Source organism: Pholis gunnellus (assembly GCF_910591455.1).
Source record: "Pholis gunnellus genome assembly, chromosome: 17".
Taxonomy (NCBI): Eukaryota; Metazoa; Chordata; class Actinopteri; order Perciformes; family Pholidae; genus Pholis; species Pholis gunnellus.
Genome location: NC_136544.1, coordinates 6808146 through 6879449, shown reverse-complemented (window position 1 = coordinate 6879449; position 71304 = coordinate 6808146). Strand labels below are relative to the sequence as shown.

At 48.1% G+C, this 71304-nt stretch overlaps 2 protein-coding genes across 3 annotated transcripts; both read left to right on the top strand.

Moving 5' to 3' along the window:
* Nucleotides 1–16533: 16533 nt before the first annotated feature.
* Nucleotides 16534–20920, top strand: actb2 (actin, beta 2). The gene is made up of 6 exons (XM_079177446.1): nt 16534–16673; nt 18143–18272; nt 18600–18839; nt 19269–19707; nt 19815–19996; nt 20112–20920. Exons 2-6 carry the CDS (start codon nt 18150–18152, stop codon nt 20253–20255), a joined length of 1128 nt encoding a protein of 375 aa, XP_079033572.1. The 5' UTR covers nt 16534–16673; nt 18143–18149; the 3' UTR covers nt 20256–20920.
* Nucleotides 20921–28051: 7131 nt separating this feature from the next.
* tnrc18 (trinucleotide repeat containing 18) lies at nt 28052–69326 on the top strand. 2 transcript variants are annotated; one of them, XM_079177714.1, is made up of 30 exons: nt 28052–28164; nt 29837–30181; nt 41905–42045; nt 44134–44238; nt 44473–46368; nt 48636–48723; nt 48812–49041; nt 50097–50243; nt 50871–51055; nt 51789–52185; nt 52432–53424; nt 53533–53678; nt 53770–53903; nt 54120–54233; nt 54361–54535; nt 54625–54940; nt 55221–55436; nt 58043–58207; nt 58698–59176; nt 59609–59743; nt 60294–60435; nt 60519–60636; nt 61474–61549; nt 61678–61786; nt 62155–62271; nt 63038–63190; nt 64233–66097; nt 66217–66453; nt 67220–67294; nt 67484–69326. In XM_079177714.1, exons 2-30 carry the CDS (start codon nt 29974–29976, stop codon nt 67688–67690), a joined length of 9369 nt encoding a protein of 3122 aa, XP_079033840.1. In that variant the 5' UTR covers nt 28052–28164; nt 29837–29973; the 3' UTR covers nt 67691–69326. The 2 variants fall into 2 exon arrangements, with proteins under 2 accessions (XP_079033840.1, XP_079033839.1); XM_079177713.1 differs by having other exon boundaries at nt 54352–54535.
* The last annotated feature ends 1978 nt before the right edge of the window (nt 69327–71304 follow it).

Genomic DNA, 71304 nt, shown 5'->3' with positions numbered 1-71304 from the left:
GAAGGGCAGGCAGGCTGCTGCAGCGAGCGCACACACACACACACACACACACTGACACGCTGACACACTCACAACACCTGCAGACGGCGCAGCACTGCAGCACTGCGTCAGACGACACAAAGCTGACCAATCGGCAGCCTCGTCTCACACACACCTCTGAGCCGGAGCCAATCAGAGCGTCCTTTCCACCGCTGCATTACGGCGTCCACCAATCAGGACACATCAGTCCGGATGTGTCTGGAAAATATGGGCCAACCAACAACCAGATTGTGTTTTTTTCTTTGGGATGTAAAGTCCATGTCTGAGTGTGATTAATTTAATAGCCTTAATTTCCTCATTCTCGCTGCGGGGACATTGTGACAGCCTTTAGTCATCACTCTCAAACTGGAGAGCTGTACCACAAAGGATGCATCTGACCCATATTCCATTTGGCAGTCATAGAAAGTGTTGTATGACGATGGTGTGTGTGTGCATGCAAATGTGTCCGCAGTGGCCTTGGTCAATGTTGTCTCATGTTGGGTCATCTTCGATCAGATTCACAGTGACGTGTCAGCAGCTTTGGCTGGTTCAGGGTGGAGACACGCAGCACGACGACTATGAAAAACACGCGTCACGTCTCCTGCATTAACCTACATTCTACAGCACCAGTGACAGACTAAATGTCTGCCATCCTCCGGCTGACAAAGTCTGCGTCCGTGTGTGTGTGTGTGTGTGTGTTTCAGTTGAGACGGGGCTGAATGTGAGTCATGATGTCACAAATCATGTGACGTTGTTTCAGGCAGATGACACAAAAAAAGCATGAAATTCAGGTGATTTTTGAAGTGTACTCCCATGATGTGATGTATTCTGGTGAGGGGAGCAGATGACCCAACACTTTCTGTACTTCCCTGTACTAATCCCTGATTAGAGCCGGTCGTATTGATCGTATTGATCGTTTTCATGATGGCACTCGTCCTGAGACTCACAACTGTCTCCCTCTCCCTCTCCTCTTTGTCTGGTTGTGAGGATCATGTTTCCTCAGAAACAGAACAGAGTTTTGGCAGCGAACCTGAAGGGTTCTTTGAAGCTGACCACTGACGGAAAGATGATCTATTCTTCATCTGGTTTAAGTTCTTGACACCACCGATCTGTCAATCAGGATGAAACATGTGTGTCAAAATCAGCTGTAGCAGGATAGAGTCACCTGTTAAATCTCAAAAATCTCCGTGAGAGTTGAGCCCAGCCAGCTGTCAATAGATTAATGCGCCTCTAAAGCTTAAAGAAGACAATGCAGAATTACTTTTGGCACAAAGGCCAGAGGATATGGCTGAAGAAGAACAAATCAGATCAGAGTTGCTTTGATTTCACACAGTGAAACAGCGTTCTTTCATCAAGCTACAGCCTGATCAAATCAGCAAATGTTAGCGTGCTAACACTCTAAACCAAGATGGTGAACATACCGGATAAACATCTGGATGCTAACATTCTCATTGTGAGCATTTTAGCATGTTGGTGTTAGCTTAAGTGCAGCCTCTCGTCTCTGCATTGCTGTTTTCTCCTCATTGTGAAGCAGTGTGAGCTACATTCATCATCCCATTTGTATGAACATTGCTATTTTTAATTCCAACATTATTATTTTATTTACACTTGAGCCATTTATAAATGTGTTAAACGTGTGAAATGGTTGTGTGAGGGAGGGAGCTGGGTGTGCTGGGGTTTCTTGCAATCACTGAGGAATGTGTGTGTTTGCTCCTGTGTGTGTGTGTGTGTGTGTGTGTGTGTGTGTGTGTGTGTGTGTGTGTGTGTGTGTGTGTGTGTGGGCACAGCTGCAGCCCTACCGAGGGCCTCCTCTCCACCAACAAAGAGCTGGAAGCTGGAGCCACTGGGGAACACCACACACTCCCCTCCTCTCCTTCGCCTCTGTTCTCCACACAGCGGTCGGGTCGTAGGTCAGCATGTGTGTGTGTGTGCGTGTGCGTGTGTGTGTGTGTGTGTGCTTTGGGGGTTCCTCCAGCTCCTCCACCCCCTCATTGTCATGGTGACAGCAGAGCATTTGAGCCAAGATCAGCAGAGCAACTTCATAGCTTCTCCCTCTGTTTAACACATTACGAAGTGTGTGTGATTCTGTGTGTGTAACTCTGTGTGTGTGTGTGTGTGTGGATGTGTGTGTGTGGATGTGTGTGTGTGGGTGTGTGTGTGTGTGTGTGTGTGTCTATGTGGCCATGATGCCAGCAGCCGACAGAAAGATATAGGTCAGTCAAGAGAAACAGGGCAGTGAGGCATGGGCGGAAAACTGCATGGTGTGTGTTTGTGTGTCTAGGCGTGTGTGTGTGTGTGTGTGGTAGTATGACGGTCAGCTATGTATGAAACTGTCTCATCGTCTTATTTTCCGCTCCCCATCCCCCCACAGCAGACACACTGATTTCTGTAGGAGAAGAAATGAGACGCTGATTTTCTTTTTCAAGGTCATGCGAATGCATCCCTGCTTTGTGTGTGTGTGTGTGTGTGTGTGTGTGTGTGTGTGTGTGTGTGTGTGTGTGTGTGTGTGTGTGTGTGAGAGAGTGTGTGTGTGCGTGCTTGAATTGATTGCGGGGGCTGATTGCCGCCTCCAGCACTGACTGCAGGGAAACTTGATCAGGATGCCACTAAAAATACCTCTTCCTGCCTCTCAGCGAGGGCCTGTGACATCACTTCCTGTCCTCATGAATCAACACTGTTACTGTGGTCAGTCGCCTGAATATCACTTAGTGATGATTCTTTGATCTCTGAGGCAGTAAACAGCTGCAGAGTATTATTTTTAAACTTCTCTCCATCTTCAAAAAGAAATGGACTCGTGTGACGAGCCTGAGGAAAGGGGCTCACTTTAGATTTGGGAAACTTATTTTGCAGATTAAATATCTTAAAGCTGCATTTGCTGATGTTTTGGCTACTTGGTGGAAGCAGAGCAAGCTTCATTTCCAATGTTTGAGCGTTTGCTCTCAGAGCAGCACATTCTGGCCATTAGATCCCTTGAGTTGATATAGTTCACTCACTTTGCATTAAAACATGTTTGCATGTTGTGAACACGGCGGCTTGGCTTTTCACTCGCATGGCCGTGATCGTTTGATCCGTTGTTCATAAAAAACATTGATGAGAGAAATTTAAAAGCACACAGTGACACATGTAAGTGATCCTTTTCTATCATAATGTGAACATTTTGATATTTGTGTTCCTTCTAAGTGTCTGAAACCTGTTCAGTGTCATGCAGTTATAATCTAGTACTATGTAATGCACATGTAATAACAGTACCTGTAAACAACCCGGTATTTGGCTTTAATGTAACACATTGTAATAAGTACCTGCACCGTGTCTTCCATATACTATTATATAATGATTGCTATGGGACCATAAGTACTAGTAACATATCTAAAACTAGTATATTTCACATTGAAGTATAATACTATTCTTATACCATCTTGTCATCATCATATTTCTTAAATCATGGTATTCTCTTTCATATCTATAGTAAATATATATTCCATAGTATTTTACTGTTTCTGTATAGTGTATTATATCACATAGTTCATATAATTTCACACAAATATCAGCACAGTTCACTTATACGTTTTATTATTTGTCTGTTTTCCTCCCCTCCCTCTGTGTCTGTCCCCCCCAGAGATGAAGTCTTATCTAACTCAGCATGCTGAATTACTTACCGGTCTCTAAAGGAGTCTAAAGGAGCTCTGTAGCTCCACCCACTGGTGACAGCAGCAAACTACACCAGTCACACCATCCACCCACTTATGAAGCATTTTCATTGTCACACATCTACACTGAGAGCAACACGCATGTCCATGCATGATGGACACACACACACACACACACACACACACACATAGAGGGTACATATATTTGAGCTGGCAGGTGCTGCTGGTCATTGCAACCACTTTCCTGTTGTTTCCCCTGGGTCCCCTCCTTCCTCGCCCCCACTCTACCTCTCCCAATTTCTCTCTCTCTTTCTCTCCCCCGTTTTCTCTTCCCTGTGTGTCGCTCACTCCCTTCCTCTCTCCTCAGCTTTTCATCTCTCTTTATCTCTCTTCATGGGCAGTCGGGAGGTTTAGATGCTAATGATATGCCCTCTCGCAACAAAGGGTTGGAGGCCCCCTAACAGAGCCTCTTTGGACACACACACACACACACACACACACGACGTCAAGCACTAACACCAGCTGTTCTCTGTTGGCCTCTTATTACACAGACCCCCTGAAAGATTTAGCTGCTCTGCTCTTTTTTATTTCACACACATGCATATACAGTACACACACACACACACACACACCTACACACACACAAACATAAAACACACACGTTTTGTTCAACAAGAATCAACAGACACATCTTTGTGATTTTGAAGATTTTAGGGTGAGATGTCGTCGATTTGACTGATTTTACAGCAGATCTGTCAAGTCATTTTCTTCATTGGTTTCAATCTCCTGGTGTGAATAATTGATGGTGGAGAATTGATAATGGGAGACAGCATGTGTGTGACAGGCACACACCATCTGCTGACACACACACACACACAGGCACACCCCATGATATTACCCAGTCAACACACACACACACACACACAGTGGGATCATTAACATCTGGTGCAGATGGCCATCTTAAACACACTGACCAGTCGCCCTTGTTGGCCAAACCAGGGGTTACACTGGTTTGATCCCATGTACACAGACAGATACAGTAGATCTACCTCACGTTAGAGAGAATGCATTTGTTTTTCAGGTTTTCCACCAGGTCACCAAAGACAGAAACTTTCCTCTGTTGGACAAGTCCTCAGACTGAGTGCAGTGCAGCCTAACACATGTTAATGTTTAATATATTGTGTGTTTATTGAGCTCAACAGAACACCTCAAAGTGTATTGTGATGCCTCACTGCACTCGTCCCTATAAATACCCGCCACAGTAAAAGTTGAGGTCCTTAATTGTTAACAATAGCTGCTCAAGTAGCAGATACAAGTGAAACTCGAGGGGATTTCTCCCTGTAAAGCATTTAATAATTAATGCAAACAACATCATTCCCCATTGAGCTGCTTCCTGTTTTACAGGGGTTTTTTAACGACGTGACTGAGCTCTATAATGCATATCAGCTCGAATGTGATGTATTGTAAAATCAGGTCAGGGTAAGAAAGAAGAGTGAGAGCTCAACATGTTCCACTTCCTCTGAAAAACAGCGTGCCCTCTTCTCCAGCGAACCACAGACACGAGCAAATAGCTTTTACATTAAAACATGGCAGCGTGACTAACCGAGTTATCTGTGCATTACCAAGGAAACGGGTAATACTGTGTCACACACACACACACACACACACACACACACACACACACACACACACACACACACACAGTGTCTCTCAGCTTGTCTCCTGTCCTTTATGTAACAGCCTGCTAGTATCTTCCAGGTTATCAGCTTACAATCAGATGAGCCAAGAAAGGTGTAGCTCCCCCCGCGCTCTCCCTTCTCCTTCTTCTTCTACTGTCCTGTGAGCTTTTCACAAACAAAGAGGAGTGTGTAAAACAGCAGGAACGGAAAGAGAGGGTGGGTCAGCCTGGCTGTGCAGAGGTAGAGAGAGAGAAAAAACAAGACGGGGGGGGGGGGGGGGTAGAATGAAAAGAAAGGGAGGGGGAGACTTTAAAGGAATGGTGATTTGAGACGGAGGGATTTACAGCCGCTCTGTGACCACGAGTCTCCTTAAAAGGCAATCCAGTCCAGCTGATTACCTGCAGCCCTCAGCCAATGACTGCGCAGCGAGTTATCTACCTGCAAACACCTAATCTCTCCCTCTTCTACTCTCCAGTCAGGCTATATGTGGACGACTAACACACACACACACACACACACACACACACCTGATCATTTTCATATATATATGTGTAGAGCTGTGGCACTAGAGGGAATGGCTGCAACTGAAGGTTTCATAAAGAGCTTTCACAGTTACTTACACTGGATGTCTTCCCAGCACATCAGCACACACACACACACTGCAAATTGTGTGTCGTGATTCTACACATTTGTGCGTGTGTGTGTGTGTGCGTAGTTATGTAACAGCGCAAGGAAAACGCAGTGCCTCTTGACCTACATTTTTGGGGTTTGACTCTATCCCACTGCTTAGGGAATCCCACATCATTAGCTGTAACACACACACACACACACACACACACACACAAACATCGTGTCCTCGCGCTTATGGCTCCATCCTTATTTATTTTCCTCTTATCCTCTTCTCGTGAAACCTACCGTGAGTCCTTTAATGCAAGCGGTTCCACTTTAACCCCTGGACAGAGAGGCTGTGTGCACACGGGGAACAGCGGGGAGACTGCAGGCCTCAAGCTTTGTGCAAATCTAGTGGTCAACGCTACAACACAGAGGGAGAGGAGACGGTCTGGAGACAGGGAGGGACGCACTGCTGCCAAAACAAGCTTGTTAACCTTCATTCACACACACACACACACAGATGGTGGAGTTAATTGCCATGCCAGAGAATCGTACGTCTAGGAGATGACAGGGAAAGAGTAAGAGGCTAAATGAGTAAAGAGACACAAAAGAAGGGACTCTAGTCGAGTCTGTTATCTGGAGGAAGACCGTCGGCCATTACATCACCTCCTCCGGTTTCCTCTGGTGATGTGTGTGTGTGTGTGTGTGTGTGTGTTCCCGGCTGGTGGGGGAGGGAAGGAGGCCGGGGAGAGATGGCTCTGGGTGTTTGGTGGGAGGAGGAGTGGTGGTGGTGTTGCCTGAGTCACAGGAGGATCATGACTGAATCCACCTGATATCCCTCTCCGTCCTCTTCTAACTCGGCTCTTCCTCCTTCTCAGCTCCACCTCATTTATTCTCCCACATTCTGCTCCCTTCTTTCTCTTTTGTTTTTAATCTTCGCTGTGGGGGTGGAGGTGAGGTGGTGGGAATGGAGTCAGCGGAGGTTACGCACAGATAAACAAACTGCCAGGAATGACAGATGCCTGAACTAGGATCTGTTCAGTCATTTCCTGTGTTGTTGGGGCAGCACATTCCTCAGAGGATCAGCAGAAGAACAATTATAGTTTTATTCACACTCTCATATCTCATGTCGCTGCCTTTGTTTTGGATCCAACTCTTCATTCCGATATTTATTTTCTAGTGGGGCGAACCTACTGATGGCAATGGTTCGATTGCCATTAAATGTATTTGTACGTTTTTCTGAGGGTTAATGTTGTGGCAGAAGCAGGTAAATGACATGAATGCAGCACTGAAACAGGAACTTGCTCACGCTGTTGGTCCATTTTGGAAAAGAAACTAAAATGGTGTGCTGATGGCAGCGAAAACAGCCTCTGTTGCCCAAAACGTCCCGTCCTCTTGACCAACGTGCACAAACAACATGAGCAGCAGATAGAAGGGAACGTGGTGCAAGAAGCTTAGGTCTTTTCCTGTATCAATGCCCCCGTCTGAGCCTGTAGAGCGGTGTACCTGCCAACTGTTCACCTTATATGGTGCGCGCCCCACGCTGACTTTAGAGGAAGTCGCTCTCTCTGTGACAGAAAGTGACAACGTTAGTGGTTTTCAGCAGACGGGCGGCGGCCGTAGGAGGCAGCACAGAGCAGCATCAGCTACAGCCCACACAGCAGCCTCAGCTTTAGGAAGTGGTGTGAGTGCTGATTTTCATTTCCCCCCCCTCTTTCATTATGCATACACACACACACACACACAACAAGGTATTATTCCATAGCCTCATCTCACGCAGGGCTGTGAGACAGGAAGTGGGGGCTTTTATTTTGTCGTTTCTAATCATTCAGAGACACATCTCTGATCCCGATGTAAAAATGACAGATTCAAGCTCACCCACCTTTGTACACGTTTGACTAACACTTCACACATGAAGTACACACACACACACACACACACACACACACACACACACACACACACACACACACACACACACACACACACACACACACACACACATACACACTTCTTCTCCTTATTTCTAAGAAGGAAATTAGAACGTCCTCCTCTGCAGTTTCCAGTTACTGAAACATAACTGAAAGAGAAGTGAAATCTCTCGAGTTGTGAATTCCCCTGTAATCACACACACACACACACAGTCATAGGGAGGCACATGCTCAGAAGAAAAAGACACAGAGATACACTGTTCATCGCTGACTCATTGATATACACGTGGAGTTACTGTGAGTGGATCTAACGGGACAAACACACATATCTGCACAAACAGACACACACACACATCATTTCACAGTCCTTAGGGGGACGAAGCTGCTTTCCTTGAGACACCATCCCATGTGACCGGTCTTACATTCCTCAGATTGTTGTCATGTGACAAACTTAAAGATTTCCTTTTATGGACGTCAATGTTAACAGGGGGGGGCAGGGGGGCGTGGCCTCACTAATACACACCCAAGTCAACAAACACACACACACACACACACACACACACACTCCTGCCAGCTCAAACACAAAAGAAACCCACAGAGAGAGAGAGAGACAAGAGGTGAAGCCGTTGTGAAATGATGGCAGCACCGTCCTCCTCTAAGTCACCGCCGCTTCACTGAAGGTATTCAGACCAACCGCTTCATCACATGTCGACTTGATACCAACACATATAAAATAGAACTATTACAGTGTTAGGGTCACTAACAAGAGCCCCTGGACTTCTGTCACTCACAATCTTATTTGGACTAAGCGAGGTGAAGCTCACCCTTCTCCCTAAACCCCCGTCCTTCAGCTTCTCCCGAAGGTTCCCGAGGTGTTTCCAGGCCAGATGTGATGTGTGGCCTCTCCAGTGTGCTGGTGCACCCCCTGGTCTCCTCACAGCTGGATGTGCATTGAACACCTCCACAGGGAGGCGTCCAGCACCGGCCTCAGGCATAACATTTCAGGGAGATATTTATTTGCCTACAAGTTGTTAAATTTGCATTTATTGAGTCGGAAAATAATGGAATTAACTCACAAAGTACCCAGCACGTGTACACTTGTGATCATAAACTCCCAGCTAAAGCCCAGCTCCGTGTCTCAAAGTGACACATTACATCATACCCCAACAACCGGCCGCACAACACCGTGTGCTGCTGCAGAGCTCCGACTGGACTTTGTCCGACCCTGGGCTGTAAAGCAAAGCCAGTGTGCTGCACTAAGCTGAAAGATCGCTGCCATGAGTGATTAAGAGGCTTCCAGTCACACACTCATAAGCACAGCAGGTAATACAAATGAGAGACTGGCTCGACGCATGCTGTTTTCTATTTTCGATGCTAAATCAGGAGGGAGAGGAGTGGAGGAGAGCAGAAGAAAAGAGAGGATGATGAATGAGAATTGTGCAGAGAGGAAGGAGAAGAAAGGGGGAGAAAATGAAGAGATGACATGTTGTGAACTGAAAAAAAAAAGAAGCGATGGAGAAGGATCAGAGGGTTAGGTGTGGCAGTTTCTTCTGAATTCGCTATAGGCTGCACATTCTGCCTGCCGGTCTCCGAGAGCCGGCTCTCTCCACTTCCTCTTTACCCCACTTCCTGTCTCTGCTGCTGGCCTATGCCCTTATATGGCAGCCACCGGCAGCCAATCAGCGCGGGGCAGGCAGCCCATTCAAACAGCGAGTGTGTGAGAGAGGAGCAGGGTGGGAACTGCAAACAGAAATGAACACCAGTGAAAAACAACATAGCCCACACACACACACACACACATACAAACCTGCCACCGGCTTAAAACAAACAAAAATACAATACAACAAAGCAACGCATGCAGACTATACGCAGTGATTCAGGGGCACTGGGTGCACACTGCAGCGCCGCATTGAAGTTGTTTTTTGGTGGCAAACGGCGAGGGTGGGCTCCGGGTTTCCATGCAGAGGAGAGTAAAGGGGATGGAGCACTAGAGCAGAGAGGAGGGATGTGGCGCACTGCTAGAAACATTCCTCTGTACACTTTAATCAGTGGCTGACACCGTGATTGATGCTTATCAAGCCAGGGACAGGAAGACAATGATACAGCGATATGAAATGAGAGAGAAAGAAGGGAGGCGCGTTATGTAAGGGCTGAAGCACTACGGTCTAAAGTGCATGGGCGTGTGGAGGTGGCTGACCTCTCTCACTGCGTTGGAGCCGCAGCTGAGGGGGCAGCGGCGGGGATAAGGAAGACCAGGAAGTAGAAGCAGGGCCAGTCAGGAGGCTAAAGAAATTCCCGATACGAGCCAACCAGAGGGCTGTCGGCTCGCGACATGAGCCAATCCGAGAGGAGGAGCCCTCCCACCAGACAGAGACAGATGGTAGAGGGTAGATAAGCCTCCCTGGTTCACCACCATGCAAGGGGTGAATAAAGAGTGTGTACGTGTGTGTGTGTGTGTGTGTGTGTGTGTGTGTGTGTGTGTGTGTGTGTGTGTGTGTGTGTGTGTGTGTGTGTGTGTGTGTGTGTGTGTGTGTGTGTGTGTGTGCGTGCGTCAGTGGGAGATAGAATTAGATACAGAGATAGATAAGTCTGTCGCTCTTCTTACCTTGAGCTGTATAGATGAATATTCTTTTTATATTGTGTGCAAACTTCATACAAAGCATGTGTTTTGCTTCCTTCCTTTTTCCTTGTGTGGACCTTGTTTTGTATGTGAGACTGTGTGATCGTGTCTACATTCGGCATGCAGTAAACACAGCAGCATATCTCTACATGCTGCTGTGTGACAGTTCTCCATTAATGGTGAAGGCGATGTTAAAGCCGTCATCGGTCCCTGGTTTTTGCGCGACACCTGAGTGAAACCTCACAACCTTAAAAGGCACCTCAGCCACTGCTATGGGCCAATAGGAGCACAGAAGAGCAGGAGGAAGTGAGGCGGGTGCACAGGAAGGGGAAGAGGAGAAGAAGAAGAAGAGAGGGCAGAGGGCCTGGTGTGTGGAAGAGCAATTTAAAAAAATAACAACATTTCAGAGAAGCTGCACAGTATCACATTAGGCCATGACAGAGAAGCTCCTCTGACAAGAAGTAGTGTGAAAACACACAAAATACACTTCAAGCTCTTGATCACATTTATCTGTAATCACACAAGTTGTCATTGATCGAGTATTAGTGAGGTGTGAGTGTTTTTGTCAAGTCAAGAGTTTCATGTTGTGTACATTTTGATGAATGACTGAAGATACTGGTCAGGAAGCCATGATGGGGCGTGCCCAATACAATGTGTGTGTGTGTGTGTGTGAGAAGTGGGGGTTGGAGCTAAGGATCCATTCGGGCCCTAAATGGGAGGCTAATCCAATCGGAGCACGAACAGGCCAGCTGGCAGGCACAACACACACACACACACACACAGCTGGTAACTGGCCTGCGCCTTGGAGTCAGACCGTCACCACGGTGACCCCCGGATCAATGACGCTGCAGACGACCAACCTATCGGCTGTATCACGGTAGAGGGGTAGGGGGTGGGGTGCAGAGAGGAAGGAGGGAGTGAGGCAGGAAGGGGGTGAGGGAATAGAGTGGTGAATAGGGCTTCCCTCTCCGAAAAAACTCTGACCAGTCCCAGATGGCAAACAATTGGTCACTTTTCAACAGGCTGCAAAGACCAGAGAGAGAAAGAGAGGGTGTGAGGAAAGAGGATGGGGGGATGAATGAAGAAAGAAAGAAGGAAGGAAGGAGAGGAAAACTGTGCTGCAAAACTTTGAGTCACTGCGTCCAAAGCTAAATCAAAGTTTCACCATTTTGGGAAGTGTGCTTATTTGCTCTCATGCCAAAAGTTAGATCGATACCAATGTCATAACTGTCTGCTAAATATGAAGCTACAGCCAGGAGCTGGTTAGCTTAGCTTAGCACAAAGACTGGAAACAGCTAGCGTGGCTCTGAACAAAGGTAACAAAATGCACCAACCAGCACCAATTAACACGTTCTATCTTGTTTGTTTAATATGACAAAAGAAAACTGCGTAGAAACAAAGACTTGCCATTTTACTCTGCACATAACCCCCGGCCAATTGATGTTTTTACACTTAACGACATATAACATGTTCGTTGGTTTGCTTTAGAAGTGCTGGAAGGCAGATTTTGTGACCTTTGTAGGCTACCGAGCCCAGCTAGCTGCTTCCTTTGTGCTGATAGGCGCCAAGCTAAACTGCAGTCTTTAATCTAATGGACGGATGTAACACGGATACCAGAGTGGTATCAATATCGCCGTCTGCATCTCCTCGAGACAGTGAATCAATGTCCAACTGTTGCTTTTAACATATAGCTCTTGTCTAAAGGAGAAAACCCCTGCATTGCTACATTTAGCTTGACCTCACCTGACTCAGATTTGACTATTGCACTCACACACACACACACACACACACACACACACACACACACACACACACACACACACACACACAAACACACACACACACGTCCAAAGATGCAGTGAAGCAAGAGCGAAGCTCCTGTAGGTGACACACAATGTGCATTTCCAACATGACATATATTTCCCCGTCATCTTCCTCTCTTCTCTCTCTCTGTCTACGTCTTCCTCTTCACTCGGATCCCATTCGATGGTTTTATCTCCCGCATCTCGACGTCCACATTTCCAGCTTTAGCTCTCAACCTCACTCAAGGCTAATTGCAACTAATGTTTTTTGTATTGAGCTGCAGCCTTGCAGTCTAGTAGCAGTAAGACTCAGGGCGGCAGATGTTTGACTCTGTGTGTGTGTGTGTGTGTGTGTGTGTGAGTGGATAATAGATATAGTATTCATGTCCACCCCCTATGGCCGGCTTTACCCATTAGCAACAGGCCTTTCATGGTTCCTCTCCCCTCCCCCGCAGACATACACACAGCCACATACACACCAAAAATGCCCTTGTTTTTTAGCCTGGGCTGCCCAGTGCCATGAGCAGATCACGTTCTTCTTATGATAGGAGCGACAGAACGAGGTAGGAGAGGAGACGCCCTAAATGTAGATTTAGAGGAGACACGAGGAGGCGATGGTGGGGAATTAGTCAGCGATGGCCTTCTCGGGTCGAGAGCAAAGAGAAAACTTGCGGCCTCTTTACTCACTAGAGGAACAGGAAGCCGTGGTGGGAGGGCTTTAGTGAAGGCAGGGAGTGGCAGCACTGCACAACAGACTGTGTTTCTTCTGTGGTGCTGCCGGCCAGCCGGTTACCATATTTGAAGAGAAAAACACCCGAGCTTAATGACGTCACACGCGGGTGTCACAAACGGCTCCAATTCACTGGTAAACATCGAGACTACACAGGAACACAAGCGTGCTAAAATGAGAGTACTTAATAAGGCCTGTGTGAGGTCGAGGTGGTCAGAAGTCAGCTGAGACCGTGGTGTGACTCACCATCAGATCAGAAATCCATATAAAGCGTACACCTGAGCTCGCGCTGTCATCAAAGATAGCATTTGTTTATGATTCGCTGTTGTCATTTTAGGTTCTTTGACCGTTGAACCACACACACACATATATAAACACACGCGCTGCAGTAAGTCAGTGGGTTAATTATTGACTTATCACATGGCAAAGGCGATGCCTGACTTCAGCTGGTATCTAAATCAAGGCCGCTGCAGGTGCTAAACCCTTAATAACTTAATAATACTTTATGTTTACAACTGGGCAGCTGACATTCCAGGTTTGAGGCCTCGGCCTCTTGCGTGACGTACAGAAAGCAGACGAGAGGGCGACAACAAGCATTGAAAAGGCACATCGGCGAAACAATGCACCTGGCTGGAGAAAAAAAACCTTTGCACCCCGCTGACACTGGCCCCGCGTCAGCTTCCGCTAGTGGCCGCTCGGTCCGACATGATTTTCTGCAGGAACATACAGGCGAGAGGTGTTTCGTGCCAAAGGGCAACAGGACTTTTCCGGTTAAATTACAGTCATTTTCAGGAGCTCCCTGACTCTCAATGACAGGTTTTAAGTACAGGGCTTGCACTTGTTGCTCTCGTTAAAGTGTCACTTAGTCTGATGAGTGGTCTATTTAGACAACCGGCACTCGGAGTAATAGTTATTATACACAACACCTAGAGTGCCTGTGCATAAACTTCTGTCTGGATGAATGAGCCTCAGAAACATTCATGATGGCCTAGATTGCATTCAGGACCTTGGCTGCGAGGTATCCAGGTTCAGAGAGCCTGTATTTCACCGGGTGTAAACACACACACACACACACACTCACACACACACACACACACACAGGCTGTTATGACACATGAGAGGAGTCTTCACGGGACGGTATTCCAAGCGCTTGGATAGTAAAATTCCCGCTGAAGAGTGTTGACAAGACACCACTTAACCAGAGCCCTCTCCTTTATTACCAGTAAGCTGCACACACACACACACACACAAGTTAACACATATCCAGAGTCCTGTTTACCTCAGATGACTGACAGCTGATTTAACAGGATCTTTAATTACATTTTTTTTTATTGTGTGTAACTAAAGAAGAATGCGTCATGGCATTAAGTGTTTTTTACCTGAATCAACGTAGGCTGGGTCAGAACTGACTCATTCATGCATGTGCCAACATATAGACGCACGTACACACACGCGCGCGCGCTGTCACCTTGAAAAAACCCAGAGGCACTCCCTTTAGGCCAGATTAAATATTAAGTCAATCCCTGTTTATGGTCACAGCGTCAACACGGAGAACCCTCCCTGAGCACAGAAATGCATCTTTATCACTCGTAAAACACACTTGAATGAACGGACAAGTTTCAGGCTCACATGGGTCAGACCGGGATAAACTAGAACTGACTCTCAAGGCCTGTAAATCAATAAGCGGGCCCAGCAGACCTTTGACCACCTTAAAGGGGCTTTCTTTCAATCTGGAAACCCTCAAACAGACTCACCAGAGAGTCAAAACTCTGACTCAACGTGGATGAATAGACAGGTCTATCTCTGATTGTTCCTTTTTTATTCAATGTTTATCTCCACCGAATGAGTATTGAATGATTTGAGCCGGTCCCTCCCACCCTGTACATTGTAACCCTGAGTTTAGTTAGAAGGGAAGTTGCACAAGCCGTCTTCATCTTTCCGCATATTGGAAGTGTTGCTTCACACCGCACCGAGCTGTGGCTGATTTAAAGGGCTCGACAATAATGTCCATTTAAAGCCAAGTTAACAGCATGAATGAGGACAAGGGAGAGGAGACGAGAACAACAGACAGCACGGGAGTCGATGCAACTGAGAGGAGGGGAAGGGAAGTGGTGAAGGGGGAAGAGAAGAAGTTGCTGCATGTCTCGGTGGCCACAGTCACAGCTTTGAATGGCCAACCGTCTAATGTGTTACACTCGCGGTTTAGGAGGACAAAATGAGTAAAAGTGTGTGCCAGATGTTTTATATTAAGGAGAAGATAGTTGGAGAGAGAGTGTGTGTGTGTGTGGGGGGGGGGGATATGGGGGGAGCGGGGGAAGTGTAAAAAGAAAATCACAGATGTAAAAAAAAGGAAGAGGAAAGTGCTTAAAAGTGGTGTGTCAAAAGGTATGATAAGAATAACGGTCTGATGGTGCGGGGAGACTGGCAGTGAATCAGGAATGGAAATTGTACTAGCCTGCAGGCCCACGACCAGCCTTAAATAAAAAAAGTCTGAGATTGTGTCACATGGGCCTCATTAGTCACGATGTGAACGAGGCAGAGGGTGAAAGGCCCCAATATCTTAACAGTCCACCCGTGCAGCAATGCAGAGGAGCAGGAAGTGGACATAGGACCGGAGTGTGTGTGTGTTTTATTTGATAGAAGGGAATAGGGGAAAAAAAGGGTACTATACTGTATACTACATTAAAACTATATTTGTAATACCTGCATCTAGTTCACTACAAGCAGCGTTGAAATAATGAGAATGCTAACGGATGCCATCCTCTCCTGAAACGACTCACCTTTGTCAAACTACTGAATCTCAGAGCTAGCATGCAGCCACTGACAGACTACATAGGAAGAGCCCAAGACCATGTAGCCACAGAGCACAAATACTTGATCAATAAATGAACCTTGGCCTGCATATGTGATCATTCCCCAGCTTGGGACAGATCAGCTCCAGCACCTTGTTATGTGTGTGACCTGGTGCTGAAGTGACTCCCACTGAGCTCACAGCTGTTTTTTTAAAGTGGACAGTAACATCAGCACAACACACTATATTGTCTCCGATCATCAAATGTTGTCATGTTAATCTAAAGACAATAAGTAAGAACGAGGGCAGCCTTTGGGTAGAAGGTCTCGGGCCTTTGCAGCCTTCACAGGGAGGAGTCACTAGTGCTGAGCTTTTCCAGTTATCATATAACTGGTCTATGAGTATGCATATAACGGATCAGAGCAGGTGCGGGGAAGACATTGTCCCGCTGATAAAAGTCCATATATGTAATTTAACGTGTACATAAAACAGTTTTATCAAGAGATTAGGTTTACTAGGCCCCACAGCTTCAATCCCTTCCCTTTTATTTTTCTCCAATCCTTCGCTATTATCGCCTCCCCTCTCTCTCTCTCCCTCAAATCGCAAGCGCCCAGTGCACCACAGTGTGCACGCGACGTGCCCCAGTGCATGACGCTGGACCAATCAGAAGGCGCCTTTCCGCAAGTTTACCTTTTATGGAGAGAGCCGGGCAACTGACGCAGTATAAAGCACACGCGCCCACAGCTAGCGGATTCACTCTGAGCGCCGTCACACGCAGCTTGTGCGGGATATCATTTGCCTGAAACCGGTTCCCTTAAAGCGAAAAGCCCCCCCACCCAAAAGGTAAGGAGACAAACTATTGTGATCTGATTTCTAATTTTAGCATCATATTTCGAGTAAACAGTGAGTTTAATTGCCTTTTCTTAAAAGCAACTGTGACATTTGTCTTTTTTAAATGCAAAAGATGACGAGGACCACGAGGTTCTTTGTCCCGTCATGCATCAACGTACTGCTAATTTACCCTCATGATTTTAGAAAGTATTCACAAAAGACCGCAGTTTCTGCATTTTGGTTGTGTTAAAGTACGCATTGGTATTTGCTAGAGACCGTTAACTAATGCGACTCACAGGTGCCTTTTGGATGTAGCCGGTTAATGAAGACCGTTACTTTTAAGATGATGGTCTTACTACTACTACTGCGTTTTTTCCGTCGTGTAGTGTCACAACATTTGCAGTATTCCTGTGCTGGCTTGTGTCTTTCTTCATCAGGGTACTCTGAAAGAGGCTTGTGAGTTAAGGTCGTCTGGACTCCGGCTGCTCCCTTTGTGCGCCCGATGCGGCGGGGTGTGACCTACTTTAGCATATTAGCTTAGCCACATCATGCTAACACCGCCCTTCAGACTTGTGGCATTTTACATCAAGAATTCTTTTTTTTTTTTTTTCGTTGTCACTTGCGTCTACTTCCTGGGCGTGTTAGATTCACTTTAACATGGTCCTTTACATTTCCCAGGTTACCTTTAAATAGGAAAGGAAAAAAATGAGGCCTGCAAAAAACGTAAATGAATTGCTTAATTGATAAACCGTTAGATTTGTCTCAATGGTTTCGGGTCTTACCAACTTGCACATGAAAAAAGGGGAAATTGCGAGTGACTAATCGTCCACCCGTAGAAAAGGCGTGGCTTTCTGGAAATGGAGCGTCAGTCAAGGACTTGTGACCCATTAATGAGTCAACGTTTGAGTTAATTATGCAACTAATTAATTTTATTGTTTTTACTGTCGGTGTTTCAAGGTTGATATCAGACATTTGGAAACAATGTTGAATTCATGGTAATGCATCCAGTCGTGTTGGTCAGTTTCAAATGACTGAAGCAGTCTGAGTATGACGCAGTGATATTGAAGCGAGCATTTTTTTTGTGGAGATTAGAACCGTTATAGCTGAGCAACAACGGAAACGAGAAGCGGAGGAAGTTAACAGAGTTGAACGAGAGGGAGTGGTCGCGCGGCCCCGTTGTCCGTTATTGTCGAATGTTCCTTTTTCTTCTGTGCTGTCGCTCTGGCCGCGCGCCATGGCGCCGGTAGCTGCAAAGCTGCTCAAAACCGAACCATGTCCTTATATGGTAACAGAATGCAGCGCCACTTCCTTTTGTCTGGCTCGGTCGGAATGTGGGGCACGAGCTCCACCCAGCGGCTAGTCTCGTGAACTGCCGTTAGTTTTGAACAGGAAGTTGGGAGTTAAGAGTGTTACACGGGCGCTGTTGTAGTGAGGCGGGTGTGAGACATGTCTTTTTAACGGCATTTTTTTTCGTTTAACAGTTCAGCCATGGAAGATGAAATCGCCGCACTGGTTGTTGACAACGGATCCGGTATGTGCAAAGCCGGATTCGCCGGAGATGACGCCCCTCGTGCTGTCTTTCCCTCCATCGTCGGTCGCCCCAGGCATCAGGTGAGTGATTGATGTCCAACAGGAAAAAACAAGAATTTGCTGTTACAAGATTAATTATGAATTTTAATGCACACCTAAGTGGCACGTTTGAATTAATAAAAATAAGCAATAAAAAAAAATTATTTTATGCAAGCTGAAAATGGCTTCAGTTGTTCTTCAATGATATCCAGCTAGACAATCTTATCAGTCATAATGAATATAGTAGAAGTTCTTATGCCATAAGTACACCATACTTCTTGGATCAGAGTACATGTATTAAAGATGTTTGCCTGTAACTATACTTACACATATCTCCATGTTTAACCATCTGTCTGATCTCTTGTCCAGGGAGTGATGGTGGGTATGGGCCAGAAGGACAGCTACGTTGGTGATGAAGCCCAGAGCAAGAGGGGTATCCTGACTCTGAAGTACCCCATTGAGCACGGTATTGTGACCAACTGGGATGACATGGAGAAGATCTGGCATCACACCTTCTACAACGAGCTGAGAGTTGCCCCTGAGGAGCACCCTGTCCTGCTCACAGAGGCCCCCCTGAACCCCAAAGCCAACAGGGAGAAGATGACCCAGGTACACACCCTTATTTGTGCACATGTAGAATTTAGCATATCTGGTTTAGCAAAGACTGTATATTAATGTATTCACTGTTGAAGACTAGTAGCCTCATTTCCTCCTTGGTTTCCTTTTCCATTCCATTCTCACTTGCTCCTTCCTCCCCCTCTCCTCCAGGACCTCTCTCCTATACGATGATCTATCATCAACAGGTCTCTCTTGACTGTGTGCCTTTTCTGCACTTGTGTTATGTTTAGCCGAGTCAGTAGCTCAGCACCAATAGACTCTGACATGCACAAGTGTGAAGGAATGTTTACTTTCTGCACTGGTTTTCTCTACTAACTTCAATCTTAGCCCCACACTAATGCATGTAGTGAGTGCAGTGGCCACAGAAGAAGACTTTTGCTGAGATTTTTAAATGCTAAAATATTCTCTTCTCTTTTACAGATCATGTTCGAGACCTTCAACACCCCCGCCATGTACGTTGCCATCCAGGCTGTGCTGTCCCTGTATGCCTCTGGTCGTACCACTGGTATCGTCATGGACTCCGGTGATGGTGTGACCCACACAGTGCCCATCTATGAGGGCTATGCTCTGCCCCACGCCATCCTGCGTCTGGATTTGGCTGGCCGCGACCTCACAGACTACCTCATGAAGATCCTGACAGAGCGTGGCTACTCCTTCACCACCACTGCTGAGAGGGAAATCGTGCGTGACATCAAGGAGAAGCTGTGCTACGTCGCCCTGGACTTCGAGCAGGAGATGGGCACCGCTGCCTCCTCCTCCTCCCTGGAGAAGAGCTATGAGCTGCCCGACGGACAGGTCATCACCATCGGCAATGAGAGGTTCCGTTGCCCAGAGGCCCTCTTCCAGCCTTCCTTCCTCGGTATGTTTCCCAACTTGAGCCTAACCTGCACTTAATGCCAAAAACATGTCCAACCCTTATGGTTGCCCTGCACTTCAACTTGCTTACAAGTGTGTATCTGCCCTCAGGTATGGAGTCCTGCGGAATCCACGAGACCACCTACAACAGCATCATGAAGTGTGATGTCGACATCCGTAAGGACCTGTACGCCAACACCGTGCTGTCTGGAGGTACCACCATGTACCCCGGCATCGCTGACAGGATGCAGAAGGAGATCACAGCCCTGGCCCCATCCACCATGAAGATCAAGGTGAGCTGACTAGCTATGGAGCCAGCAGACTGACATTTTGTTGCTGCTCATGGTGTCTGGTGATGCAGACTAATGCTTTGGTATCCTCACGTTTGTTTCTTCCATCTTCCTGCAGATCATTGCCCCACCAGAGCGTAAATACTCTGTCTGGATCGGAGGCTCCATCCTGGCCTCTCTGTCCACCTTCCAGCAGATGTGGATCAGCAAGCAGGAGTACGATGAGTCCGGCCCCTCCATCGTCCACCGCAAATGCTTCTAAACAGACTGTTCCTCCTCCCCCTCCCCAACCAAACGCCCAACAACTTCAGCTCTGTGCAAAACAACCACACACCACACATTTCACATACACACTCAGGCGCAGAGCCTAGATGACCAACTCATTGGCATGGCTTCAGTTATTTTTGGCGCTTGACTCAGGATTTTAAACTGGAACGATGAAGGAGACCGTAATGTTTTTGGCTAGGTTTAAAAAAAGCACCCCAGGGTTCTGCAGTTGCATCTGGGGACTTAAAAAAATGTACATTTTGTTTTCTTTTGAGTCATTCCAAATGTTTGTTAACTGCATTGTTCAGACACATGATTCCAAATGTTAACTGCATTGTTCAGACACGTATTCGCCTCTGTGAAGGCTGCCCAGTGGTTGGCGCATACTTAAACATGGTTGTAGTATCGCTTGTATGTAAATTATGTCTGGGTTTTTTGTACTTTCAGCCTTAAAAATATCTTGGTCCTGTTAATTTTTTTTTGTTTTTGTTATGCAAAACCCAATCGTGACCTCTACTTCCCCCTGATGGAGGTTTCATCCCCGGGGTGGTGGGGCAAGGGGTCTCGAAGTGATGGGGTAACATGGGGTGCCAGACCGGTGGGGCCAACCTGTACACTGACTAAACGATCCCAATAAAGTGCACATGTGTTCCGACATGACGTCTGACTCTTGTCTTCCATAAAAGCTTTCTTTCTATTTGAGTGTGAAAAGCTGTTAAAGCTGAAAGGGAACCTTTAAACAAACAAAACATTATGTAGGAACATGAGTTTTCTTCAGATAGCCTGACTACTTGCAGTGTGTGTATACTCACGTCAGATTGCAGCAATAAAGAGCTAACTTTAAATTGAAGTGAAATATTTGCACTAGTATTTAATCCAGGTCTCATTCACACACCAGAACTTCTGTTGTCTTGTTCAATGTAGGCCTCTAACACTAGAATAAGTATGAATCTCAATACTGAGTTTTAGGTTAGTGAATGCTGAACTTACCAAGAGACTTTGTAAATTACTTAAAACATGAGTGAACCACAGTGAGACATTTGTTGCAATAGGAATTAAATATGTAGACTGGCAGTAATTTGGGTTGAAGCACAGGACAGCTGACTGCTGCACCACTTAATGTCTCACCTGAGCAGGGCTTAAGTGCTGTCTTGGCAGTGGAGGGATTTTGGATATTTACTAGAAACAGTTGAGTTCAGTTAACGGGCCATGTGACTAGTCCTTTCTGGAGGGTGTGCTTGCTAAACGTGGGGACAACCCCGAACATCCTGATTCATTGTTCACAAGTCTAACTGCTTGTGTCACACTGATCTCTGATTTAGACAACTCTTTTCAAATAGTAATATAATTCCTGGATGATGAAATGTGGCGAGAAGCCATACATTTACTGATGAACAAATTACTTCATACAAGCTGACCAGGTGATTTTGTTTTGGTTTGACGATGGCTCATTCAGGACTGTTCCAACACCAGGTTAGTGTCTGACTAATACCTCAGACTGCACAGGGTGTGTGGATCAAATGAATTATAACAGGTGACATAAGGTGAATGAGTGAAATACAGACAGAGATAAACACTTCAAAATGACGTGGCTGCTGCATTTGTTCTGCCACCATCACTAGCTCATATCTTTACATTCATCAGTATCTGCTGCACCCTCCTAGGTTCATGCTGACCGATTTGCTACAGCGTTCAGCTGACGTGAGATGATGAATTAAAAGGGGCGGGTTCTAAGGACACACCCAGCTGTGTCAGTCAGTCTCACACACACGTTAGAAAAAGGAAAGAGTCACTTATTGACACAAGTCTTTTTTTCCTCTATCCTCAGGCATCTTATTACATCATCGGCGACCATGCTCTCCTCGTGGGATCATGAGATTGTTTGTTAGTCAGAAATGCTTTGAGGAGGATCAGTGACCTGCGGATGTTTGTAAAGTAGAACAAAAATGCTCCCTGAGGACACATCTAACTGCAGTGATCACAGAGACTTGTTTCATTTGCCTTCAGGCTCTCCAAACCCACATCAGAGAGAGAATCACCGAATGACATCCTTGAACTCCTCTGTATTCATAAACAGATTGTGGATTTACAGCAGTTGCACAGTTTAGACAGCAGGTGGCAGTGAAGCTCCATTCTTTTCTTTTCTTTTTACTTGAATCCAAAAGTGAGGCGTGACTGTGCTGCTGCATCCCAACCACAGACTGTATATGATCCAAACACCTCAGCTCATATCGGAGCGTATGCATAGAGCTAGATCTGAGATCATGCTTGTTCTGTTTTGAGTATTTCCTTCTTTGGAAATAAAGTTACACTCTATTTGAATAAATGGTGTTATGGGTGGTGTGGGAGTGTGCGTGTCCAGTACAGCACTAAAGACTAGATTAAAAAGATGGAGTGTGTCAATAAAACAACTGAGCGTGTACATGTTTTAAACCAGCTTTTCCTGGAATGGTGGGAAAAGATCAACTGCTGACAGGGGGCCCGTTTCCTGTCCACATCTAACAAACGGATGGCAACATTTGCACCTTTACAGTGAGAGAGGGAAGAAGGGGATAAGAGGGATGGCGGTCGGCGCGGCCCCACCCTCGTGTTCTATGCATCATATATCCTGTTTCTGTGTGTGTGTGTGTGTGTGTGTGTGTGTGTGTGTGTGTGTGTGACACTGCACATCCAGCACGGGCCCCAAAGTCACGCTGCACCCATTAGTCAGGCTGTCCCAGTTTCGCACAGTATTCTGGGCCGCACGGTGGCACCCGGTGATATACGATGAGCTTGCAGGGCCTGTGCGCGTGCACGCGGAGGGCGTTTGCTATCGATGTGAATTCATATAAGCGTGCATTAAGTCAGGGTGCTCACACACATTGAAGATCAAGCGTGTTTGGTGTCGGAGATGTATTCCATCTCTCCGCAGCCCCCCTGCCTGTGATTCTGCTGAGGCTGCTTCCCTTGTATTGCCGCGCCAGCAAAAACACTCACTGGCAGGGAAGCAGAACTTGGCATGTTCGCGCGCGCGTGTGCGTGTATGTGTGTAATGTACCATTCGTGTGTGCGAGCGAGTGCAACCATACTTCATTTTGCTGTGCTTGTCGCGCACGCGCGCTGGTGTGTTGCCCGCGCAGGTGTTTAGCGCTGCAGGTGTTCGCGAGCGAGGCGACACAGAACAGAGGGGGACCAATTTGTCAGGCTCGCTGTGTTCCTCCCGTTTTTACTACAGCTGCGCTGCTTTACGGCAGATCCATCGGTCGGGTCGGTGATGCGCACGCAGTTCCCTTCTTCCTCCAGCAGGTGGAGCCGCTGCGCCGCTTCGGCCTGTTTGGCAGAGAGAGTGGGTGAAGAGCGAAAAGAAGGCTACTACTGCTGACAGAAGCAGGCCAGCAGGGAATAATTGATCATATTGAAATACAGTAGCTGCTGTTTCGTTTTTCTTTTTTTGTATGCCTCAGAGTGATGCGCATTCTAGCGAAGGCGACATGTTCACTGAAGGCAATGACCCCCTCCCCCCACACACACACCATTATTCTGAATAGGAATAAAGGATTTGTAGTAACAGCAGACTTGTTAGCAGGTATTAAAAGAGCTAAAAGAGAGAGAACGGGTTTAAAAGAGGAGTGGAGGCCCCTGCAGGCATTTTTTTAATTTTTGTCTTTCTTCTTCTCATGAGGCATCAGCGGCCCTGACGCATCACTGCCACATCTTTACTCAGCAGGAGACGTGTCTCGTTGCATCAACGTTTCCTTACGGTTGTGGTTTTCTTTTCTCGAGAAAAACCCCACGACTTCTCAGAGCTGTAACCGCACGACCCAGGCGCCAAAAATACACACCCAGTGCAGCGCAGGCCTGCTCCAGCACCCTGCATGCACAGTTGACCCCCCCTCCCTCCATCCTCCCCCAGCTTGGTTTGAAGCAGCAGTGGCAGATGGGAATCACTTTGCTTTGACTCCCATGCGTGTCCTCGCCTTGGTATCGTTTTCCAGACATAAGAGTGTTTATTTTGATTTGATTTAAATAGACTGCAGGCTTTTGGCTGCGTCTTCACGGTTTGTTTGACGGGGAACAGCGTGCAGCATTCAAATACAGTAGATGTTGTGATTTCTAACTGCGGGTCTTGGATGTGGTAGAAATTTAGGGCCAACTCATCTATTTTGTGTGTTCTAACATGAGCGTGTACGTGTGGTGGCTCAGTCCATGCTGAATTAATAAACTGCCATACATATGATGTCTGGGAAGTACACACATATATATATATATATATATATATATATATATATATATATATATATATATATGACCATTTACATGCAGGCATCTCACTATTTTCACACACGGCAACATCCAGTCGCATGAAATCAGGCTCATTAGAAACTCACCATCATCACATGAATCACATTTGCGGTGACAAATGTGTGAACCATCAGACAGCGTGCAGATTCTCTTTGTGCCCCCCCCCCCCCCCTATGTCATCCTCTACACATTCAGATGTGTGACTGCCCCCCCCCCCCTCCTGTAGTCCACCATCAAACCCTGCAAGGCCCGCTGTCTGATGATTGGCAGGTACCCCTTGGGAGATGCATGAGTGTGTGTGTTCTTCAAGTGGGGGTTGGTATGTGTGTGTGTGTGTGTGTGTGGTGATGTCAAGCAATATTGTATGAAATATGTTTAGCTTGGATATGACCCCCCCCCCCCCCCACACACACACACACACACACACACACACGTCAGATGTGCAGACTGAATTGCTGTTGTTGAAGGCTGGATGCTTATGCAGGGGGACATCTCCCTGTGTTTATTTATGGATGTGATGCGGTCCCAGAGAGGACTGAACCCCCCCAGCTGAATTAATCAATGCTGTCTGTGTGCTCTGTTCCCCTGTGGGTTAATGCAGCCACACGCCTGGAGACAATCAGATGGTCTGCCCCCCCCCCCCCCCCCCCCCCCAAATAAAATAAAATCAGTTACCTGATCCTTCAACTGATGGGACAGAATTAACCCAACAATGATATTTGGACAGCCACACGGCTGGATGTTGACGTTGGTGGTCAAGACAAACACATGAGCCTAAACCTAACATGAGTCTGGGATAACAAGTGTTCTCATTCTGGAAAAAACACAAATGTTAGTGGCATGAAATATTGTCTGCGGTATTGTGTTGACTCAGCAGCGTTTCGGGCTATAAATCATGGTTTTTCTGTACTTTTCCATTGCAGCCTCACATGGAGGACGAGCTTTAAATTGGACCATCCTCAAAGAGCCCATGTTGGTGTATACAGGCTATAAAAAGACGTAATCTACCAAATGGTCCCATCTGCTCGCGCAGAATAACGCATCAGAGAGAGGAGCCTAACCTAGAAATACACAGATCTGTGTTATTACCATCAGAGGAGTTTAGAAGCTGCACTTAAACCACACGTTGTCCTACTTGTTAGCATGCTGGAGAGTGCAATAAAGAATTGTCTTTATTGGATTATTTTTGGTTGAACAATGGATGGATGGATGGATGTAATAATTTCAGTACCATGTCGAGCTATAATAATTAAGGATGGTCACATCGCCGTAAAATAAAAGAATTAATTAAATTTAGATGGAATCTTTAAATTGGAGTCTTAAAACATGATTCATTTATACGGCTGTATAAATGAATCATGACTAAGCTGGTAATTTAAATTGTATGAATACCACCAGCAGCCGAACCCACCTCGGAGTGGAGATAACCCCCCACGGACAACGAAAACAACCACGAGAAGACGAGGCCCGCCTCCCGCTCGCGGGGTTTAAAAGACAGCAACAATAGGGCCCTAATCTAGAGGCATTGTCTGAATTCCCAGTCAGAGCGATTTCGGAGAACAAAGGTCTGGCTTGGTCCCCTTTGGACGGCTCGGGACGGGACGTCGCTCTGATCTCCGCCCGGTGACTCCCGTCAGAGCGGACGGGTCGGGGCCGACGCTGAGCGGCCCCTTGTCTGTGTGCAGCTCGGTGGTTTAGGCTGGAAAAAAATCCACCGAGGTGTGGACCACTTTACCGGACAACCGCACGGCGGAGCCTCCAATGGCTGCTACCGTTTAGCACGCGTCCGTCCGCGGCTGCTGCTGCTCGAGGCCTCGCGCCTCCGCCGCGCTCTCTCCTCTCCTCTCCTTCGTCTGCTGAAGCGCTTCCTTTACCCCCCTACAAGGAGGGCCGCCTTGAAACCGACCCATTGTAAAAGGAGGAGGGGCTGGACGAGTGTAAAGGGAGGGGGCGGCGAGGGCGGCTTGAAACCGTCCTCAGATGTGTTTTTTTTAATCAACATTTCTGCAACTATGTAACGCGGAGTGGTTTACCTCAGAGGGAATTATTCACGATAACATCCCGCGACAGTAGCGTGCACGAGGAGGGGTGGAGAGGTCAGGTTTTCAGTCTTTAGTTCACACCAAAGATCAACACACCCTGAATTTTAACATAGCAGTAAATGAGTGCGCACCACTTCTAATGCAAATGTGTGTGTGTGTGTGTGTGTGTGTGTGTGTGTGTGTGTGTGTGTGTGTGTGTGTGTGTGTGTGTATGTGTGTGTGTGTCCGCTAAGACTCGACTATTAACACACAGGGACTCGTCCAGCGGTGCTTCATAGCCCGCTATGCGCATTTGCATATAGGCCTGAAGAGAGCCCGGCATTACTCCTGGTGTGGAGAATCACAAATACAGCGGCCATGGAGGCGAAAACAATGATTAAGTTTTAGTGCGTTCCCGGGCGGACATGATAGAGATCCAGGGTGCTTTCGACCTGTCAGATCCGCCTGCAGACCCGCCATAGTGCTGAGTGATGGCTCCCAGTCGGTGAGCCCGTTTAACACTAATTAATAGCGTTTGATGGAATAAAGACGAGGCGTTAAGCGCCCCAAACTGCAGGTCACGTTATTCATGTGTAGGCTACACCACGTCCATGAAGTGCTAATAACGTGCAAAAACAAATGTTACTGTACGGGTATCTGATCCCTCGTGGCTGTGTTTTGGGCGTGCAACAACAGGCCTAATTGCTGCGCTATTCTGTGTTATTGGCTTGTAACACGTTCACTTTTCTTTTCTTTTCCCCCCCGTAACTATATATCTATAATTACTGGCATGTTACCGGTTGTCTTTGGGAAAACAACGCCCAAAATTGTGGTCACCCCGAATGAAATTGAATAGTTCAATTTGAGGGCTCGTAAGGAATTGTGAGATTGTTATCTCAAGTGTTTGATGTTTGAGTTTCTTTTCCTTTTAGAGCAGAGGTGTAAATGGAAAAGTAATGAACTGACGCGGGTAATTATCAGTTGCCAAGTGAGTTGAAATAATCTGGGTCTCACACCACATTAAAAACCATTACAGTATGTTTTAGGATAACAATGCGGCCATACTTTCAGTTTCCCAATCTTCTGAGCGTCTATTATAATTAGCGTGAAAATGGGTGAGGATGAGAAGGGGAGGGGGGGTGGGGGGGGGTTGCCTTGAAACTGGCCCCCCACCTCTTAAAAAGAGAAAGAAACTCACTGCTTGTTTTGATCACTCAGTCTTGAAGAGAGAGGGGACCTTGAAACGGCTCAACCTCCTTGCTCCATAATTGGTTTTATACTGCTGGCGAGCGGCCAGGGTGTTTTTTTTACACTGGGGATTTGATTGACACTTCGCGCAGCCAATCAGACAGCAGCTTTGCAAAACGCACTGGGCTGGTCAGGGGTTGGGTGGTAGCGAGGGAGATGGGCGGGGCTTGTAAAAACAATGCTGCGCTTCATTGCTGAGGAGTTTATGGACGCGTCAGGGCGCCCCCCCCCCTCCAGTTATCCCCCAGTTTACCTTCGGACGAGCCTGTAATGGACTACTCCACTTCTCCCAGCAACCTGGACGCATTTTGAGAAACGGTTTTAGCTCCTTTTCCCCGGATTTTACACATTCAAGTAAGCGTTCGGCATGTTTTTTTTTTTTTTTCCTCGTTTGGTTTTTCTACCTCGCGCTGAAGTGTCCCGAGTTCTCGGTGTTTTAAAACATAATGTTGGGCTGTAAATGTGAGTGAAAAGGGCGCGGAGGTTGTTTTTTTCCCTTGCATACGACATTTGGGGTTTTTTAAGCCACTGTTGTCTGTGCGAAAATCCCACTTTCGAGACGTTTCCGCAGAGAAAGTTTAGCGTGTCGTTAAAGGAACCATGAAAAGTTTGAAACGTGGCTGAAGAGCCGTGCTGCTCCGCTGCCGTGTGCCGCATGGATGACACCGGCGGAGGAACGGACCGTGTGCCGTCTTGTGTGTGCACTTCGGAGGGTTTAGAGGCAACACTGGTGTCGGTCTGCTGTATTTCTCCCACGATAACAAAATAAAGGTTTATTGTGATCCACGAGCCGTTCTTCAGACCCGCCTGGATATCACGAGTCGCTGCTGTGATGTGTTTGCTTGCAGCCTTTGAAGGTTAACTCGACTTTCGCCTTGTTTTTTTTGTTTTTTTTAAACTTAAGTTCACATAAGTAGATAGTAGTAGTATAGTTTGACTTGTGTTTATTATCGAGCAAAATGTATAAAAAGGTTCCACGAGACCCCTAATGTTGCTCCCCTCGCTGCCTTCGGATAAAGTCTCAAATGCTTGTTGTTGTTGTTGTTCTCCTTAAAGTAACTTTTATTATATTTCAGTGTTTTTTAATATCACACATATAGCTTTCTGTGGAGGTTGTGCTCCATCATCTGTTTTGCGAAAATTATTTTAAAAATCGACCTTTTTAAAAAAGATTAGAGACGCATCGCTCGAGTCGGTGCAGATTAAACTGAATATCCGTGGATTTATCATGTGGATCGCGTTATTCTCTCTTAATACCAGCTCGGGCTCAGGTGCACGAGGTAGACCGTGGATGTGAAATGAGGAATTAGTTTTTAAAAGTGTTTCTACGGGTTGGGTTGGAGATTTCTTCTCGCTTTGGGCAGCACCCAAACGCGAAGCAGCCCGGACTCAGTATCGCATATGCGGGCAACAAAACCCCCCCTAACCCCGCTGATTAATGATGCAGTCGTTTTGCGACCCTTATTTATTTTTAACCCGTTTGAAATTTATATTTGATGCGCCTCCAGTATTTATGGTGTATTGGTTTACAGGGCGGCTCGGCCCCGCAGCTATTGCTGGTTTTACGGGTTAGGAAACAGCTGGGTAATCGGAAAAAAAGGCTTTAGAATAGGTTGTTAAAATGTGTCCGTGTGCGTGTTGCATCGCGTGGTCGCTGCGTGTTTTCACTGGCCGCCTCTCTCCTGGTTGCGTTTGCCCGAGGAAGAGGAGCCCCGGAGCGGCTGCTTGGCTCGGTGTGCAGTGCGGTGCGGGCGGAGCGCTGCTGGGTCCTGTTTACATCACGTTAGATCATAATATCGTAGATAGAAGTTAAAGCCGAGACCTTCAGCTGAAGACGGGTCCGTGTTTACGGTCGATCCGCGGGCTCAACGCTTAGTTTCTGAAGTGGTTTTCCAAACTGCGTCATTGCTCGTATTGACCGCCTGTTCGCTGGAAACGGGAGAAATCCTCAAACTAACAGCTCCCAACAGTCCAGTGTGCCTTCAGATCGAGTATCAAGCGAGTGTGTTCTTGTTGTGTTTTCTAGGGCAGCAGGATGGCTGAGAAGGAGCCCGAATCGCCTGGAAAACTAAAGACACTATTATAGCCTAAAACTGGCTTATTCAGAATAGGGGGCCTCTCCGAACGGACTATTTCTTTTCACAACTTTCCCCACTGTGGATAATGGATGGCAGAGATTTTGGACCTCCCCGATCCGTCCACGTACCACCCCCGTTGTTGGCGGGGCTCGCAATGGAGTCTCACCGACTCGGAGCCGCGGCAGCAGCCGGGAGGATCGCTCCCTCGCCCGGTCACTTGGGCGCGAGTCATCCGCCGCCTCTCCACTCCGGAAAATTCCTGCCATCGGCCATTAACCTACATCCACACCACGGTGAGTACTCGATGTTAGACTGCAATGTGACCGCCCCCAAAATCACAACCCTCAAATAATCAAATATTAACTTGAAATAACGCTGCGCAAAAAAAAAAAAAAAGAAAGCGCACGGTTTGTGTCATCATGTGCGGTCATCTCTTGGATGCCGCTACGGTGTTCTGTGGGGAAATGTAGCCCCGGCGTATGTTTCATAAGGAGGTGTGGCTGTTATAAAGCTGTGATAAGTTTCACATGTGAAAGTGTTGGATCGCGTTGACTATCCTCAGCCTTCGCGATCAACGCATCAGCGGGAAATGTGTGCGCAACACACGGCGGTGGGTTTAAGGCACGAACAGGGGCCGACTGTTGAGGGGTGGTGGTGTGGGTGTTGCTGCAGCACTATGCGGGTCAGGGTGCAATGGTCTTGGATTGCATGTGGACCGTTACACCGTCACCGCTGTGAGAGCAGATGCAGTTTATATATATGTGGGTGTGTTTGGGAGAGTGGGGGGTGGCAAAGTTGCGACCTCAGAGCGAAGACAGACCACCTCTACCCCCGCTGGAGGGACATTTCTGGAGTGTTTGTGAGAGGTAAAAATGGCTGTGGTTCAGTCTCAGGTATTTGGAGTAAAAGCCACTCTGCTGGAACATTTGGCAAATGGCTGATGCTGCTTTTACCTGCGTGTGCTGCTGCTTTAAGTACACTGGGGGAATCTGTGTGAGTGGAAAGAGATCAAGTGTGTGTGTGTGTGCGTGTGTGTGTGTGTGCACCTAAATGAGCACACGTTGGGTTCAAACTGGATGGTTTTGATGTGTTTGGCCAGCAAACCTGCATGTGTTTGTTTACATTACGTAGATGTGTGTGTGTGTGTGTGTGTGTGTGTGTGTCTTTGGTCAGTAGATCATGTTCTGTATGTTATTCCCTGCTGAGCTGGTGATTTCCTTTTTACTTTCAATGCCTGCCCAGTGACGTCTGTGCTCCTGCTAATGGAAGCCTTGAAATAACATGGTGCAAAGAAAAAGATAACGCTGCAGGTTTGCATACGTTTCTGTGGTCAAGTCAAATGGGAAAGTTGGAGTGCTGTCATCTTCAAACCACATGCTGTGTGTGTGTGTGGGAAAGATGGGTCTGCTGTGTCTTTTTGGAAAATGGAAAGTCTGACAAACGCTTCCATCGAGTTACTTCCATCCCCCTGAAGTCATGAAGCTGCAGACGGATACAATTACAGTTCCTCTGGTTTCTCTTCAGAGGTAAACCCCGGAGATAATAACATTCCGGTTTAGCCGTGTTTCCCCGGCCCTGCCGTCTGAGCGTGGGTTCAATGAATGCAGCTCTTGTCACTTGGAGTGTGAGCTACTAGAGGTCTGGTAAAGGGAGGCAGGCCTCTGATGAAACGCTAATTTGACACACCGACGGAGCTCCCCCCCCTCCTCCCACACACACACACACGCACACGCACACACCTCGCACACGCACATGAAAAAGCTGCCGGAGATGAAATCAACTCTCAGCGGGGAGCGTTGGGATGATTGATGGCTGTACCGCGGCAAAGAGAAGCACGGGGCGCGCCTCATTGCAGCTAGTTCAACTGATTTCATTTAATTTTTTTGTGCAGCTTTAGAATAACACCTAAGTATTTGCAGGTGAAATGATCAAACCACGCAACCACCATCACTGGGTAAAATGCGTCTTTGCAGCGACAGTGTGTTTCAGCCCCTGTGGCTCTGAGATGAGTTTAAAATTGCTTGCTGTGTGTGCGTGTACTTGCTGGGCTAGTGGTTGTGTGTAGTTGTGTGTGGGTGGGTGGGGGGTTGTGAAGTGGAACTGACCCTTTACCGCTGTTCCGTCCCAGATTGGCAGTTTAAACGCTCCTTTAAAGCGGGATGCATTTTATTCTGCCCACACGCTGACCTTCTCGCTCTCTGACTCTCATCTCTCCCCGACGCACACTCGCAGCCTCCGCCCACTAAAAACCCGGCGCTGCACGATGCGGGTCGTTTAGCTTTATGGCACTCCTCAATATCAAATCCCCACACATTACATTAACCAAACCCAATTGAGATCTCGGTCCCATGCTTGCGATAACGCCACACCAGTCCGGTCACGCGATAATTACCCTGCAGTCTCCAATGTTCCCGTTTTTGATTGCAATACACAGCGAGAAATCTGGAGCTCAAGGAACTGGCGCGCGACCAGAGGAGCCAAGGTCACCCTGCTACTGTCTTTGTTGACATGCGCTTCGTGGAATTCAGCACGTTTGTTTTGCGCTGTTGTGTTTGGCCGACCTCTTGATAGCAGGGTTGACTGTTTATTGCTGCTGACGCACCCTTATTTCCTAGGAGCCTCCCTTATTGTCTGTCTTAGTTCAGTTTCAAAAGGATTTCCACCGTAGAGCACAGTGTCTCCTTTTTATTCCCACAACTAAAAGGTTGGCGTGTGGGGGGGGGGGTTTGTTTTACATTGTGAAGCCGCAGAGAGTGTGTTGACATCCGGGCTGCCTGTACACTCTGTAAAGACTTCATTATTCCTTCAGCAAATACCTGCAGTATTACAATCCATTCACACAGGTTTTTATCTAAACACGGTGGGGTCTGAGTCACACTGTTTATAGATGTGAAATGGCTGTAAATGGTCCTCTGTCTAGAGGAGGTCTGCCGGAGCCCCCCCCCCCCCCCCATCACCAGATTGAGGCCATCTGGCCTCCTCCTTCCCTCTGGACCTGCTGAAATGTGCCTATTCTGACAAGACGCTGCTGGAGAGACTCTCGCTGTAGAAGGTCGCAGATTATTTTATTGTGAAGCGGCATCAAGAATCCAGATTATGCACCTGGTTGTTATGCGGATGAAAATTCCATCTGATTAACATTTTTTGGGCGCTAACTCAGCGTTCCTTTGCGCCGCGTTTCCCAGAGATCACTTGACAAAACAGCATGCGAGATATCTCCCCTTGCTTTTGTGATTACTCTGTTCTTCTTCTGAACCAACAACACGATGTTGCTGCAGCTGTTGGGAAACGCTTCCCTCCCCGTTATCACCAGCTGGTTTTCTGCAGGTTGAGAGCGGTAGAAATTAGGGATGCACCGATCCGACTCAGCTGGATCGGCCAAACCGGTGACAATGGGGGCCAATGTATTAAAATCAGTGTTTCCATCTGATTACACGTGCACATGCCGTCAGAAGCACGTCGTTAGACGGCATTGGCCGAGGGTGCCAACAACCGACATGTCGGCTGTTTGGCGGTATGTCACGCCCGCTGCGCCAACAAGTTCTCCAGCTACTTGCAGTACCTGCACAGCCAGTGTTTTGTGGGTCGGCAATAGCACACGACATTTGCATCTACGTATTTATTTGTTACGTTTTGTTTCACAAAGTTGGAAAAGCAATGTTTTTAAGTCAAGTCTGACGTTGCCTCTCACACACACACAGAGGACTGACGCAGCTCATCAATGAAACACCGGTATCGGATCGGTACCCAAAGCCCAGGTATCGGTATCCGGACTGAAGAGGTAGAAATTGTAGAGGCGTGTAGGCGGGCGTAGGTTTAATCTCTGTCCTCCATAAACTGTCTGCTGATGTAGATGATTACTTAAACTGCGTGGGATGACCTTACACGTTCAGGAGGGCGGTTTGGAACAAATGCGTGTTTAATGAGGCGCAAATGTCGTTCGGGGCGGCGTCGGCCAGCGGCCAAACATAGACGATAACTCTCCTGAACCAGCAAGTTTTAGTCTCATCTCTCTCTCTCTCTTACACACACACACACACAAATACACACACACACTTTCAGCGCTCACCAGGGAGTAGCAGAAGATCGGAGTGCGACGCAGAAGCAAATGAAGGTGTTGTAGCGAGTGCAGAGAGAAGGGAAGTCAATAGACAGAGATGAAAACAGCTGAAGACAAATGGAGAAGGAGAACTAAGTGGACACGATCCCTAAGGTGGAAAGCAGTGTTTTGCTTTCAAGGGATAAGAGCTGAGGTTGTTGTTTAGCGTGTGTGTGTGTGTGTGTGTGTGTGTGTGTGTGTGTGTGTGTGTGTGTGTGTGTGTGTGTGTGTGTGTGTGTGTGTGTGTGTGTGTGTGTGTGTGTGTGTGTGTGTGTGTGTGTGTGTGTGTGTGTGTGTGTGTGTGTGGAACAGTGTAGATGAGAGGATTGAGGTCTTGATGGGAATGGGAGCATGTGATTGTGCTTAGTGCAGTTAGAGCTGGGGTTTCCCCCTGGGACTCTCTGCAGAGAGAAAGGAAGAGATTCATCCTGACCACAACACATCTGACACGGTTAGATAAATGTGGTAGCCCTTCAGATGTTCTCTCTTTCAGTTTCTCTCACACACACACACACACACACACACACACACACACACTAGTGTAAGCATAATTCATGCAGCTTGCGGGGCAGGGCAGGGCTGTCTCGGCCAATACCAATTTGTCTTCCACGCCACTTGGTTAGTGTGTCCGTTTACGTTAAAATTAATGTGGTGAGTGTGTGTTTATATGTATTCAAGACACAGACCCCCACGTACCTTTGTTTGTGTGTGTGTGTGTGTGAGTGAGAGAGCGAAGATGTGGCTCGGACATGTCCCCTCTCAGATTAATTGAATCCTTCAGGAGAGAAAACAGGCCCCTTAAGAGAAAGCACAAGGCCCTGCTGCCCTGCCACAATAAACCTGTCGGAGACAAACAAACGACACACACACACACACACACACACACACACACACACACACACACACACACACACACACACACACACACACACACACACACACACACACACACACACACAGCTGTCAAACATAAGAATGATAGGCCAGTTGTGTGTGTGTGTGTGAGAAAACGAGCGTGCCGTGGCATGTCGAAATACCCAAAGCATTAGCTCAGTCATTCAGTCTGCCAGAAGCCTCCCTTTAACTCAAACAACAGCCTCTCGCACACAAAGGTCGCACACTGCGTTATGTCTGTTGAGTCTCTACTGGTCCCATTACATAAGGTTTATTATATTCCCTCCGGCAGACTACGGTTCAGATTTAAAATGCGTAGTGACACGTTGAGAGACGCACGTTAGACATGCGCGTCTCGTATTAAGCGGTGTTGCTTTGAACCGGGTTCAGCCTCAAAGGAAACCTGCTCATTTGACTGTTTAACGCCTGACCTTTTACATCCCAAATGTCGCTGAGATTTACCGATGTTGGACTGTAAAAATGAACACACTGTGCGTTTTAACTCTCCATCACATGATTAATCTCATCTGTCAGGAGAAATGTCCTGATAACATTCCTGACGTATTTCAGGAGAAGATCAGATGATTCGCTGTCAGTCAGCACCTCGGTGGGTTTGTGTCCGCGCCACTTTAGTTCATGATGAACGAGCCACAAGCCGACCGAACCCTGTGAGAGGGTGTGTATGTAGCATTTGCGTTTCATCGCAACTGTGCATGCCGTTCTGTCTGTGTGCGACACTGCATAATTGTGTGTGTGTGTGTGCGCCTGTTTCCATTTGCTGGTACCGAGGAGTGTGTCAAAATAACACCTGCCGTCTTCACAGGAGATTTGTGAGTGCAACAGCACGGCACAGCGAGAATCAAACACACACACACACGCACACACGAGGTGTGTTTCCATTCAACTGTCAGAACAACTTTAGCATGAGTGAGTTGCAAGAAACAGCTCAGAAATGTATGTTTCTCTTCTGTCGCTGGGTTGAGGTGAATACGTTTGCCTTTGTGAGGCACGCCGCTCTGGTTTTTGCTGGATATTAATTGCGATGGCTCCGTTTTGGGTTCTTGTGTTGTGCGTTGTTGGCTCACTGTCGCGTCTCACTGGGTAATAGAACGGAGCCTTTTGTTAGAAATGTTGTGAGGAACACCTGTGCTTCAACCAGCATGAAAGGCTCATTATAATTTCAGTTGATCAGCTTTTGAAGGGAGTATTATTATAGCGGGCGTTTAACCGTTTAACCGTGTCAGAAGCTCTTCAGTTTCTTCCTTTTTGCTTTGTGTTCCAGTTGACTAAAGCCAAGTTTCCTTTGAATGAAACCAGTGTCCTCACAAGTCCTGTTTACAATGTTCCAACATGTAACACGCTGTGACACAGGCGCAGGTTTGTATTTTGCATTTACATCTTACGAGCATCCCATTGATCCTAAACGTTTCCCCCACGTGCACTAAAAACTCTCTCCCCGCACTCATTAGTAGTAAAACTAAATGTAGCTGTAAAGACAACAGATAGCATAGTTCAGCTCTAATACTACATCAAAAATATACTTAAACTGTTGAACTTCAGTAACTAAAGAACATTATGACAAACCAGAACAACGTAAGCATTTGACCAAATATCAACTGCACCGCTTTGGCACATTTTGTACTTTCATTCCATGGAACTAATAAAGACGTTGGTTTCTGCACAGTTGCACCACTTATGTAATTACAGCAATGATGTGCAGCTTGTTGTGGGAGTGACGGAAAGACGTACATTACCCACACTGAAGTCTTTATTGCTAAAAGGTTTGCAACATTGGATCATAAGTAACAAAATAAACCACAACAGCAGGTTGTTGCATACATTTGTACCAGATCCCTTTTTTTTTTTTTTGCAAATGTGTTGTGTCATTTCTCCGTCAACAAACAATAACGCAAAGCACCACCACGCTGCACGTTGACACGCCGCCGCGTGGTTTGTCAAACTACGGGCTCGAAACTTGAGCGGAGACATTTTTAAGTGAAGCGGAGAAACTGTTTGTGTTCAGCTTGAGCTCACAAACAACATAGTTTCCTCCAAACAAGTCGCAAGGCAGAAAAACCAGACCTGGACATTTTGAAATCATTCGCACGCACGCACGCACACAGCCTGAATGAACACACACACATGCTCACAGCCTGAATGAACACACACACTCCTCACACTTAAAGACAGATATGTGTTTATGTAGACATGTATGTAAATCCTGCACACCCGTCGTCTGTGTGTGTGTGTCCTATGAGGGTTACTGTTACCAGTGTCAGTGTGTCAGTTAGCTGTGGCAGAGTTTTACAGTTTGAATGTTTTTCTTTCAGGGAATAAAAACCAGAGATCAATAATAAGAGAGCCCCCCCCCCAACAGCTAACCCTGCTCTGAGTACCACTGATGGATAACAGATGGGTTCACAGAGTGTGTGTGTGTGTTTGTGGCAGAGATTTTTCCCTCATATTTTTAGGGCTTTTGTACGCGATCCAGTTTTGTCGGGTTTTTTTCGGATTCCGTTACATTTCAGTGCATCGATTTGCGATCGAGACTCCTGCGTTGGAGTTTGATACCTCCGATTTTCACCGCGTGGGCGGCGGCTGTATGTGTGTGTGTGTGTGTGTGTGTTCGACAGCGTTGGATTTTTGCCGCTCTATTCAGAATTGATCACCTGCAGGCCTTCCCCTCTCTGATGCGGAGATACGTTTCCTACGAGCATCTGAAAATGGAGGATCGAGAACGTGTTGGGAGTCGGAGAGCGTGTTTCTTGGCAACTTGCTTCTCCCAATATGGCCAACTGACTGTCTTGTGAAGTGGGAGCCAAAGTGTGTGTGTGTGTGTGTGGGAAAGCGGGTATGGAGTTGTGAAGGGAGAGAGAGAGAGAGAGAGGAAGGAAGGAAAGTGCTGTGAGAAAGAGATGGAGGTAATGAAAGGGTAATTGCAAAACATTTAAAGAAACATTTCCCTCTCAGCTAACATTTGGATGTTGTTTCTGGAACGAGGAGAGCAAATGTTTTCCCTCGTTCTCCCCCTCCCTCTTCTTCCCCCGGACTGTTCAGCAAGGGGGAAAAGGGTGTGTGTGTGTGTGTGTGTGTGTGTGTGTGTGTGTGTGTGTGTGTGTGTGTGTGTGTGTGTGTGTGTGTGTGTGTGTGTGTGTGTGTGTGTGTGTGTGTGTGTGTGTGTGTGTGTGTGTGTGTGTGTGTGTGTGTGTGTGTGTCAGTCACACACTGCACTAACACATGGACAAAGGGCCTGTAGGCGGCTGTGATGCTGAGATTGATCCATGCTCTAGTGGGGCATCAGCTAGAGAGCGTGTGTGTGTGTCTGGTGTGTGTGGCCTGAAGGAATCTGAAACGGCTGACATCCCACCAGGACCTTAACATCCTTGACAGGTGGTGGTTGTGAATGTATTCTGTGTGCTCATTGAGGGGGTTTGTCTGCGTTTTGTCATCACACACACACACACACACACACACACACACACACACACACACACACACACACACCAGGTAACAATTAGAAAGTGAGAATAATTTGTTAGAGCAACATTGTTGGCACGTATCATGACGCACACTGGAGGGAATGATGGAAAGGTGGCGGTGAAAATGTGTTTCTTAGCGTTTTTAATGGTCGGTCATATTTTAACTCTCGTTATCTAATTACATAGAAAAGTCACGAGTCTCTTTGAGTGAAGCCGTGCTTTATCTCACTTGTTACACTCGTAATAAATAGCACTTTTTACCGTCTCACTGAAAACTATGACCGTACATAAAAAAACAGGAGACATTATGGTTTTTTTATCACTGAAAATATTTTCAATTGAATTTAAGCATATTTTTGATACTATTTAGCATATTTTGCGCTATTTTCATTCTGTAATTACCTCTCTATACAGTCTCTCTCTATATATCTTTACAGTAGTTTTATTGTCCACCATTCCAGCACTGGATTCAAATTGTCTACTCGTGTCGTGAGATTGACGTCGTATGTAATCCAGTGTTGTTGTTTGTGTTTCTACCGCACAGCTACGGCTGCACCAGAGCTCTAGTAAGGTGTTGGTGACGTGAACCAAACGTCTCCAGCTGCTGTTCACGTTAACAGTGAAGCAGTGAAGCAGTGCAGGAAACACAGGAGGTTGGCGCTGACCGCCGTCATTAATCAAAAAATGCATCTACTGGACGGGACAGAGGTCACTTCTGGTATGTTTTTGTCAGCTCATCAGTTTAAATGTTTGCAGTGAGCACTTAGAGGAAGACTACGTGAATTCAGACCACGGTTGCTCATGACGTAATAGAGGAAGACAAGTTATTGACTGACTTGAAGTTTGTTTGGCTGCACTGTAAGTGCACACACACCGGGTAGTTGCTGTAGTGTTAAACCACACTCGCTCTTATCACCAGTGACCACATTCAGACAGAACATGCTCGATGCATAAAAGACACTTCACCCTTTAGTCGTAATAAATCACCAAATTAGGAGATGCATGGTTTTCTTTGGACAGCGACCGTGTACAGATGAACAGGACAGAGCTGTTTAATAACCTGTGTGTGTGTGTGTGTGTGTGTGACTATGTCTCTGCTATGATGAATAACAGATTATTATTACACTACACACGCAGATCCTAAGTTGTCTCTTTTTGGAGGTAAAACCTCATCGCCGTGCTGCTCTTCAGTGTGTGTTTCCAGAAGTGTTAATGTACTGAGACTGAAGAGTGTGTGTGTGTGTGTGTGTGTGTGTGTGTGTGTGTGTGTCTTTTCTCCCAGTAATTGCCGTGATCGTGTGGATTCTTCTGTGCATGCCGCGTGTGGTTTTTTGCACATTTTCAGACGTGCGTGTCTGAAGCTCCTGCAGGGTCTCTGACTCAAAGGGCAGTCACTGCAAAAGTGTTTGCACATGTCACTAAACATGAGTCTGCTCCCAACACGGTCTGTGGATTATCTTCAGTAACCGGGTCGTGATTTCTGGAAAGAGACGTTGCTGTTGAGTCTTTCAAATGTGTGTTTTTTTAGCTTCAAGCACCACAAGCTGAGCGCCACATAGTCCCTTTATATTCTAGAGACGGCAGACGTCTCTACGGCCGATACCTCCAAAACTAACACCAAAATAAACTAGATTCATGAACCGAGCTGCAGGTCAGAGAAAGAATATGTGTTTTTGATGAACACAGAGACACAAACATGGTGTCTTATAAAGCTGTGTGTGGAAGGATCCACCTTCACTGTATTGTTTTAGATGCACACTGCATTACTTCTGTGTGTGTGTGTGTGTGTGTGTGTGTGTGTGTGTGTGTGTGTGTGTGTACGTACACGCCTCCTTTTGTGATTAATTGGAAAGCTGCATTTGCTATTGATTTTAAAATACTAAGTGTGTGTGCAGGTGCTGACGGACTGCAGTTTTAATGTACTGATTTAGATGCAGGGGAAACTCGGTGAGCACAGCATGTCTCTCTCAGATTCCCACAGGACTAATACACACACACACACACACACACACACACACACACACACACACACACACACACACACACACACACTGTCCCTTCCCCCTCGCCCGTATACAGACGGCACCCTTTCCCCTACACACATGGTTAGTTTTATCACGGTAATGGCTGTGTGGGGCGTTCAGTAATGGGTTGGTTGGAGGAGGGGGGGGGGGGGGGGGGGGGTGGTGTGTGTGTGTGTGTGTGTGTGTGTGTGTGTGTGTGTGTGTGTGTGTGTGTGTGTGTGTGTGTGTGTGTGTGTGTGTGTGTGTGTGTGTGTGTGTGTGTGTGTGTGTGTGTGGAGAGAACCCTCTGCTACACATGAAGCCCTTTCCAGCTCTTAGGAAGTTGTGATTGGAAGAGGCAGTGATGGTTCAAAGGTTCAAAGTTCACGAGTGTTCACACACGCTGGGGGTGGACTCTAACGAAAACAAGCGATAGCGGTATCATGCAGAGATATGGACGGTTGTACGAAGATTCACTCTGTCCGTGATGCATGGACGGGTCGGGGTTTTACTGGTGAAGTGTGACGTCAACACACATGTCCTCATATCTGAACACACTTCACTGTGTGCAGAAGGAGTAAAGCCAGGTTTCTACATTATCAGGGTCACAATGACTCTCTGGGCTTTTTATTACCATAAAAAAAAGTTAACAAACCCTTATATGACGGGAGGATGTTTGCAGAAAAGTTGACGTAGCAGTTTGTGGAAAAATAAATAATTTCTCCCTTCAGGTTGAAGAAGGGGTCGCTGTGTGTCTGAAACATGAACTGACGTTTAGAGCTGGAACAATAACTCAGTCAGTCGACAGAAACATAATCTACAACCGTCTTGATAATCGATTAACGGTTTCTTTCATTTTTCAAGCGGAAACTGTTTTGTGGGAGAAATCCTACGGATGGTCTGCTTGGAGTTTCTCTAATGGGAGGATTCTCTGCTTCTCTTTGTCATACATCATCGTCAGAAATGAATATCTTCAGACAACACAAGAAAATTGAGGGCGTCAACTCGGGCTCTGGGACGTCGTGATTGGCATTTCGCGCTATTTCTTTTGACACTTCACGGACCAAAACCGTTAATCGAGAAAATCAGGAGCAGAGTGCCGAGGTCTGGGATGTGGCCGTACTCGGCCTAGTTCTGTGTCTTTAGGGGAATTAGTTTTATTGTAGGTAAAACACACAAGATAACAATAAGAAAGTGGTGAGAATAAAATGCCAAATGTGAAGCGACGGATCTGAAGACGTCTGTCAAGAGAGTGACTGTGTCACGTGACCTCGTCCTCTCTTCTGCTGTGACGATTGTTGCTTCTCAGTTGTTGGTTCCGTGAACCGTCCCCGTCTTCAGAGTGCAGTCCGTCTGCGGTCTGTCTCGTGGAAGCAGAGTGCACGTTGGCTCGGCGGTGATGTGATTACAACCGACTCGGCATCGGACCGTCAGCGTGCATCGATTGTGCCCCAGACACGCAGCGAAACACGGGGAAAGTGACAGCGTGTACTTCATCAATCAGTGGTAACTCATTAGTGCGGTGTGGTTCTGTTTTCTAGGCGATGCCTTCCCGGCGGGCTCCAGTCCCTTCCTGTCAGGCTACCCCGGCCACTCCCCCATGACCTCTGACCCCGCGTACAGATCGGCCAATCCCAGCGGCCTGCAGATGGCCCAGCTCTGGGCGTCACACGCTCACGAAGGTAAGACAACGGACAGTTTGGCTCCTCCTCGTTTCTCTTGCTGCGCTCCTGTCCAAACCCCAGGAGGCTCCTCTCTCTGGTTCCTCGCTGCTCCATTTCTGTCTCTGGGCTGCTGCTGGCTCTGTCCTATATGCGTCCCGGTTTCCTCCGTCCTCCACCTGTCTCTTACTTTTCGGCTGTCATGCGTTACTGTAATCTATCTTCCTCTCTCTTGTTCTTCCTGTCCAGCTTTCTCTGTCGTTCCCCTCTCTGTAGCTCTCCTGTCCCACTTTCCTACAACGTCTCCCTCCCGAACTAGCTTATGAACACACTTTTAGACACACAGAGGTATTTATACGTCTCTGTGTTCTGTCCTCTCTGTGGACCTCGCTTGTCTCTCTTCGGTAAGCGATTGAATCTCCGTTCCCTTTCCCTATTCCCTCCCGTCCTTCTGTGTCTCCTTATCAAGTCTCGCTGGAGAAGAAGGTCAGATAGGAGGGAACGTATTCCGCAGTGTATTTTATGACACGGTGAAGGGAGAAGGACAATGAATTCTATTATGGGTTCATTTGAAAATCACCTGTGTGACACAGATCATGTTCAGTGCCTCCCCAAACACAGCAGATTGTGTGTGATAAGTTATTTAAGATTTGGTTTCGATCTCACTGCCTTCGCTTCAGCAGCGGTTCAAGGTTCAATCACGATATAATGTGTGAAGTAGTTGTTTTAAGAGGTGCTGACAGGTGCGTTTTGTTACCTTCAGACAGAGCCAGGCTAGCTGTTCCCCCCCCTTGTTTCCAGTCTAAGCTAAGCTATATGGCTACTTGCTTATATACAGTATCTATATTTGCTGTGACTTCAAACTGAATCCAGTATGGTAAAAATGTTTTTGGACTCCACCTTTTTTAAATTAAGCTTTCTAATACAATAAAATAAAAAAGTGGGAGGGATGAAGGACGGATGAACTTTTGACGCTCGCCTTAAAGTTTAGCCTGAATTGAGGCTGGCGTGTCAGAAGCTAAAAAACCTCCTGCCGGCTGAAGAAGCCTTAGAACCGACTTGCTCTGATGTGAGCGGAGTCTTTCACGGCCGACGACAGACTCTTAATACCTGGTGGCTGGCTTTCACAGCAGCTAAAGTTACTGAAAGCTGGAGAGGTTTCCGCGCAGCAGCTAAGAGGCAGACGGTGGATGGGATGCACCGTAGCTGCACGGGAACCCCCGTATCAAAGCTGCTCGAGATCAAGGTTAGCTGTTAGCTGAAGGGAGCTTTGCGAGAAAGTTTAGTCACATCATTCTTCTTATATTTCCGTCTCCCCGAGCCTTCCTCTAACCGCTGACACCCTCCCCGCACGCCTCCTCTTGCTTCTCCATTTCTGCCTCTCGCAACGGAGAGGAGACAGATTATACTTCTGCTGCTCGCCGCTTCATGTTGGAACGGCAGCGACGTCTTTGATATTTCTTGGAGTGGCCGGAGTGTGGCAACAGGGAATGTCTCACCCTCTCTGGGTGGCAGTCTTTTTTTTTTCTTTTTTTCATGTGGTGACACCAGCCAGCTCAGTCCTAACACAGAAATCCAGAGCATTACAGCAGGCGCGCGAGGCTTTGTCTATATTAAGACCCGGTCTCTGAGAGCAGCAGCTGGCTGTCGGGCAGAACACCTCGACCTCGAGCTCAACGCGAGAACAAAACAAATCGTTGCAGGTGACACAGGGTCCACTGTAACCCGCTCATTAAAAACATATTCATAAATTGACCTAGTTGACGTCTTCGGGGTTAGTTTTGTCCGAACAACAGTCTACAGCCGAAAGATATTTAGCTCACATTCATGTCAAATAGACAAAATACTTTCATTTGAGAAACTTTGAGACAACTAACTTTGTGCACGTCGACTCAGCTGCTCTAGAAGAACTAATGTTCGCCTTGTTACATAACAGCCGCAGACGCTTTTATCTCCAGAGGTTGTCCAGTAGCTCCAAATGGTCCTCGTCAGAATTTAGCAAGGAAGCCCCAATATTTACCCGACTGAGCAGGAAAAACAAGTTATTGTATAGTCTCAGTTTTTCTACAAACTACATTATAATGACATGTTCTGTGTGTGTGTCTTCAGGCTACCCTCCACTGCCCAGCAGCCTGTACTCCAGCCCCTACCTGTCCCTGGGGCACCTGGATCCTCCCTCGCTCTCCCAGCACCCTCTCTACGACTCTCATAAAGGTCAGTGGCTGTCAACAGCAACGTTCACGGAGACGAGCGGCGGAATGTAGTGTTCAGATTCTCTCATATCCTGACGATGCATTTTCATTTGGTGAGAAGACTTGTTGTTTGTGGAACTGAGTCAGAAACGGGAAACATTTAAGCTGCTTTGATTCCTATATTGTTTCCATGCTAACATGTAGAGTGTGTCTTGGATTTTTAGACTCATGTGTCTTACGTTCTGTGTGTTTCTAGAGGGCTTTTACCTGCCAGCCTCCCTGAGCCAGTTGCCTCTCCACCCTCCATCTGCTCCTCCTCCTCCGACCGCCCCGTCCAGCTCCACACCGCCCCAGAGGACGTCCCGGGACGGGAGCAGGGACCGCCCTTATCGGGGGGAAAGGGAGCGAGAGCGGTCGAGAGAGGAGCAGAGGCCGCACAGCGTGGTGGACCTGACGCAGGACGGGAGGAGCGAGGAGGACCGCCGGGCGAGGAGCGGCGACCGGGACCGGGAGAGAGAAAGGGACCGGGACACGGAGAGAGACCGGGAGAGTTGGCCCTTCCACCCTCACCCCCACGTGCAGAAGCCCCACCCCCAGCCTTCCGCAGTGCAGCCCAGATCCCGGGCGTCGCCTCCACGGCACTCCTTCCCTTCAGGCGGGGGTGGGAGGGTTCACGGACCAGAAACAGACAGAGGGGGTCGGGAGGAAGAGGGGGTCTCTCGACCCCACCACAACCATAACTCTAACGCTAACTCCAATAACTCAAACTCTCACTCAGACAGACAGCGGAGGAATGACTCTGCGGCCACGTCGGCCGGGACCCTCCACGTCTCCTACGCCCTTCCTCCAGCGCTTCAGCCCTCCGCCGCTGGCCCGCCTCACCCCTCCACACCCAGAGAGTGTATGAGGGAGCAGCGAGTCAGCGCACCGACATATGTGCCTTCTGTGGAGGTTTACGACGAGCGGGTCGGGCCCATCCAGATCGCCTCGCAGGCCCGCGACAACAAACACAGAGAGAGGGAGCGAGAGAGGGAGCGAGAAAGGGAGCGAGAGAGAGAACGAGAGAGCGACAGAGACAGAGAGCGTGAACGGGAGAGAAACAGGGAGAGGGAGAGCTACAGGTTTCCTGAGAGGAGCCTGATGGAGCATCCTCGACTCTCCCAGTCTGGCGATTCAAGCAATCAAAGAGAGGAAGGTTCTGTCATTTGTTCCAATGGTTCCATTGGTAAACGAGGCCAGGACGCGTCTTACTCCTCCAGTCAATCACGGTTCAGTCCGGACTCCAGAGACATCTCTAAACACTCAATCCGATTGGGCATAGAGCGGGCGGGGGCGGAACCTAAGTGGAACGCCATCAGCCCGTTAGCCAACTATGCCACGAGTCACATGGCCGCCCTGGCAGCCCAACATGCACACACACTCTCCTCTCCCCACAGCCAGCCCAAACGCACACAGATGTCCCCTCACACAAACCACCGGCCCAGCAGCAGCAGCAGCAGCAGCAGCAACAACAACACACACGCCGCCCACAGCCATTCCCCACAAACACACCCCTCCCAACACGGAATGGGGCGTGCAGGTGAGGAGGGGAGTCAGAGACGCTACCTGGACCCATCGGCGCTCTACCGGCCCGGGGGGTCACTGGCGGGAGAGCGAGGCGGGGGAGCAGGGTCGGATCCCACGGAGGTCTCAGCCATGCAGAGCCTCATCAAATACAGCGGAAACTTTGCCGCCGAAGGCCCGGGGTCCGCCAGGCACGCCGCGGATGGCCGGGGGCCCTTCGGGGGTCTGGCTAACGTCGGGATGGATGCCGAACGGGAGCGGGATAAAGAAATGGAGCGGGAGAGGGAAAAGGATAGAGAGCGAGACAGGGGGGAAAGGGAGAGAGACAGGGGGGAAAGAGAGCGAGAGAGAGACCGGGAGAGGGTCTCGGTCGGTTCGGGGGCGTTGCGGGTGCCTCCCCAGCTGAAGCGAGAGCAGGAGCGGCCGGACAGCGCCCGCTCGTTTGGCCGCGAGGGGGAGGGGGAGGTGCGCCACCCTCCGGTTGGCATTGCTGTGGCCGTGGCCCGGCAGAGAGACAGTGGGAGCACCAGTAAACAGACCAGTGGCCCCTCAGACACTCAGAGGAACCTGCTGCAAACGGCTATCAAAGGTAATGATGCCTTTTATCTAAGAAATGCCCCCAAAAAAAAGTGAATTCTTGTTTTCTTGCATGTGAATGATGAGAGGTACAAGTGGAACTGAAAAACAAATCCTTTCTGCTCTGATCATTAGAGAAGTGTGGATCGCTCAATCACGCACGTCATTGTGTTTGATAGTCTCTGGCACGTTAAATCAAGTATACTTTCATTTCTTTCTAATGTATTTCCTCCTGCTTTTGCCTTCAACTCTCTCCCAGAATGGCGCTGCGGGGAACACAGATCCCCTTTAGTTCAATGAACCGAGAGCAAATGATTCCTCATTTTGGTTCCCATGAATAATAGAGGATTCATTTTCTTTTGGATCAGAGTCATGTTTTCAGCTCCTGATTGACTTTAAGGTCTTCATGCACGATTGGAATCGTAGAAGCCCCCCCCCCCCCCCCTCTCTCTCTCTCTCCCTAAATTCCTAATTATGTCATGGGTTGTATTTCGTTGAAAGGCTAATTTTGGCGAGTCTGTAGGCTCTGTGCTGCATAGCAATTCCTGCCATACAGCGCTCTGTTCTTGTGCGTCAAGGTCATTCAGCTACAGCGCTCTACGTCTTTCTCCTCCTTTCTGGTTCTCTCTCTCAGCTCCATGTTCTCTCCGTCCTCTTTCCCTCTCCGTCTCTTGCTCTTTTCATTGCGTTGAATGCCTCTCTCCTTCCCCACCCTTCCTTCCTCTCTGAGGAGGCCTTTGTAGCGGCACTCCCTCCTTGTCCCACCTCAGGCCCCCTGCTCTTTATCCACTCTTTTCTTCAGCGCTCCCACCACCACCACCACCACCACCACCACCACCACCACCCTCCCTGCATTAAACATGTCATTACAGAGTGCTGCTAAAAGCTACAAACAAGCCTTGAATTACAATAAGACCATGGGTGCGTTGCTAAGCAATGGATCACTCTTGAGAGTGACGGAGTGTGTGTGTGTGTGTGTGTGTGTGTGTGTGTGTGTGTGTGTGTGTGTGTGTGTGTGTGTGTGTGTGTGTGTGTGTGTGTGTGTGTGTGTGTGTGTGTGTGTGTGTGTGTGTGTGTGTGTTGAGGAACCGTGTGTGCCTGTTGTGGGCGTTTATTCATTTTCTTGCTTGAGCAGAGTGATTGGTCTAATAGCATCAGCCCCTCACTCTGAGAAGAGCTCTAAATAAACAGCAGAGGATTTACGCACAAACCACAATTAGATGGATGGAGGGAGGGAGGGAGGGATGAAAGCAGGAAGGAGAAGAAGGAGGAAAGGCTAATGATAAGAAATGAAGGGATGGGTGTAGATCGATTAGTGTTGATAGACGGGAAGAGAGAGAGAGGTATGTCAGGAAGTAAAGAAGTGAAAAGAGTGTGAGATGGAGGGAGGGAGAGAGAGAGAGAGAGGGAGAAAGGGGGGGTGGGTGTGCAGCGCTAATCGCTGGCTTACTGATGCAGAGAGGATAGCATGTGGGACAGGCTCCCTGTAACCTTGGTAACAGTCTTGAAACCTTTCCTGTGGAGCATGTCAGGGATTGTTAAAGTCCCTTTACGGGCTGCACACACACACACTTTTAGAGCAGAACTGAAGGGTTCAGCACACTCGTATAAAACCTTTCTGCTGCTCGGGGACCTTCAGTCAGTGTCGATGAGATGGAAGAGGGTTGAGGAGGAGGAGGAGGAGGAGGAGGAGGAGGACCTCATGTTTATTCTGGACTGCTTGGTTGAGTGCTGCAGCTTTCCTTAATTTTTTATTCTCCATCTCTTGTCTTTTTGCCGTCGGCCTTCATAGTAAGCATGGTGGGTTTAAGACTGTGTGTGTGTGTGTGTTTGTGTGTGTGTGTGTATAGTGAGACAGTAGTGGTTTGTTCACACGTCTCCTGTGGCACCAGACTCTTATTAACTGATAAGAGCTGACACTCAGAGTGAGACCTGTCACTCTGAGTGTGTGTGTGTGTGTGTGTGTACACAGTATGTGGCCCAACATGGTATTTTTAGCTTCCCCTCTCTTGCTATGACATGCTGTGTGGTGTCACCATTATACAGCCAGCGTCACCCTGTCTTCTCCCCCCCTTCGCTCCTCGGCTGTCACCCTCGCTCCTCTCTCCCTTCTCCCCACATTATTGCTTCCTCTCACCTCGGCCCTCCTGTATATCTCCTTTCACAGTTTGTATTCTTTTCTATAAAGCGCATTACATGCGGGATCAGGGTTCAAACACTCCAGGAGCCTCAGCGATGCAGCTCCTAAACATCTTTTATCTGTGCCTGAACCCGTTATAGATGAGGAGCGAGGGGAGGACCGGGGCCGTCACCACGATGACAGACTGCTGGCCAGCCGGCTGGAGCGCGAGCAGGAGAAAGTGCTCAGGTAAAATTTAAACTACATATCTTTTTGTTCATAACATCAAAATATTCATGCAAAGCATCGCATAAAACAGTGTCTTGTTTCCGTCCAGAGAGTCCAAGGAGCTGTCAGAGTTTGCTCAGATGCATCAAGCCCCGATGTCCAGCAGCCTGACCCCCAGTATGATGACGCCCAGCCTCATGACCCCCAACCTCATGGTCACAGGAGGGGCTGCCCTGGCGGGGGCGGGACGATGGCATCCCGACCCCTCAACTCTGACCTCTCACCCCTGGATGCCCCGACCTGGAGCCCCCCCAGTCTGGCTGTCCAGCTCCCCATACAGTATGTGGACCGTGCACGTGACTTGAGACGCTAGCTAACGGCTACAAGCTCCTGTTTAGATGTTCCCCAAATTGCCCTCGACTTTTCTCGTGACACCTTTTTGTATCGTGGCTGAGGTCGGGCGTGTGTTTTGGGATTTCAGTCATTTTATAAGAAGAAGTTCAAAGAATGAAACGGCACTGATTTTTTTTCATTCCCAAGCTAAATGTCAAACATTACGATTTGCTGCTTTTTATTTGTATACGGGACAGTAATCTGAATATCGGTGGCTTTTGGACTAAAACAAGCATCCGCATGCACGACGAATGCAAAAGCTCACGTGTCGCAGATGAATGACCTTCCATGTCTTCATGTGAGCTGCCACTTCATGTGTCCACTAAGGTAGACTGACAGATGTGGACAAGTGCAGCAGACCGCCACACTAAGCCGTAGTACCAGCAGCTCTTGCCCTTTTCAGTGAGCATCTACGTCTTACTCTCTTGTCAGCCGCGTTATCTAACCCGGTGCTTCAGACTTAAAGAGTCCAAATCGGTTCAACACCAGCGCGTGGCGTGCTTTTTCTAAATTTTCCATGCGCCCGTGTAGCTATTTTGTGATTGGTGTAGCCGCAGAGGGAGGCGCCGTCCGTCCGTCCAGAGGCTCGTCCAGCAGCAGCCCACATGGGGTCAAGGCCCACAGACATTCTTGATCTTTGCAGGACATTCCTGCTCCGCTAACGCTCCAGAAATAACAGCATCAAGACACGCACGCACACACACACACACATTCTCACACTCGCATAGTTTAAACACAAACATACACACTTCATCTGAAAATATGGAAACACAAACAGAAATGCGGAGCTCCCAGAGGGCCGGCTCTGTCTAGACAACGCGGGGCAAAAACACCAAATCACTCAAAAAAAGGCAGCTAAATTCGCCGTGTGCTCACTGATTTAACTCCACTATGGCTTCAACGCGGGTAAATACTGGCTGAAGAATGATGCCGAGTTGATGTTAGTCTTAGCTTAGCTGGGAAAATGTTTTTTTCACTCACACTGTTTTCTTCCCATTCAGGCCTGGGTCCTTCCTCACTCCACCAGACCCTCCCCCCAGGCTACCCACCCTCTCTGCCAGCCTCCATGCCCCCGCACTACCAGTTTGCCAGGGACCCACAGTCTGGACAGCTAATAGTCATCCCCACTGAACACCTGTCACACTACGGTATGAAAGCGTGTGCGTGCGTGTGTGTGTGTGTGTGTGTGTGTGTGAGAGAAATCTAAAGTACGAGTGCATGCTATTGGTTTGCCAATTTCATGGCTTATAAAATGACTATTTATTGCATTTTAGCAAAAAGCAATGATCACCGTGTTCATCTTGAAAACAGATGTTAGTGCTGGTAATTCCTGTAAACAAATGAGACCGAAGCCAACTGGATTGACAGCCCCCCGTATGTTGTTGTGGACTGTGTGCCAGTAGTTTTTGCTTTCGGCTGCTTTACAGCATGAACAAGAGAACGATTTGATGTACTTGAAACGTGATTATCCTCTTCTGTAGAGTGCAAGAGAAAACAAACTAACAGGAAGCCTAAACAGAGCAGTGACTCCCAACCAGGGATACTTTTAGTCTCAATATGTGGATAAATCTGTTTACATCTCACAAAAAAGGTTACTTGGGAGCCACTGCAACAGAGGGTTGACGTCTGTCCTCCCTGGGGCTTGTGGGAAATGTCTTCAATTTTTAGAAATGAAGCCGTAAAAATGCCGCCCAGCACCGCTTCATTTCTTCATCTTTAACATGACAAATGTGATGCCAAAGAGTTCTCCTTAAACGGCCTCCATCGCTCCACAGGAGGTGATGTACTTGAGCGCGGGGCCCCGGTGTGGTCGGGGGTCTACGGGACCGGCAGCTCGCTGCAGCACGCGGCTCAGCTCCAGCTCCTCTCCCAGCAGCAGATGCTCCGGCAACAGGAGCTGCTCATGATCCAGCAGCACACAGCGCAGGTCCTGGAGCTGCAGAGGAACGCACAGCTAGTCGTAAGTGGACCGAATGTTGTTACATGCAAACCACATATTCAAAGTCTTTTACCTACCTGTGCATATATATATATATATATATATATATATATATATATATATATATACATACACACACACACCTACGTATTCAAACACAAACATAAAACACAGCAGTCCTGCAGCTGCAGGAGACTTTTTAATGAGCATAATATTACAAACACACATCACATCAACAATAAACACATAGATCCTGGCTTTGTAGAGGAATGTAACGGCGAGAAGTGAGACAAATGATATTGCATACACACATAAACCCATTCTACGACTGGGTGAAGAGTTACAGCAATACTATAATAACTAAAGTATGAGGCGGATATCCTGTATTCTACTTATTGTCAACAAATCCCACGCAGAGACCAAAACAAACAATGTGCCCGTATCTCAATACTCTGACTTCCTGATTTCCTGTCAGTGGCCCCTCAAACCCACAGCTCCATACTCTTTATGAACGGGTCACAAATATATTTTTCATGGTGAAAGAATGACTCTGTGATTCCCCAGAGATGACACCGTTTCACACATTTGCTGTCGTAGTAAAGTTGTACAACACATTGAACAAACAGCCACTCACACAGCACATCCTGCAGCTGCCGGAGAAGACGGGCCAGGAAGTCTAAATGCTCACTAATATTTATACCCTGAAGCAAAAGTGTGTCGCATCATCAACGCCGCCTCCTCTCCTGTGTTTCAGGAGCGTCTAAAGGCCAGCGAGCACCGGCCGGAGATGGAAGACAAAGCAGACAAGCGGAGCGCCGACCACAAACCTCGGCCCTCCTCGCTGTCCTCCCCGTCCCCCTCGCCCATCCTGCACCCCCGCAAACCTCCCCTTCTCTCCCGCTCGCCGACCCCGTCCACCTCCTCCCCCGCCCCTCTGCCCCCGCTCCCCTTGCCGGTGACCGCCCTCAAGTCGGAGGACGGCGGTCAGAGGGTGCTCTCTCACCCACCGACGCCCCTGCCTCACCCGCCTTCCCCCCTCTCGGCCTCCCCGCCGCCGTCCTCGCCGCGGCGGCCTAAGCTGGAGGTGGGGCGGAGGGAGCAGAGGGAGGGACAGAAGCCGGCCTCTGCACCCTTTCAGGGCGTCTACTCCGGTGAGTTTGGAGGAATCGAACTGCCGAACATTCAGTCGTGAGCCGTGTCATGTACTGATTTGTCTTGTTCGCTTGTTGGGCTTAAGACCACCTGTATTTTGCCGGGTGTTTATGAGATACACTGTGTGTTTTCATCGTTTAAACTACTGAAGAATGTTTGAGTAATGGATACATCAGGCCTTTGCACGATATTGGATCTATTAGTGACTCTTAACTTCCTTTATTTCTGTTTTACTCTTATGACAGATCTCCCCCCAGGTTACCCGTACCGGTCCATCACTGCCCCATACGGCTCTCCTTTCCCCCCTTATCACGCCCCGGCTCCCACAGCGGCAAACACAGAAGTCGTCCCGCCCCACCGCTCCCGCTCTCCTGCCTCTGCCGCCCGTTTGCCCTCAGCCCACCTCCACTCAAGGCTGCTGGACGCAGACATCAAGCCCCAGAAACTAGAGTCGTCAAAAACGGGATCGTTTCTCAAGCAGGAACCCGACGTGGAGCCGCCTCCGCTTGACTTGACGCCGGAACCTCTGGGTCCTCTTCGCCGGGGCTGCAGCCCCGCGCTAGCCAGCCGGGGCCGAGAGGGAGACGGGGAAGTCCCGAAGCCCCGGACTCGACCGCTCCCGCTGCTCGTCCCCAGCCCTCCGCGGCTTCAAGGTGAGAGACCGGAAGCAGTCGGGGAGGAAGAGAAGGAAGGAGGGCAAATCAAAATGGAGGCGTCATCTCACTGCTGTCAGGCAGCATATCCCCTGCATCCTCCACTCACAGAGGCCGAGCCTAAACCGGAGCTCATCATAGATCCAGAACAATATCGGATGTGCGCCGCTGCAAATACAGACGGCCAGGAGTCGTCTCGGATGTGTCCGTCACTGGAGGAAATCACCAGCGCAGCGTTTGAGCAAGAACAGCCGGACACTCCAATCAACCCGCACACTCCCAGTCTAAGAGAAAGTGCCAGAGAAACTCCCGTTTATCCTCTTCTGACCTCCAACTCGCCGCTCCCGCTGGTCATCGGACCCGAGGATCCCATGGCGGGGATGTTTGCTCTGCTGGCAGCCAGTGAAATGGCCCTGGCCCGTCCGAACACCCCTCCCGCCCTGACACTCATACAGCAGATAGAAAACTCCCCCATGGGTGCAGACTGCAGCAGCACGGGTGCTCTGGAGTTGGTGGCGCTGGAGGGGATGGCCCTGCTCAGCCAAATGGCCCAGCGAGAGATGGAGCACATTCGCCTGGAGCAAGGTGAGTAGATATGAGAGGGAGAGAGAGGTGGGAAATAATTAAAGATAAGATTAAGAGTTTTTTTTTTATATTTCTCTAATGTTTTAATGTCCTCTGTATCCCATTCAGATATGACATTAGAGGGTCTGGACTGTCTTCTGAAAGCCAGCAGACAGATTTTGTTGGAGGCCATCGAGAAACAGTCCCACATTGATCTGCCCAGAACGCTGGACCCCAACAAGAAGTACAGCTGGAGGCAGAGGAAGGAAGAGCCGGTAACCTGAAGACGAACACCACGGCTCACCCAGAGATGTCAGTCGGGGGGGAAATGTCGTGACGCCTTCTTTTCCTCTCTTTTCTCTGCAGCTGTACGGTAAGCTGTCCGTGGACGTGTTGGACGCAGTGGAAGTGGAATACCGCATCCGCCTGGCCGAGCTGCAGAAGACGTATAAGGAGAGGCAGAGAGATCTGAGCAAGCTGCAGAGACGCAGAGACAAGCGGTGAGCTCACATACTTACTGCAAGAACCACATTCAAGATGCAATAATCACACTCCTGCTATTATTACACACACACACACACACACACACATACTTACTGCAAGAACCACATTCAAGATGCAATAATCACACTCCTGCTATTATTACACACACGCACGTTCCCACGACTCCACCCCAGACAAAACACACACCTTTAACTCTTTTATGAATATGTCAGTGAGCGGCAGCAGCAGGAGGATGAGAGGCGGAGCCTGACCAGACGGGGCAGAGGACGACCCAGGAAGAGGAAACATTTGGCTACAACTCCCAAACTGGACAGCAGGCCTGGAAAGTGAGTGAGATCTCCACCTTAATTCAGCCATCTTTTGTTTGGTTCTTTTACGTTTATTTTGGTTTGCTTGTTTAGTTTTTGGTTGTGCAAAAACAGTTCAAATATCCCGATGTGTCAGGGTGGGTAGGACTGTGCAATACTCTGAGGACTCTGAAGCCGGGGATGGACAGAGGAAGAGGTTCCGGGTGTCCAGAGAAGAAGAGGAGACGGAGGCAGGAAGTGGAGGGGTGAAGATTAAAAAGAAGAAGAAGAAGAAGAAGAGCTGGAATGATGAGGAGCCGTCCACCAGTCACGGTCTGGAGGTAGGCTTCTCGCAAGTGCATGTTTCAAATTTTGGCTGCAGTGTGACGCCAGCGTTCTGAGTGATTAACAAACTGGGTTTTTTTTCCAGGTGTTGAAGGTGAAGCGTGGCCACGTGTGCGAGCAGGAGCAGCTGGCGTCGGACCTCGACAGAGCGCTCTCGCTCTCGCAGCTCGGCTCACTCGGCGCCGCTCGCAAACTTACCTCCAACTCCAAATCAGACAAGCCGAAGGGCAAGTCTGCGGAAGGCCGGGCGAAGGAGCACGGCATCCACCCGTCCGCCAAAGCAGGGAAGCACAAGATGGCCGCCAAGGCCTCCGCCCCGGAGACCGTCCGGAAGGTGAAAGGTCAGAAGAACACTGCTTTGTTCTCTCCAATGAGATCGGAGCTCAGCAGCTGCTCCAACAGTGAGTACCTGAACATAACTGCTTTGTATGACTCATGCTGTTAGAGAAGAACTGATACGTCCAAGTAATGTTTCATCTTCAAAACACACTTATCTTTTAAAATCAGACTCATCGGTTAGTTATATATGATCTAGTTATGTTGGCCTGAGCCGAGTCGTGGATTTAAAACATTGTAATCTAGATCCAGGTTCAGATTGAAGAGTGCTGGTGATGCTGAGACATCCTCCTGGTGTCCGACTCGTCATTTCATGAATCATTAACCGCACTCTCTCTGCACCAGACTCAGATTCAGAGGAGCGCAGTACCGCTCGAGGGGGCTGGCCCCCTCTCTCAGGGACGCGTTCTCACGGCAGCCCGGCCAGGAAGAGGCGATCGCCGCCGTCGCCGACGTCCCTGCTGTCCAGCCAGAAGTCTCAGAAGAAGAAGAAACACAAGCACTTATCGCTGCTGCTGGAGGAAGCGGGCCTCAGCTCCTCCGACGACTCCTTCGACCAAGGTTACTGACCAAATCTTACAGCTCCCCCCCCTCCCCCCCCTCTCGCTGTAGAGTCGGGCAGAAACGTGTCTTTGAGCCTCGTCACAGCGTCTTTGTGTGCGTTTCGCTCAGGCAGCTGTTGTCAGACTGTGCTTTAGCTCGACGATCTCTACCTCTCTCGCTGCTGGCTCTATAAAGTGGCCTTTTTAAAAAAAAAAAAAAAACAACAACAAAAAAGAGTTTACCTATTTCTATGGTGTTTTTTTTACTTGCCTGGATTGCAAACCGTTTTTTGTAGTATTTGTACATTGAAAAATTGTGTGAATTTGTGAGATTCTTTCATAAAGTTGTATTGCAGTTTGGTACCTATGAGCTTTATTAAAGGTGTTGATTTGATTGGCACAGAAAGCGAAGCGCTGTGGTCCTTGTGTCTGCTTCATCTGTCTGTCCGTCTGTCGGTCTGTCCAGCTGCACCTCACACACCCTTTAGACTGCTCTGTTCCTCAAATATCCCTTTTGGTCCTCCTGGCAAAGGTTTGAAAAAAAAAACTAAAAAACACACCGTTCAGCTTCAGCTGTACATTTGGGAAACTTAAAACATGACACGTAGAAGATTAGTTCAGAGCACACAGAGCTGATAGGACAGATGAGATGTTTATTTCCTGGTTATAAAACAAAGAGAAATGTAATGATAGTTGGATCTTTGTTTATTGATGATGTGGTCTAGTGTTTGATGATGTGGGGGAAATAAATGCATCACGACTCGTTCCGAACTTCTTGACGGCACCAGTCGTATTAGATGCTGGGGATATTTGGACAATAGAGCCCCTCCTCTGTGTCTACTAAACCTTCAAATAACCCTTTTCCCTTTACGTCACTCTCTCAGACATCTTGCTCCGTCCTCTCACCCCCCCCTCCCCTCCTCCCCTCCTCCTCGCCTTTGCCCCTCCTCGTCCTCCTCGTCCTACCCATGATGCTTTGAGTGTCTCTCAGCCTGTTCCGTGTGCTTGTGCTGCTGCTGCTGCATTACAGAAGCTTGGCAAGGACTAGCGCAGCCTTGAGCCTACGCTACCTCGCTGTGGCTAAAGCTTTGCTTAAGCTTGACTTAAGGCCAGGCTGAGCTACGGCTCGGCTGCCCCGCCCTGCCTGAGGCCACACCCCTGTCACCTGCTCTGTAAGTAGGAAGTGCCCCTTCCTCTATTCTTTATTAACCGCTAACATGGACCGTGCTGAAATTGAATCACATACACAGAATATTAACTTTTCTTCATCTTTTTTTATTTTTTATTTTTACTCTCAAAAGATAAATCTCTTCTAATGAGAGCCCTGGTTACCTCCACTTACCCAGCGTTGCGTCTCCGGATGGCTTGCAAACGTTTATTGGAAGACTGCTGGGAAAGAGGACGTAGCCATGGTTGCTCATACCAACACTAGACCAAGGGGCCTCACAGGGCTGTCCTCTCAGTGCCTGCCTGTTGTATCGTCTGCCTGCTTCAGTTAACACGCGGTGGATTCACAGTACAACGTGTGCTCCAGACTAGGATCCTAAAACAAGTCCTTGTTTAGTAAATATGTATTTTATTCTTGTCTGGAGTCGCCGCAAAAGGGAACCGTTTCATTCGTTGGCTGAAGAGGAACTTGACGTCCAATAAACATCTTTTGCCGGCCTCTGTTGGTTTCACTTCTTGCTGCAGTGATGTAAAGGTCTACTTTGGTACACCATGACATCACTGCTCTGTATGTTTGAGAGACTTTCAGCCTAGCGTTACAAAATAGTTGCACAATTTTATGGCCGCCGTTTTACACTTCAAAGTGATTAAGACAGAACATACAACGGTATGTTGTGCTGTGAATCCGCCCACAATGTTGACTCTCTAACCCATGAGGAGATGCTTCTCTGTTGCTATGGACCTAACTGCTAACAACACATTGCTAACCAGCAGTATGCTGCAGTGTGCGCTTCACTGCCTTTGTGTGTGTGTGTGTGTGTGTGTGTGTGTGTATGTATGTGTGTGTGTGTCTGTGTGCTGGCCTGTCAGACTTGGAGGAAGAAGGAAGCAGTATTTCACTTCTCCCTGTGTCACATTCCCCAGAGGTTTTTCTTTTTCTCCGATATATAAATAATAAATGATAATGGAGTCAAGAGTTTCAGCTCACATGGTCTCAGCAGCTGTGTGTGTGTGTGTGTGTGTGTGTCTGTTTGTGTGTGTGTGTGTGTGTCTGTGTGTGTGTCAGTCAGCGTGGCTTACATGCATGTATGTGGTAAATCCCAATTTTTCCTGCTGTGTCTTGCTTACTCAGCATTACAGTGTGAGAGCAGGCTGCAGTGGTTTGGACAGTAGATCTCTCTCCACTGTTGTCTCTGATCAGCTGACATGTTAAGATGTGGGATTGTGTGTGTGTGTGTGTGTATAAAAGTCTGTTATTGTAAAGTACAGGCTTCTACACAGGCTTAATTTAGTCATATTTAGTTTATTGTCTTAAAAACGTATCTCGATCCCTTTTCTTTCGTTAATTCCTCTCCACAGTCGGTAGGAAGTGGAAGTAGGAAGTGATTTGACCTTTTGGCCCAGACCAATGCTGCCGCCGCAGTCTTCTCTGAGCTGATCCTCTTTTCTCTGAAACAGAAACGTCCGAGGATGAGGACGACTACGAGGACGAGTCTGATTCGGCCGATGAGGAGAGCGGGCTCGGTCTGCTGGCCAGGTTTGCGGCGAGCGCGCTCCCCGTCAGCTCCACTCCATTGAGCATTTTCCATGACGGCAAACAGCGCAGCAGGCAAAGCACTCTGGGTAAAAACGGATACGACTGAGTTGCACGTGACAGAGCATCACGTCTGTGCCAATAGCCACAATCAATATGGATTACCTTATTATGTAAAGTAGCAACAAAGAGGGAAAAGTAGATTAAAACCACAGTGATGTGGCTTTTTCATTAATTCTCTGCACAAACGCTTCTGCCTTTACCACATTTCACAGATTCCCTTGACCCGATTTTGTTTTTGTGGTTGAGCAGGTTCACCGCCTGAGAGATTGTTGAGGATTATTTTATCGATTCTTGATTAAACATTCATTTATTTCTAATTGTCACATCAGGCTGCATGTAATGATTCAGTCTTCAATAATGTATTAGTTTCAAATTGATCAATAGTCCTATTCACAGTTATTGATTTCACAAAATCTTAACACCTGAGTTTATTACTGGCTGCATGTTTTATTGTGTGTGTGTGTGCGTGAGAGAGAGAAGAAGAGTTGTTTGTGACCCTGTCCTCTCCTCTGTCAGGGTCTTCAGAGTGCGAGTGGTCAGACTCTGGATCAGACCTGCGACTGAGGAAGTTCCCGTCTCTGCTTCACGGCAAACGCTCCGCCCCAGAGCTTCCCCTGTTGCCTCCGGCAACCCGCCGCATCGACCAGACCAGCCCCTCCAAGCGCGATGAGGCGCTGCCCGCCAAACGCAAGCCTCTGCCCAAACCACGGCCGTCGCCGCGTCAGTTTAGCTTCGACCTCCCCTCGGGCTCCGGGTTCGGAGGCTTCAGCGAGGACGAGGGCTGGACCCGGCGCCGCAGCGAGAGGATCTTCCTCCACGATGCCACCACCTCAGCCGGTCAGATGCCTGCGTCAGTCCCCGCCGCTGCCGCCGCCGCTGCCTCCACCGGTCAGAGCTCCTCCCCCTCCTCCGGCTCAGCCCCGCCTCTCACCCCGAAGCCAGCCTCCAGACCCAAACCCTCTCCGCCCAGCAGAGAGGGGAAAGATGTGGTGAAAGTACGTCAATAATTCATCGGGGTTGTTAATCACCAACTGAGAAGAGCCTTAAAAACAAAGAGACTCTCCGCCTCTCCTTGCTCCTCGTCCTTTTCTTCTCTGTTACTGTTTCACTCCTCTCCTCCTCCCTCAAACTCTGGTTCCCTCACATCCTTTTGTCTCCCTTGACACCTCTGTGTGTGTGAGAGCGTGTGTTTAAGTGTGTGTGTCAGAGTGCCAGCAGGGGTTTCCTAGTACTTCAGTCACTGCAGCACTCCCCTGCTGTCTGTGTGGTGTTGCTGACAAGAAAGGACAACTGCAGGCAGCCTGGCAGCATCCCACCCTCAGTGTGTGTATGTGTGTGTGTGTGTGTGTGTAAAGATGTAAATCTGTCAACTACATCCTCAGTATGCATGCTTTTAACTCTGCGTGTTTTGGCTTTTTGCAAACCAGAAAAAGAAGCCGAAGGACTCTCCTCTGCCCGTGAGCCCGTCCGCTCTGTGCAGTCCAATCACGGACGTCCCTGCGCCGCTGAGCCTCAGCCCGGCACGCAAGAGCCTACCGAAAGCTAAGACAAAGGCCAGAGAGGTCAGTGGGATGATGTATCAGCTGTCATGATGGATGTGAACTTAATTATCCCGGCAAGGACAAAACCATAACGTTTGAAGCTGTCGGACCTAAATGAGGCCACTTTACTTTCTTCAACACGTGCACACACACACACAGCAACGTTTAACCGATAGCTTGTGTTGTTATTCTCACTAGTGAGAGAAAAAAAGTAAACCTCTTGCAACGTGTGATTTTCCGCCAAAGTGTTGCATTGCTCTCCATCTGCCACCAGCCACAACTAGAGTTTGTTTTGGAAGCACTAAAGGCAGCTGAAGTGTGTGCATAGCTCTCTGTGGCGGTGGAGCGGCAGAGAAAAGACTGTGTGTTCAGCAGCATAAGTGTTGTAATATGTTACTGTTTCACTTTGAAAAGTTCATTCGTGGTGCGTCAGCCTGCTTCGGTTTGGTGGGCTGCCACAAATGAATCCTGCAGAAGCAGGAGCACCTTACGGCAAACAGTCAGGTGCATTCCACATCCAGACGTTTATGGGACAGATTTATCTTATTGGATAATCGGTGTGTTTTCGCAGCCTTCCAGAGGAGCGGTCAGCCGGCTGATGGAGAGCATGGCGGCAGACGAAGACTTCGAGCCCAACCAGGACAGCAGCTTCAGCGAGGATGAGCTGGTCCCACCGCGCAGCAACAGCGTGTCGGAGGGGTCCTCCACGCCTGGTCAGTACACAGCAACACCCTCCGCTACTGCTTACGACGGTGAACAAAGAGATGCTTATTTACTGCTGTGTTGTTGTGTTCAGCTCCAGTGCAGTGTGTGTTGGATAAGGATTCTCTGGTGGACGGACTCAGAGTTTTGATCCCGATGGACGACCAACTACTGTACGCAGGACATGTGAATACTGTACACTCCCCTGATATGTGAGTACGCCTGAAAACCACTGGAGCCCAGTGATAGATGTGCAGCCTTTAATGGTGGAAACATCTGTTTCTGCACTATTACGAGCAGATCAATCAGTGTGCTCCAATTCTTTGTCCCCGTTGAAGTACCTGATTTAGCCGCACATTGATGGAAGATGTGTGGAGAACCTCCAGACATTTCAACTAAAGGAGAACATATAGTTAGGAAGCATCTGCAGGTGCAAACCACGGTGATCTGTTGCTGAGCTTAGTTATACGTTGTTTGCTGAGAAAGCTAAACGCCTGCTGCCGGTTAGCTCAGCTTAGCATAGAAACTGGAAGTAAACAGCTAGCCATAATCAATTGTTGTTCTCACGTTTAGGTTTTTGTACTGAGTAAACAAAGGGCATACGGTACAAAAAGCAAATAAGCATTTTTCTAAAATTCCTCTAAACATGTAAAATGTGCATCCACACAAACATAAAGACATTCAGATCTAATTTTCGTCATTTAGCTGACGCTGAAATCCGGAGTGGCTTAATTAACAGAAAACAAACAGACTAAAGCCCTGTTCAGACGGGATTAATATTCCAGGGGAGTGTGGGTATTAGTCACGCTCTGCTCTGCGCGCTGTTCGGCAGAGCCAAAGTACTACGGTGGTAGTTGGTTTAAAAAAAAAGACGACACACTCCCCGGCCTGCTGCACATCAAAGCAGTCACAATCAGGTTAAAGGTTGAGTCCTGTCTCTGGCGAAGGGACCATTCGCACTGCAGAGACAGCTGATCTTACTCTTGAGAGCGCTGGCCCTTTTCCGACCGGTAAACCTTTGACCCGATTCCCACATTTCCTCCCTGCAGCTACAGTGTGGTGGTGGAGGGGGAGAGAGGGAACCGACCACACATCTACTGCTTGGAACAACTGCTGCAGGAGGCTGTGAGTAAACTGTCACACATGAATCCTCAACGTTTGTGGGGAGTTTGGACACTTTTTGAGGAGTTGGAAAAGTGAACCTGTGCAAAGTCTGTCCATTGAAATGATGCGAGTACCTTCTATGTGTGCAGATCATCAATGTGAAGCCCCCGTCCGTGCGCTACCTCCCAGAGGGAACCCGCATCGCTGCCTACTGGAGCCAGCAGTACCGCTGCCTTTATCCCGGCACCGTTGTCAACGGTATTGCACCAGCGCAGACACACACACACACACACACCCATCACTTACATAATAAGATACATAATCTACTTTCATTGACAATTTAACTGTAGCTGGCAGCACAAACAAATATAAAAGATCTTCACAGAGTATAATTCAGCTCAGTTTATTGCTTTAAATAGCCGGATGGTAATGGGAACATAATTAGTTCGGGTGCTTTCTATTCAGAGCGCTTTACTGAAATGAACTATGAGCAATATTGCTTGAGTGATTGGGTGTCACTTATACAAATGAAAACACATGCGTTAAAACAGGTTCTTTTATCTCCTAAATGTGTCAAACTCGAACGGTCTCAGCTGACTTTTGACTGTGTTTCGTGCCGTAAACAGGAAGTTCAGATATTGACGAGAATGACGATCTTATCACGGTGGAGTTTGACGACGGAGACACAGGCCGCATCCCCCTCTCCCACATTAGACTGCTGCCGCCAGACTACAAGATCCACTGTGAGTACACACACACACACACACACACACACACACACACACATGGTGAAGTCACAGACTTATATTGCATCTTACCCTCACTGCTTGGTTAACAAATAATATCTTTGTGCGTGTGTGTGTGAGCAGGCCTCGGATCAGGCCTGTCTGCATATGCATGAACGCTATTTGTGTGTGTGTGTTGATGGTTTTAGCATAAGTGTTTTCCCTGTAGAGGGCTGCTAACTTACAGCTATTCCGGTACATCGCTACTCTTTGAACTGCTGTGTGTGTGTGTATGTGTGTATGTGTATATATATATATATAGTTCCTCCTAAGTGGATGTGTTGTCCAAGACTAAAGCCTGGTTCCGCCTTCATGGTCGTCCACATCAAATACAGTGAGGAAAACAGGGCCTCCTCAAGGAGAGAAACACGGAGCACAAAAACACAAGAATATTTACTTGTCAAATGACAGTATTTTCTCTGCGGCTCTACTGTTGATTCTTGCATATCAGAAGCTGGTGTAAATATTTCCCTTTTTGCGAGCAAGGTGCTTCCACTATGTTGATGTTTTATGAGGGAGGGAACTCTGCACACACACTCAGAAATCCAATATTTGAACATTGGCTCGATTGAGAGGTTGAGAAATTCAGATTTATTTCGTTTTTTTCTTGTCCAGAAACCCGGTCAGCTATAATGTCCTGCAGTCATGATAGAACCATGAAGAGCACACAGTTTAAGTATTTCAGATCCACCATAAAGCCCGATGGCTCTCTGCTTCTGTCCAGGCGCCGAGCCGTCCCCCGCGCTGCTCGTGGCCAGCTGCTCCAGGAGGCGAGTCCGCAAGTGCAGCAAAGAGGGCAAAGAAGCGGGAACAAAGCCGGAGGACAGCGCTCCTAAGATCAAAGGAAGACCTGGTCGCAAACCCAAACCCAAACCAGGTGAGCTCATCAAACTGCTTCCTCAGGAACTGATGGATGGATTGAGTAAAAAAAACAGTTTTGTTCTGTTGTCGGCTTATATGAGGCTTTTTAGCTTGACTTTTAGTACCACCTTTAGTCCACTTAATAATTATTACCAACCCACCGACCCGCTGCTTGTCCTACTAATAGATAATATCCTCTGAGTATCAACGATAATGCTGGTAGAAACCATGAGTCTCACAGAAATGATTGACCAAAAGTGTCAAATCTTTAAGAACTATCAAAGCTAATGTTTCCTATGGGAGGTAAAGATAATGGAGCTGGTGCTTAAGATAAAACTAGTGAATTGTACATTAAGTGCTGCCATCACGTTTGTCTTTATTTGATATATGCTTTCTTCTTCTTCGATTAATTCCCTGGGACCAGTAAAAGACATCTCCTCACATACTGGAGCCAAACGTGTCGGCACAACGTAATCAAATAAGAGATGACTTTTCATCAGTTTCTCTTCTGGGTGCCTCACTTATCCATTTAAGACAAAAATGGACTTAAAGATACAGTTGGTAACAATAATATGAAGAACCTTTTTCATATTTGCTCAAACTGTCACTTGCTTTGGTCCTCTTAGTCTTTTGATTCATCTTTTTAAAACAACAGGACCAACAGAAATAGCTCAAGACTCAGAGAGCTCTTTCATCAAACATCTCATATTTGACCACGGCTGTCAGCTCTGATTTCAGTTCATTAAATGTGCTCAAACAGCTTCGTTGTTGTTCTGCAAAGCTCAGAGTCCATCACTCTCGCTGTAATAAATGGCATGTTGCATGTCTGATTTGCTGACGCCGGCCTCCTTTCTACTGGGTAAGCAGTTCTGAAATGCAATGTTTTCAATTCAGAATTGTTGCTCATTTGTCATCTCAGCATGTGAGTCTGCGGACCACAAAGATCACGAAGCCACACAATGAATATGTCAGCATATCCAGGGTAAACCTGTTTACATTTGGCCCAGACAAACCACGTTCTTAAACCTTTTTGTGGTCTCTCCTTTCCTATTTTTCAGAGACCTCTTTGAACCCAGATGGCCGTGAAAAAGCTGATCCTCCATCCTCCCCCCCGCAGCCCGCGGAGAGGCCCCAGGCTCCAGCCAAGCCTTCCCAGGACCGGACCTCCTCTGTCCAGAAGGCGGCTCCGGAGAAGCCCCGACCTGCCTCCCGGCCAATCATGGGAACCCAGGCAAAACCAGGCCGCAAAAGCTCCGCCACGTCTCCTGCAAGTAGCCCCACCCTTCCCATCCCGGTGCCCAGGAAGGCCGGCTCAGCCCAGCCTTCTGCTCCTAAACCAGGCTGTGCTCTCCCTCCCTCCCTCTACCCCTCCACCTATGGAAAGGTCCTGACCGTGGATCTGTACAGCGAGCCCAACCTCAGCTCGTACAACAGCCAGCGCAGAGAAAGAGAGAGTCGCAGCAGTGACGGTCCCACCACCAACAGGCCGATGTCCCGGCCCGCTATGGCACCGTCATCTACTGCGCCCAAGCCAAGCGCTTCGTCCGCGACCAGACCCACTTCTGCTTCGCCCAAAACCAAACCGTCCTCGGACCATCACAGCGGCTCCAGACCCGGCCACGGCTCTGGACTTCTACCTGGTCCCGTCTCCAGGCTGTCAACAGGCAAACAGGGCTCTTCGCTGACTCCCAGACCGTCATCTTCATCTTCATTGTCGTCATCATCATCGGCCCCTAGACCCAAACTGAAGATGCCGTCCGACCAGCTGTCCTCCAGACCCAGCTCCATCTCCAGGCCCAAGCCCAACCCGGGGCACAGTGACGTGGGCTCAGTGGTGAGACGCAAGTCCCAGCCTGCAGAGCCCCTCGTGAAGCTGGACCACGAAGGTGTCACCTCCCCAAAGACCAAGAAGACCAAGGCCCTGATGTTGCTCGAGGGTCGAGGCGTCAGAGGAGACCACACCCCCATCACCACGGCCACAGCCAATCAGGAACTGCTAAAGGCGAGACCAAAAGCCCCGGATAGAGTCTCCAGCCTGAAAGAGAAAGACTCCGCCTACAAAGCGCCGATGCCGGCCAAGGAGAAGGCAGAGAGTCGTGGAAGTGCCGGCAGAGGACAGGAGGTGGACACAAGAGAGGAGAAAGGTAAAAGAGAGGAGAGGAAGGAGGTGGAGAAAAGAGAGGAGAGGAAGGAGGTGGAGAAAAGAGAGGAGAGGAAGGCGGTGGAGAAAAGAGAGGAGAGGAAGGTTAAAGATGAATCTCAGAGTAGCAGCAGCTCGGAGTCAGAGGAGGAAGGGGAGAAAGGGAAGTTAAAGAAAAAGAAGAAATGCACCTCGAGTTGCTCGTCGTCCTCTTCATCCTGCTCTGGTTCCTCCTCGTCTTCTTCATCATCGTCGTCTTCGTCGTCCTCTTCTTCCACCGATGACTCTTCCTGCAGCTCCGATGAAGAGAGGACCCGTACGCCTCCACCAGGCCCCGTCACCCCACCTCCAGTACAGGACAAACCGAAAGAAGAGACAAAAGAAGAAGAAGAAGAAGAAGAGGAGGAGGAGGAGGAGGAGGAGGAGGAGGAGGATGAAGAGCTGAAGAAGGAAGTGGAGGTAAAAGAGGAGGAAGACGAGCTGTCTCCTCCCTCACAATCTCCCTCCCCTTCATCCTCTCCGACTCCTTCTGCTCCTGAGCCCGCCAAACCTGCTAAACCAGCGACGGGGAAGGGCTCGGGGCAAAGGGGTCGTCCTCCCAAACCGAAGCCCAGCGGAGGAGAGGGGAAGGTGGGGAGACCAAAGCGGAGAGAGGGCGTCCACCTCCCCACAACCAAGGAGCTGGCTAAACGTCAGAGGCTTCCCAGTGTGGAGAACAGGCCCAAAATATCTGCTTTCCTCCCAGCCAGACAGCTCTGGAAGTGGTTTGGAAAACCCACTCAGGTGAGAAGAAAAATATCACTCGTATATACAAAAATCAGAAGAGAAACACCCAACTGTGTTCTTCCAAATATACCTTCACTTTGTGACCAGTCTGTCCTCTTCTGACCCCCCCCACACAGAGACGAGGCATGAAGGGCAAGGCTAAGAAGCTCTTCTATAAGGCCATTGTGCGTGGGCGAGAGATGATCCGCATCGGTGACTGCGCCGTGTTCCTGTCCGCCGGCCGGCCCAACTTGCCCTTCATCGGCCGCATCCAGAGCATGTGGGAGTCCTGGGGCAGCAACATGGTGGTCAGGGTCAACTGGTTCTATCACCCGGAGGAAACCAACCCCGGCAAGAAACTCACCGACAAGAAGGTAGGAGCCTGTTCTCAAACATTCTCAGGGAGCTTTTAACGTAGCCTCAACATTTCACCACCATTTTCTCCACAGCTTAAGAAACCTTTAAGTCTCCTAAGGTCCTCCTTCCTTCTCCACTTTCACCTTAGGAGATCTTAGGACTAAGCTACTTTGTGAATAACCTTTGTCTCTACCAGGATCTTGTCATTTAAAAATGTCATAATAAGAGTATTCTTAGAACTTCAGCACCAGGAGCAACTCTTTGCACGAGGAACCTTCATGAATACGGACCCTCAAGTTTTGAAACCAGGACCAGAAATGACTGACGGATTAAACTGGACCCGCCCCCTAGAGCTTTAACATAGTCGTCATTGTTGAGGCACAAAACTCGATAAATCACTATCTGAGAATTATGATTTGTCTTTCAGTAAAAGATAATTAAATTTATTAAATTTATTTTGTCTGAATAACAGAAGGTCTTATTCACGGGTGAGAGCGTTTTGACTTTTACATTCCAGGAAATGTAAGTCATGAAATTGGAATTATTCAGTTCAATCTCATAACTAATAGAACCTGCCTCCTCCATAATGTGTCTCTTATTTCCTCATTGCAATATATCATGCTGCTGTATCATTAAAAAGAGGTCATCATGATGAGGTCGATCCTGACTTTAAAGTATTTAATGCATGATTCATTCCTAGCTGTTCAGTAAAAGAAGAAGAAGACATGTTTGTGTATAATTAGTACGAAGTGTTTTGCTAAAAACGTTGTCTGTCCTCTGCAGAACTGGGATCAGATGTGCGGTCAGTCTCTACCAGCAGCGCTGCACTCGTCTATCCAGAGGAAAGACTTCATGGAGGTGAGAGAGAACAAAGAGCTCTGCTAGCTACTCACACTGTTCCACTGATGTTCTGATTTATTCTACCGGGTGATTGTGGGTCAAGTATAAAGAAAACAGAAAGAAAAGCTTAACGGACAAACAGAAAGCTGTAACGCTTCGTTGGGTAGAACATATGTAGAATCAAACCCCTCTCTGTCTCCGTCACAGCGCGCCCTCTACCAGTCCTCTCACAGCGACGAGAATGACGTGCAGACGGTCAGCCACAAGTGCCTGGTGGTGAGCGTGGAGGAGTACGAGCAGATGACCCACACGCGCCGCTACGCCGACAGCGAGGACCTCTACTATCTGGCCGGCACCTACGAGCCCACCACGGGCATGATCTTCAACACCGACGGAGTCCCGGTCATCTGCTGAACCCACGCAGGACTCCCCTACCAGTTCAAGGAACCAAATCACGACTCGCTTAACTTTTAACTGCACCTCGCAAGGAGTTAACCCCCCCCCCCCCCCCCCTCCGGTCTCTTCCCAAGTCTAATCACTGATCTTCATTCATGATGGATCTTTTAAGCAACGACACCACGACACACTTCAAACAGACTGTCACGAGCAGCTTCAACTACAGAGACTGGAGACACTATCGACAGTATTACAAGGACCGAGTCTCCTGAAACCTTTGCACACACATAAGACTCCATCAACGCTGTGTTGCTCGTTGTGTTCAAGGGAAAGCTTGAGAACGCACACGGGCACCTCAGTCCCCTTTTACATGTAAATATACCTGCATAGACACACGTGTAAATACTCACCTCCATGTAATACACACACCGTTATATAGAGGAAAATATGAGTGTTTTATTTTCATGTAATAGATTTATGTCAGAGTACTTTTTTCTAAAGAGGTTAACAGTCGAGAAGCTTTAATGAACTGTGAATGATGGTAAGGAGAGAGGCGTCCGTCCGTCCGTCCTCCTGCTGTGTCGGGACGGACGGACGGACGGACGCACGCGCGCGGCGGTGATGTGACGTTGTGATTATGATGTTGCCGTGGTGATGTTACAGTCATATAAATGTATCTACAGAACAGCAGGAGCGACGGACACAGAGAGAGAGAGAGAAGTAGAGACTCCTTCCATCGCTGTCCAACAGAAAGCACTTAACACTTAACGTCTATCCCAGTTTAAGTTAACCCCTTCAATTCCCCTTGACAATCCTCACTCGGGCAGGCCGACTGTCCGTGTGCTACTAAAACTTCTGACTCCCTCAGAGACTCAGGCTTAAAGATAGAGAGAGAGAGAGGAAGGGATCTTGTACTATGAAAAGCACTTCCCATTTTCATCTTTAGTTGCTATTCTTTGAGGAAGAATCCACCCTGAGAACATTTAAACACTACGAAACCAGCTGCTGTTGATGTTTCTTGTGTTTTGCCCATTTCTGAACCACACAGGGAGACTTAGAGCCAAGAGGAGCGAGAGACACCAGCTCCTCCACCCGACAGCAGCATAGCTACAGGATTCTGTGTTTGGGGGATGTCGAAAAGCATGCTGGGAATTGTAGGACAAAAATGGGTAACCAAGAAAAGTAAAGGATAACACTTGATCACAAAGTGACTCTGAATGCACTGAGCAAGACACGGCCGATGTATCGACAGTGTGGGAGTCCCACAGGGTGGATTTGTCCTTTTTTTTTTTTTATGTTAAGGTGTTTTCAGGGTTGTAAACATTGCAGTCAGTCCAAGAAGCATCAAGGACGTGGCACAGATAGGGAGTAGGAAGCTGCCAGCGCTGATTACATCATGAGCATAATTCAATTTTAACGGTTATCTGCCACAGTTTTGGCTTCGTTCATTCGCTTTGGCTGCAGTGTTTTCAACCTCTGAGTGTCCTTTTGTCAGATGTCGTTTTTCTTTTGCTTCTGCTGTTTTATGGACATCAATCTTTGCCGTTTTCCCCGTTCGGTCACATTTCTACCCTCCAAGCAATCATCTTTGACATGAGTTCGCTTTGAACGAGCTCCGCCGCAGAGGAGACTGTGTGACTGGGAGACTTGTGCGTCTCCCCCCACCCCCCCACCCCCCCCCCCCCCCCCCCCCCCCCCCCCCCGCCTCTCCTCTCCTCTGTATGCCGGTGATGCCCCTTCTCCCCTAAACACTCACACACAGGTAAACGAACACACGCGGCCCTTTTACACCTTCTTCTTTTCGGCTCTCTGAGCTGCGTATGTATCATTTCTTTTTTCTCCACGTGCCTAATTTAACCGTACTTTAGGGGGAGACCGTTGAATGTCGTGCTCAGGGTCGTGAGCGTTCGGGCGGCCTTACTCCCCCAGGCCTTATGATGATGATGATGATGATGATGCTTCGCCAAAACCTTCGCTTAGGTCCCGCCCCCTACTGCTCCCTTCATCAAAGTAATCAGATCGACGTTAAATAATAATAATTGAAATCCGTTGCTGAGCTTTTAACCCACTTTGTTACACTATTGTGTGTAGAGTTTGTATCAGATCTATATGCAGTATATAGAATACTGTGTGTGTGTATATATATATACATATATATATATATATATAGTATATCTGTGATCATCATGGTGATTCTCTCGTGTTTCTTACCACGTTGCCCTCTCTCTGCTTTGCTGCAGAGATTGAAGATTGTCTTGTTGATATTCAATAGGTTTAATATTTTCTACTCTTTTGTCTGATTTTATTATAGGCTATATCGTATATATTTACTCACTCTCAGATGGCTGCGTGATGTCTGGAGGACAGCCCAAGATGTTAATGTTGTTTAATGTGACATATTTTTCGATAAATGACAAAAGACGTCTGCCAGTAGAATTTCAGTACAGGAGGGGTAAAGGAAACGTTTGAATGTGCTGCTAGTATTGAAAGTGGTTTGACAAGGTACGGAGTGACTTTAAGTGCTGTTTTCTGAAATGACCCGATTGATTGATTGACGCCGGGACATCTTATCTGCTAAAGCCCCGCCTGCTCCTCAGGCCTGCTGCTCTTCAGTCTGCTCCTTCGGGCCCGACACTCGCATTTCTGCAGACGAAAGTTCAAAAGTTTTGAGTGACAGTCGACCAAAATGGATCTCCGGCTGGTATCTGTGGGAGCGTAATGGGAACACAGGTCGTACCGGTGTTTGCGGAGCGAAAGTTCACATGCCCGTTATGAATGTTTGTTTACCCCTGGAGCTGCTAAAGCACTTTGTTTTTTCTCTGTGTGTGAGTGTGTATGTGTGTGTGTGTGTGTGTGTGAGGGAGAGAGAGAGTGATAACACATCACACTCTTATCCTCTGGTATTACCACACACACTTCCACACCTTTGTAACCCTTTTAGGTGTGTTATTGCCTTCCAATCTCTATTTGCCCCCTATCGCCATCCAAAGCCCAGCCTTAGGCCTTCAAACAGGGTCCAACACACACACACACACACACACACACACACACTCTCATGCTTCGCCTTCATTTTCATTTGGTGTCATACGTTTTAAGAGCCTGATTTTGCATATGTTCTTTTTCTCGCTGTCTGTTTTGCTTTGGCGTGTCTTTGCTGTGATTTATTTTTTTCAACCTTTTTGGTTTTTTTTGCATGTTTCCGTCATTTGTTTTCCCCTCTCTGAACAATCGTCCACGCCTCTCAAGCAATACTGCTGACAGGCACTGGGAGCTAGCTGCTAGAGAGAGAGAGAGAGAGAGAGAGAGAGAGAGGGAGAGGGAGAGAGAGAGAGAGAGAGAGAGAGAGAGAGAGAGAGGGAGGAATGGAAGAGAGAGAGAGAGGTGGACTGGAGGCTGGTTCTTCGTCTGCTGTTCCTTCAGTATCGTTATTGTCCTGTTACAGAAAAAAAAAAGATTATTTTGAAAATAAATAGAAAAATTCTACGTTTTGTAAATGATCCTTCACTGTTGAGTGGAGAAAAAGCTACCAGAATATACTTTGTACACATGTCTAATCTTGTAAAAACGCAAAAGGAACATTTTAGAGATAAATCTGAGACCAGATGTATTCTGTCACTCTATACTGTATGTGT

What these genes read in the sequence shown, in the direction of transcription:
- tnrc18 (XM_079177713.1), top strand. Translation starts at nt 29,974, where the DNA reads ATGGATGGCAGAGATTTTGGACCTCCCCGATCCGTCCACGTACCACCC. An exon ending in GGCAGAGGAAGGAAGAGCCG is followed by an intron (nt 53,679 to 53,769) that starts GTAACCTGAAGA and finishes TTTTCTCTGCAG; the next exon opens with CTGTACGGTAAGCTGTCCGT. An exon ending in GGAGGGGTCCTCCACGCCTG is followed by an intron (nt 60,436 to 60,518) that starts GTCAGTACACAG and finishes TGTTGTGTTCAG; the next exon opens with CTCCAGTGCAGTGTGTGTTG.
- actb2 (XM_079177446.1), top strand. Translation starts at nt 18,150, where the DNA reads ATGGAAGATGAAATCGCCGCACTGGTTGTTGACAACGGATCCGGTATG. An exon ending in ACAGGGAGAAGATGACCCAG is followed by an intron (nt 18,840 to 19,268) that starts GTACACACCCTT and finishes TCTCTTTTACAG; the next exon opens with ATCATGTTCGAGACCTTCAA. An exon ending in CATCCACCATGAAGATCAAG is followed by an intron (nt 19,997 to 20,111) that starts GTGAGCTGACTA and finishes ATCTTCCTGCAG; the next exon opens with ATCATTGCCCCACCAGAGCG.